Genomic DNA, 72089 nt, shown 5'->3' on the forward strand with positions numbered 1-72089 from the left:
CAATAGTTCATAGATTGTGTGTGTGTTTACAGAGACTGATTGACATTGTGGCCACACAGAGGTCGATTTACATATAAAGTAACAAAGGACCAAAAGGTCACGTAAACATGTAATCTTGCTGGAGTCTCCTGTGACACACACACACACACACACACAGACACACACTCACAGACACACACACACACACACACACATAGACACACACACACACATTCACACAATCAGAGCACACATACACACACACATACACACACAACTTAGTTTTTGATATGAAAATATAATTAGAAGTGTTTACATTGTGGTAATAATTTTGAAGTCATACTAAAACTGTATAAAATATTGATGTAAGCTAACAGAATGATTAGACTTGGTAGCAATTTATTGAAAGTCAGCCGACTTTGTGGTAAAGAAGATTAGTTTCACTTAAGGTGAAACTAGTCCTAAAAATAACAGAATGTGTACAAGTAATGTGTTTAAGTATGATATATCTGTGTTTATGTAATCAATATATCTTGAGGTTCATCAATCAAAGTATTAAAAATACAGGGAAACTATTCTCTGGGTTTAAACTAAGAAGAGGGTTGGCCTATTAAGCCAAACCCCTATTTTCAAATTCAAGCTTAGCAGGCCTGGGATTGGAGGAAAGAATTTGATGATGTCATTCTGATGACATCACAAGAGACTGCAGGTCTTGGCTATAAGATCTGGATGTGGTGAGGGGGAGAGGACTCTGGAAAACCCAACCGACACGAGAACACCTCGAACCAACCATCTCATCCACAGTCAAGGCAGCAGGTCGGCAGAAGAACAAAGGAACTTTTTGGAGGGAAAACGGACTGCTTTGTTATCAGCAGAGAACAAAGACCATCAACAATTTATCAACTATCATTCTCTTTACTGTTATATTAGTCTGGTTGTGTTCAATTACGGCATAGTGTTTTTGATCACAACTATAGCATTCTTTATTGTAATTTGTATACAACTCTTAACTTTGATTAAACAGCTGTTGTTAACTACCTTTTCCTCCTAATTCCTTCTGCCTGCACCGCTGAGAAGATAGAAGTAATTCCCAGAGCTTTAAAGCTATTGAAACAACGCAGAGTACTAAGCACCCGGTTCTGAACAGAGCAGAACCGTAACAGCTTGGGAATCCACTTCATTTGGTGTCGCGACCCGTGAACAGCGGCGGCCCAGGACGTGAATCATTTTTTTTCCTTCACTCATCGACCTCTTCAGCGGACGACGGAGACACAGCGGCGGGAGCTTCGTTCCTTGGGACAGAGGTGAGTGTTGTAGGAGAATGGGCGGTTCTGTTCGAACTACAAGGGGTTGGGATAAGCTATTGCTTCAGGTAGAATTATGTGAAGTAATTACAAGACCTCATATTGTTGTGATATGATGATGTATTAGGATTCACGCCTATCTAGTTGCGGGACAGGTTATAAGCGTCGTATTGCGACTGACTACAGGTTTTCCTGGCCAGGGAACCACGGTGGTTTTTGGCGTACGATAGGGTGGCGCTTCCTGAGTAAATACTAGAACCCTAAAAGGTATTCTCGGGAAATGGGGCGCGGTAATGAGTGATAATTTGAGTGTTCTGAATGGAAAGAGAGCTGTGTCCGATGAGCATTATGACCCTGCTTATAGTCACAGATACGCGGGACGTGGGGCCGTGAGGGACTGGACAGTATGGGCATAAATGCGTCGGGCTCAATGTACAGTATGTAGTGAGCTCTGTTACTATTGAGAACATGCAAATCAGGTGTGGTAAGCTTGAGTGGGAACCTTCGTGACTGGGGAAATGGCGTGTGAAGTTACAGGGGTATAGATACGTGGTTTTTGATAGAAGCGGGGTGTGTTCGTGCTCGAAGGGCCCAATAGGGATGGTTTACTGTCTATTCGCGTGATAGTCTGGACGTGTCCTGCAGGAACCATCCGGCCGAATTAAACGAAGGTGCGTGTTCGTGGTTAGAGCCGTGCCAAGAAGACTCGGTGGTCTTGTTTGACTTCAAGCAGAACAGGCATGTTAGTTAACTGCGTTACGCTGTAACAATGAATAAGTGCTTAATAAAACAATTCGGTCGAGATGACTGATAAGTACTTAGTGGGAATTTAACAAAAGCTATGGTAAGCTTAAACATGCAGTATGAAAGTGTGTGCGATTACGTTTGGTCTAGTGTTTATTAGTCGCGCTGCTGTGCGACGTTCGAGAGACGATAATGTGCGTGAATGCTGATTTTGTATTTTTTATTTGTAGTTAGGAAGCGTGTATGAATGAATGGTTGGCGAATGGCTATGGTTAGGAATGATTGGTGGGACGTGTGAGAGTATAGTTGTATTATTATGTAATTTAAGTCACCGGTTAGCCGTGGGGAAATGTAATGAAAATGCCGGTTTTTCGGGGCCCGTGGAAACGCAGCAGCAGTTAGCTGCTGTATTAGCCTCTGAGGCGACCGGAGGATGCGGCGGACAAATAGACATAGGTTCAAATGTATATGGTCGATCGATAGTGTCTTGAGATTACGGGGATGTGTTAGGCACTTAAAAGTTTTCATATTCGTGGCGGATAAAATAGTTGTATAATGTTTTAGGTGAATGGGATAGTATGTTGCGGGGACCCGACCCGGAAGTCGTTCTGAGCTCGCCGGTGGTGACGACAGAGGGGTCAAACTAGTGTTTTGCGGCGGCCTAGAGGCTGTTATGTTTTTATGTTTCTATTTAGATCACTACACAGGCGTTTTGAGGGGATTGGGGTTCTGTTGTGGGGGATGTGGTGTTATATTAACATTGCGAGGAGACGGCCCGCGCGGCGAAACGGGTCGATGGGTCGTTGGGGAACGTTGTTATGGGATCATGGGTGAAGCTAAGCTAATGCTACCTAGCCGCGCTAACGGCTAAAATGGTCGCCGGTTGTGACGTCATATGGGTGCGCGGTCTGGCGGCCCGAGACGTGGCTAACGAAGCTAAGCTAACTGTGCTGACGTCATGGCATGACGGGGCTCTCGGGATGTCTCGCAAGGGGGCGTCCATTTTAGTAGGGGCGCCGGCGTCCATCTTGGGAGGGGCACCAAGCGTCCATTGTTAAGGGGAAGGTGGAGTTTATTTGGGAATACGGTAGGGGGCAGAAAAGGACAGGATGAGTATTTTTTGGGTTCTGCTCACAGAATGTTTTCATTAGGGGGTTAGTGTGCTGGTAAAGTGAGGTTGGATTGTTGTGTTTTAATCTGGTGGTGGATTGTGGGGCCTTGACCCCCCCTCCCCCTCACTCTCTCTCTCTCACCCCTCCCTCTCTTTCTCTTTCGCCACCCCCCCCCCCCACCCCCCCCCTCCCTTTCTTTCCTTCTTTCACCCCTCTCCCCCGTCTCTCACTCTCTTTCCTTCTCTCACCCTCCCCCCTCTCCCTCTCTCTCTTTCCTTCTCTCACCCCCCCCCCCTTCTCTCTCTCTCTCACCCTCTCTCTTTCTCTTTCACCCCCCCCTCTCTTTCTTTCCCTCTCTCACCTCCCCTCCCTCTCTCTCTCTTTCTCTTTCACCCCCCCTCTCTTTCTTTCCTTCTCTCACCCTCCTCCCTCCCTCTCCCTTTCGCCTCCCCCCTCTCTCCCTCTCCCTCTCCCTCTCCCTCTCACCTCCCCTCCCTCTCTTTCTCTTTCACCCCCCCCTCTCTTTCTTTCCTTCTCTCACCCTCCTCCCTCCCTCTCCCTTTTGCCTCCCCCCTCTCTCCCTCTCCCTCTCCCTCTCACCTCCCCTCCCTCTCTCTCTCTTTCTCTTCCCCCCCCCCCCTCTCTTTCTTTCCTTCTCTCACCCTCCTCCCTCCCTCTCCCTTTCGCCTCCCCCCTCTCTCCCTCTCCCTCTCCCTCTCGCCTCCCCTCCCTCTCTCTCTCTTTCTCTTTCACCCCCCCCCCTCTCTTTCTTTCCTTCTCTCACCCTCCTCCCTCCCTCTCCCTTTCGCCTCCCCCCTCTCTCCCTCTCCCTCTCCCTCTCGCCTCCCCTCCCTCCCTCTCTCTCTCTTTCTCTTTCACCCCCCCCCTCTCTTTCTTTCCTTCTCTCACCCTCCTCCCTCCCTCTCCCTTTCGCCTCCCCCCTCTCTCCCTCTCCCTCTCCCTCTCGCCTCCCCTCCCTCTCTCTCTCTTTCTCTTTCACCCCCCCCTCTCTTTCTTTCCTTCTCTCACCCTCCTCCCTCCCTCTCCCTTTCGCCTCCCCCCTCTCTCCCTCTCCCTCTCGCCTCCCCTCCCTCTCTCTCTCTTTCTCTTTCACCCCCCCCTCTCTTTCTTTCCCTCTCACCTCTCCTCCCTCCCTCTCCCTTTCGCCCCCCCCCCTCTCTCCCTCTCCCTCTCACCTCCCCTCCCTCTCTCTCTCTCTCTCTCTCTCTCTTACCCCCCCCTCTCACTCCCTCCCCCTCACTCCCCTCGTGGTTATGGGCACAGATTATGTTGTGATGTGGTGTGGTATGGACGAGGGCTCTTGTTCCCACACCGCCTCACTTCCATATATTTTTTCCCCCCCTCGGCCCCCCCTCTCCTAGTTTGGGCCTGTATATAAATATGTTTTTTTTTTATGGGTTTCAAACGCGGTGTAGTGCTAGGTTTATTGTTTATTGCTGTTTACTGTAGGGTTCAAGGGCGGTTGGTTGAGTTTGGGACTTATTAAGCGTATGTTGTTGTTCCATATTCAGTTTTATTGTTATTTTTAGGGAATTTCTAGTGCTGGTAGTGGTATTGGCTGGCGTTAGGGCAATGATGTCGTACTCGACCGGCGATGGGGCCGTGCTCTCTGGCTCTCTCCAGGTCTCCGGCTACCTTCCGGTCTCTTGGCTTAACGGAGAAATGTAGCGCTGCTGACCCGGGGCAATGCGGGTTCAGGTTGACGAAGCTGCATATGGACCATATGATGTGGTCCCTGGGTGGCGGCCGGTCGTGTTGAACCAGTGGCGCTACGCTTTGGTCGACAAGGCGCTCGTACTTCTTTCCTTGCATTTGGACAAGCTCCGGCTGGTAAGGCGGGGGCTCCGTGTCAGTATTTTTGTGTGGCGTTCATGTTGGTGGGCCGTAAGTCGGAGCATATTTACTCTGCTCGGCTGCGCCTACGATGGGGGTGTGGGTAGACAGTTCGTCGTAGCTCACTGTCTGCCTCCACGCTTTGACGGGGATGCGCTATGTGTGCGACTCGTCGATGCTCGCTACCACACTGCGCACATTTTTCATTTTTACCGGGGGTACGGGGACTGCTAGACGTCGTGGCGGGGGTGGGCTCGTTGTCTGCCACCGCGCATTAACGGGGATGCGCTATGCGTGCACTCGTCAAAGGCTCGCTGCCACACTACGTGCATTGGGTTATATTGTGTATGGGTTTTTGGGTGACTGTGGTTACGGTGGTTGAATGGTGTCGGAGGTGCTGTATGTGTGTGGCGGTGGTTGTGAGTGGAATGAGTTTTGGATATCCTTGAGTAGGGAGCCCGGGGTGTCACGCTCCAGGATTGCAAGCTGGAGGGGGACGCCGTGGGCTACAAGTTAGGTTGACCAGTGGGATGTCATTGGTCGGCAGGGATTTCAATGTGGGGATGGTGTCGGCGCCTGTGGTTATGAACGGGTTGTGTGACACTGTTTTAAATGCACAGGGACTTCAGTGACGTAAGACGCTGAAAATTGATTTCTGTTCTCGTGAGAAGCGCGTTTTTAACACCTAAGGGGTTAGGTGTTACGGGGGAAATATAGTAACTGTGTGAGAGATTATGAATGGAAAATATGTATGTTACTGATATGTATAATGTAATATGAGCGGAATACATACTAGGCTTTCACGGACAGAAATAAATATAGTTACACATACACATAGTCATTTGCAAAGAACAATTAGAGTAAAAGTGAGATTATTCACCTAGATTACCATGTCCAATACAGATGTTTAGAAATGATAGGCTGTAAATAACAAATTTCTGATTGACCAACAGAAGGAGGAGGCTGATGCAAAATAAGTTCCCCGGAGTTGTATTAAGGAGGATCATGACAACAGGATTGAGAGTTCTGGTTTTCCAATGGAGACAACTGGAAAAAGATTAAGGCTGTGTCATTGATAAATCAAAAACGAAAATTGCACAAATGCTCTCAAGTGATTTTAGTATAGGAGATGCCCGACATTCCATGCTTAAAGATAAATGATGGATTGTGAATGGGAAATGTCACTGATAATTAAGTGTATTTTTTTGCTTCTCTCTTCACAGCTGCTCCAGGACGGATGGCCAGCACTGACAATTCCGAACCCCAACAGGGAAATCAAAGAGACTGTTGACAGTCAGGGGGTATAGTATCACACAGCGAGTTATCAATTCCTGTTTGCACCAATATATAAGTGTGAGTGAAATTAACTCAAGTTTGGTAAAAATAGTTTGAATACAGAGAAACTTGCTTTCCAAACGGTGACGTTACGAGTGTTTGAAGAAAGGTGAGAATGGAAAATACACAGATAGGAGCAACTGGAGGGTTAGATGCACTAACCATAGAAAGGGTAGACAATCTGTTTATTTTAACGACTGGAGATGTCACAATAAAAGTGACGAAAAAATGGCCAAAGATATTAAATAATGCCGGTAGTGGGGTAATGCCGATAACCTCTGCAGACATTACATTGACCGAATTGGACAGTGACGTTAACTTGATTGACTGGAATGTGATCGACTCCCCTCTAGTGTCCAGTGTGACGGAGGGACTGGAAATAATGTCTTTTACTCCGCCACAGGGAGTCGTTGCAGCGAGCGACCCAGAGACAACTGTATTACCCGAGTCGATCCACGCTGAAGTGTCCGTTGCAGGTGACTGCCAGTTAAAGACGTGCCTCCCTCTAGAACGACAGCTAGCCGAGGCTAGACAGGTAGTGGAATACCTCCAAGGCCTAATCCAGTCCACACAGCCCGGAGGGGAGACAGGTTCCAATGGAGAACCAGATGGCCAGAGACGGGCCCAGTTGGGGCCACAAGGGGGTCCTGCGTCAGAACAACAACAAAGGTCGACAGGGGCAATCGGGTGGCAACCACGAGGAAGAGGTGGAGGCAGAGGCAGGAATCCGAATGGATACGCGGTGCGGCGGATGGAGTGTTGGCCGTGTGGGACTCTCGGACACCTTTCTCGGGACTGTGCAGAGTGGGACCATCTATCCACAACAGGAGGCCCTCGATGGGGGAACAGAGGAGGTGGGCGTGGGCAAAACCAAGGTCGGTATCAAGTACAGTGTCCACAGCCCGCAAGCTCCCCCTGTCCAGGACCCCCGCAGCACCAAAGCCAAGATGAGAGGCGGAGCCCAGCAATGGGGAGTCAAGCCGCCAGCACTGAGATGGGGGAAAAGGCGGCGCCCTATAGACAACAGGGCGTGTTTGTACAGAAACAGGTGGCGGGCCCCTCCCAACAACGGGCTCAAGGAACTGTGACTGAACCAAATAGGTACGTGGCTTTCTCCTCCGAACAGGCTCCAGGGAACCATGGCGATGATGGCATACCGCCAGGACATGTTCTGGGCCCGATGACCCCAGGGTCATCCGGTCACAGGCGGCTGACCCACCGGGTCCCACAACCCGGGGGAGACAGCCAGTGTTGTTGGATCTGTGGAGTGAAGGGTCATTTTCAAAGGTCATGTCTGCAGAGGCCACCGGCAGAATAAAAATATATACAACTGATTAGGGTACAGATGGAATAGGTTGAATAAAAAAATATATGCTCCGGGTTAGAATAAAAATAGAATAAAAATAAATAAATAGAGGGGTTAGGTGATTAGATTATGAATGGAAGTTACTAAAAACGGATGTATGAGCGCTGACAAATGCATGAACTAATCAGACTAACAAGAAAATCTAATTATGTTAAACAGTTAATATTGACACGGCGGAAGCGAGTCGTCAGTAAATTATCCATGCTTGGTCAATATTCAGATTGGTCAAAGAGTGCATGATTAGGAGATTAAAAAGACCCATAGTGGTTTATAGTATTGATAGATTATTAACAGTTATGAGCAATAGATATAGGTGTTTATTTACTTTTATTTTTACTTCTCTATTCATTTGATTTCCCTTTTTTGTTTCTTAGTTAATACAGGGGTGCATAAGCCTCTAGATGATAGGTTAAAAATTTGTTGAAAAGAAAAAAGAAAAAGCTCACAAGTTTGGATTATTTTTTCATTTATTTGGTTTGGCAAGGTTTTTTCTTTGTATGTTTTGTTTTCTGTTTCCTTTCTTTCTATATATTTTTTCTTAGGGTACCTGGCAAGCTGGGAGTGATCTCGACACATCGGGACTGGGTAGTATATTTCTGTAAAATGGACTGGGAACAAAGTGAAGGGACATGAGCTAGTTCATGGATTTTTGTTCTCCGCCCATTGAATACCCGGTTTTAGGGGCTGGGGGTGTGTCGTGATTGGTGAAAGTGTTGGGAAGCATGATTCTCTGTACATTAATGAAGCTCAATAGGTTTGGTCGCTATTGGCCAAATTAGTCTTTGTGTAGAGTGTGAACATGTGCAATTGATGATTGGCTTGTGGGGGACTCCGTGGGCTTGATGAAGGCTGGCGGAGAGTGTGGAAGATGTGTGTTTAAGGCGGACTGTGATTTGTTGCCATACACACAGGATTACTGGGAGAGTGGATGTGTCAGTGCTGACCGTCCGGTCCGGGGTGCAGCTGTCCAAAGGACGAAGGTAACGATGTTTGAATGTGTATTCCACATCGAAGGGTGGTAGGAGTATACTGTTTTGACAGCATAATATAATGAGAGCCATGTGAATTTTTCAGAATTTTGAAAATTAATGATCTAGAAGCCATGAAATATATAGATAAATGATTTGGAAAAGAAAGTTGTCAAAGCTCAGACCAGTAAAGAGAGTCTGAGGGAGGAAAAGTATGGATTCTCAATCAATTGTTGTGGTAGAAGTGACCTGCACTGTCCCCCGAAGCGATATATATTCACTGCAGGATACGGATGGGAGATTGGGGAGTCAGCAGTCATCAGAGTGTGGTACAAGGAAGACAAGGACTCCATCGGTACTGTTGATCCAGGACACTGGCTAGTGTCTACCTAGCGGTTCCATGGGGAACCACAACACTGCGGAGAACCAGGAGACGCCTACCTCTCGGGCCGGGAGAGTTTCGGCCAACGCAGTGACCGAGTCTTGAGGCTTCAGAGGGAAACGACAGGCAACCAACGAGGAGACAGGCGGCTAGGCCTCAGCAACAACTCCGGCTGTCAACAGACGCAAGGCCTCAACCATTGACCAGGGGGTCAACAAGCGAAAGGGTGGAGCTGCTATCGCCCCTATAAACGACCAGGCGGAGGGGGAGAGAAGCGAACCTCTTCCACTAATCCAAAGGTCAACGGGGGTCGAGCAGCCAGCGACGACCTCCCCACCGCTGTGACAGCAATAGAAAAATACAGCAGGGGGTTCTACCCCCTAATAGAGGTCAACACGAGTCAAGAGGTTCTCGACAGAAGATGGGGTGGGATAGGAAAGGCAATTTGCTTTCTAAATTCCACCTCCCAGAATGGGGGGTCGCACCCAGCAGTCGTGAACTGCACCAGCTCTGAGCGATAAAGAGGAGGCCGGGTCAAATCTAGAAAACATGGACCCCCCTCCTCACTGCTCCAAGTCAGAATTTGACAACTCACAGTTGAAACCAATGGAAATTGATCTTGGTACGAGAACAGGTTGTTAAAGACTGTACACGGGATCACAAAAACTGAAACTGCTAATTTGAATTTTAGGATCTGAGTGTGGCAAACCATATGTATTTTATCCTAGTATGATTTAAAATGTCTTAAGTATTATCTAGATAGTAGTGTGTAGAAATTGATATCTATGTTTGACATATTAAGGATAGATAAACTGTCCGAGTGTGGAAATGTGGTAGATTCTGAAACATAGATCTCATGAATGTGTAGAAACACTTGGCCCTCAAACAATAGTTCATAGATTGTGTGTGTGTTTACAGAGACTGATTGACATTGTGGCCACACAGAGGTCGATTTACATATAAAGTAACAAAGGACCAAAAGGTCACGTAAACATGTTATCTCGCTGGAGTCTCCTGTGACACACACACACACACAGACACACACAGACACACACTCACAGACACACACACACACACACACACACACACACATAGACACACAACTTAGTTTTTGATATGAAAATATAATTAGAAGTGTTTACATTGTGGTAATAATTTTGAAGTCATACTAAAACTGTATAAAATATTGATGTAAGCTAACAGAATGATTAGACTTGGTAGCAATTTATTGAAAGTCAGCCGACTTTGTGGTAAAGAAGATTAGTTTCACTTAAGGTGAAACTAGTCCTAAAAATAACAGAATGTGTACAAGTAATGTGTTTAAGTATGATATATCTGTGTTTATGTAATCAATATATCTTGAGGTTCATCAATCAAAGTATTAAAAATACAGGGAAACTATTCTCTGGGTTTAAACTAAGAAGAGGGTTGGCCTATTAAGCCAAACCCCTATTTTCAAATTCAAGCTTAGCAGGCCTGGGATTGGAGGAAAGAATTTGATGATGTCATTCTGATGACATCACAAGAGACTGCAGGTCTTGGCTATAAGATCTGGATGTGGTGAGGGGGAGAGGACTCTGGAAAACCCAACCGACACGAGAACACCTCGAACCAACCATCTCATCCACAGTCAAGGCAGCAGGTCGGCAGAAGAACAAAGGAACTTTTTGGAGGGAAAACGGACTGCTTTGTTATCAGCAGAGAACAAAGACCATCAAAAATTTATCAACTATCATTCTCTTTACTGTTATATTAGTCTGGTTGTGTTCAATTACGGCATAGTGTTTTTGATCACAACTATAGCATTCTTTATTGTAATTTGTATACAACTCTTAACTTTGATTAAACAGCTGTTGTTAACTACCTTTTCCTCCTAATTCCTTCTGCCTGCACCGCTGAGAAGATAGAAGTAATTCCCAGAGCTTTAAAGCTATTGAAACAACGCAGAGTACTAAGCACCCGGTTCTGAACAGAGCAGAACCGTAACAGCTTGGGAATCCACTTCACTCGCAAGGCACTTCCGCATCCATTTCCACACAGCTGCGTCATTACTTTGCCTTATAAGGAGCTCTGGAGGCGTTGTTTTGTATGCAAATGACCTGAACGGGGACGCGCGTTCAAGTTTAAGACATAATGCCATTCCCCAAGCAGATATAAGATCATATCACAGGTGCGACCATTTGAGCCACTTAAGACATATTACCAGCACGTTGGGGACTCAGAGTGAACTTGTCATTGATTCTGTCTCAGTCGGTTCCAAGATAAGTCTTTCAAGAGAACTCTTTGGAAAAGTTTGCGGAATGAGACCCAATGGGTCCTGTTGTTCAGCCTCACAATGCTATTGGACGTAGGGCAGAGCATATAGTATCTACTAAATCCTAATGCAACAAGTCATTAATGGAATAATAAGCCTATACTGCGTTCATTCATTACGCGGCAGGTGTAAATCTGTTTATAGGTCCCACCCTCTGGCCTCCAAAGTCACACAACTTTCAAATCTTCCTGCCAGAATCACCTGGACGGATTTGTCAGATGCAAGTAAGTCAAATGCCTTAAATAATTTTTTTGGTGATTATTACAATGTCTAGAACATGTATATATTTAGTTATTGTGGAATACATTCATCACATTTGATTTTGAGCTTGTTATGTCTCTGTTGCAATTAAACAACCTTGGGGGAGAGTGGTAGTAAAAATAGCATGTGCACCTTACACATTACATTGGGACATTGCACTTATCATATGTTCACAGAAAATACTAATAGAAATAGAATGTATTTGATCATTCACTATAGCCAAGTTCTAAATGTGTTTTCTCTGTTAAGATTTTGAGTTAAGGCCAGAATTTAATAAATGAATACATTATTTCTGGTAGCATTATTTGAAACTCTATCTATAGCAAACTGAGTTTAAAAATAAATAACTTATTTAACTTGCCCTGGTTTTGGCAGAAACATGTTTTGAATGTTTAGGAATGTTGGGGAACAGTGAATGCATGTATCCCTTTAGTATCCCTTTCGCCGTCGACTACAGACGCACTTCTTCAACCATTATCTGAAATAATAAAAAAATTATAATAAAACAAATCTAACCCTAACTAACCTTACTGTCATGCACTTGTCCTAATAAACTAACCTACACTGTAACACGCAACACTTTGATGAATATTGTTACTCAGCTGATAGAGTTGTACCCTTCCTGATGACCTGTCGTACAGAACTTGTAAGTCGCTTTGGATAAAAGCGTCAGCTAAATGACTAAATGTAAATGTAGTATGATAATTTGTGTAAAGAGATGTAAATGTTTAAATTGGGGCACCTTGGTGTGGGTGAATGGGGCATGCATTCTTTTGTGGTGTAAATGTGGAATGTGTAAATAGAATTTAGATGCTTGCTGCAAAGCCAGACATTATTGTGTGGCTGGAATATACATCTGGTTCCTACTAGTACTAGTAGTATAGTTATTTCTGTAATATAATAAGCATGTGTATTATTTCTATCTATCTATCTATCTATCTATCTATCTATCTATCTATCTATCTATCTATCTATCTATCTATCTATCTATCTATCTATCTATCTATCGATCGATCGATCGATCGATCTATCTATCTATCTATTGTAATGGGAAATATTAAAGGACAAACGATGAGCCGCTTACATTAATCATTCTGAGTCATTATTAATAATAGAAAAGTTTATTTCACCGTGGCCACAATGAAAGTTCAACCCACAGTCAGAGACACATGTTCACACAGTAGCGTCTGGCCATGAACTGACCAAGAGTTCTGTTCAGACATATGTTAAATACACAGTTGTCAGACGAAACATATTATATCAGATATGATGACGAAGGTAAACAAAATGGTTTCTCAGTAACTGGAAGCAAACAACAACTTTGTTATGACTGGTAGGATGTCAGAGTGATCTTAAAGAGACATACACACATTAACCAGTCAATCTGGTCATATTGAAACTCAAGCTGTATAACATGATATCTCCACACAGATATATAAGAACATGATAATATATTTCCACGACAGTTCCCTCCTTTTGATAATTATTAATCACAATCATTATCATTTCATAAAGACAACAAACATATTATCATCATTAAACTCAGCACAAACTATTTTTATTATCTAAAAAACAAAAGGTCCTCTGCATAGACCCCGTGTCACGTGCAAAAGAGAAGTTGTCATAACAGCAACCATCATTAGCGTCTCTTTGCAAATGCCCAGACGGTGGTTGCAGGACTCAAGGGTACAGTCCAGCCTCTGGTTTTGTCAAGGCCATACTTCTCCCACCACCAAGCTGAAAAATTGAAATCACAAAAGAAAAAACAGGGCAGTACCTTGCAAGATAGACTGCGCTCACGAAATATAACACTGGGTGCATTACTAGAAGACAAAAACATTCTCACAAAACTCATAGCGAAAACAGAATACACGTGACTGCATTCTCACAGAGGCCGGGAAATAGCCAAAACAAAACAAAACTACAATTTGCAAACAAACATCTCCATTCTTTCATATCGTTACTCAATATTTCCGAGATAATGTAATGTGATGTGGGTCAGACTTGCCTCTTAATCAGTTGTTGAATCTCAGGCAGGTCCCCCCTCTCCTCGCACCAAACACCCCCGGGCCGACCCAGTCCGATGGTTCCCTCGTCGTTGCCGATGGTCTGTTCTTGATGTAGAGGATAACATTTTGCTGCTTTGTCTGGACCCTGACCTCGATGCCCTTCCGTGTGTGAGGCCTCCCCTACGTCAACCACCTGGACAGTTAGGATTTAACTGTCCCTTAGTTCTTTATCTTCGACCAATGATTCGGCCAGTGCTTGTCCCAGCTGTGGTCAGCTGTTGGGCAGTGTCTGATGTAGCTCATAGCTGCGTCGTCGTGTCCAGCTGCAGGCCAGAGCAGGCTGGCATATACCTCTCCGGGCACAGCTTCCTCTCACTGGGCAGTAGTAGGGCCGGCGGGCATTGGTTTGGCACAGAGATGGAGGACCCCCCCCTGAGAAACTACAAAGGAGAGGGGTACATACATAGGTGTATGTGGGAGAGAAGAGACAAAGGAAAGATGTGAGTGGCTGGCTGTATATCTCACTATTCCAATCTCTTTTTTTTTTTTTTTCTCAGCCACACTTAAAAAACATTTGCCCGTTATCACACATTATAGACAGTACACACTAAAACGGTAGAAAGGGTCCACTCCAGGCTTGAAGTTAGGACATTCTATAGTACCTCGATCAGCTCCAACGAGCAGGGCAGATTCCCTAAGTCATGACAACAAAAAACAACGTCTCTAAGAGTCTCGTCGGCAAACAGGTCATAATGATTTCTGCAGGTCACATGAAATTAGATGATCGCCGTTGCTAGCAGCTACTAAAACATGCAAGTACTGAACAGGTCAAAACAGACTGAATGGCAAATGACGGTAGGTCTGAAAAACATAGGTAAATTCTCCCGACTCACAGTCCCGCGTTCCCGCCTCTTGTGAGAAAAAAACCCTTATAGTACAGACAAACAAAAATGGAATTAACCCTCAGAGCACTGCCTCCCTTGTCCATGACCCCATGAGAAAGTACCCTTATACCCTAGTTCTTACCAGGTAAAATAATTAAAGATAATCAACCCCTGTGGAACATACTGTCTCTTTTTCCCTTTACGGCAGGATCACCTATTCACAGCGTTCCAAAGGACCTTTTAAAACCCCAAAAAAAAATCCTCTCCCAGGACCACCCTTCATTTTGAAGCCCAAAAAACCCCACCCCTCTTCTTCGGGATGCAGACTTGAACTCAACATCTTTTATTATACTCGTGGTAGGCCCCCGCACCCCGTACCAAGATTGAGAAACTATAGAAAAAACCATCGCCAGTCTACCAAGCACAGTAATATACCAATACAATGAAAAAATAACCACTGCAGAGCACATAGTAATATACATTTAAAAAATAGCTCTGACCGGCACCATGTTCTAGTTTAGACCTCTAATTATAAATTTAAAAACAAAAATGTTTTAAACAGAAATCAGAATGTCAACAGCTCACAGAGTGTTCCTTATCACGCGTCCCCAAGGTTCATGCCGGAGGTGACAGCCAAGCGGACGGCGCAGCTGGTTCTCTCCCCTCGGTGTCTCGCACAGAGGAGCCTCGAGACAGCGCTCCCCCGGAATTCCAGGATTCACCCTTTCTGCAGAGTCCGTTTGGCGGCCGACCTCGACACCCATCGGTTAAAAAAAAAACATCTCTCGTCGCCATCTGTAATGGGAATTATTAAAGGACAAACGATGAGCCGTTTACATTAATCATTCTGAGTCATTATTAATAATAGAAAAGTTTATTTCACCGTGGCCACAATGAAAGTTCAACCCACAGTCAGAGACACATGTTCACACAGTAGCGTCTGGCCATGAACTGACCAAGAGTTCTGTTCAGACATATGTTAAATACACAGTTGTCAGACGAAACATATTATATCAGATATGATGACGAAGGTAAACAAAATGGTTTCTCAGTAACTGGAAGCAAACAACAACTTTGTTATGACTGGTAGGATGTCAGAGTGATCTTAAAGAGACATACACACATTAACCAGTCAATCTGGTCATATTGAAACTCAAGCTGTATAACATGATATCTCCACACAGATATATAAGAACATGATAATATATTTCCACGACACTATCTATCTATCTATCTATCTATCTATCTATCTATCTATCTATCTATCTATCTATCTATCTATCTATCCATCCATCCATCCATCCATCCATCCATCCATCCATCCATCCATCCATCCATCCATCCATCCATCCATCCATCCATCCATCCATCCATCCATCCATCCATCCATCCATCCATCCATCCATCCATCCATCCATCCATCCATCCATCCATCCATCCATCCATCCATCCATCCATCCATCCATCCATCCATCCATCCATCCATCCATCCATCCATCCATCCATCCATCCATCCATCCATCCATCCATCCATCCATCCATCCATCCATCCATCCATCTATCTATCTATCTATCTATCTATCTATCTATCTATCTGCCTGCCTGCCTGCCTGCCTGCCTGCCTGCCTGCCTGCCTGCCTACGCCTGCCTACCTGTAGATGAAGATGCCTGTGGAAAAGTGGACAAAGAAAATCAACAACCCACTGACTGCCCAGCCGATGATTATGTGGACATCAAGCCCCAACCAAAAAGAAACACACTGTGCCCCGTGACCGGTATCGCTGGCTGAAAAATTATTCTATCAGTCCCAATACTGATTTCTCTGGTCTGGATATTACAGATGATGAGGTAATTTCCCTCCACACACCACTGGAGTACTTCCAGAAATGTGTGTCAGAAGACATGATTCAGGCTCTGACACAAAACACAAATGAGTACAACTCTGTGGATGAGATGATGATTCCTTTCAAGGGGAAATTCAGCAGAATCAAGCAATAATTATATGCGAGGCAAGCCACACCCATGGGGGTTCAAAGTGTGGGTGAGAGTTGGAATCTCTGGTATGATCTGTGACTTTGATGAGTTCCAAGGTAGTGTCAAAGGAATACGAGCCAAATATGAATTTGGATTGTCAGGTGATGTTGTAATGAAGCTTGCCTCTACACTTCCAGAAGGTCAGAACTACACGATCTACGCAGACAACTACTTCACCTGTGTCCCATTGGTAGTGAAGTGGACAAGAACTGTTTTTTGGACTATCATTGAAAATGAACAGAACAAGAATAAAAAGAATGAGGCTAGTAGGCTAGAACATGGCTGAACACAGAGTAAGACGGAATTCTGTTTTGTAAATACAATCTTATTCTGTTTTTTTTTATTATTATTATAACCTTTCTGTTTTTGAGGACAATAACTGTTTTTGGGACTATCATTGGAAATGAACATAACAAGATTAAAAAGAATGAGGCTAGTAGGCTATAGAACATGGCTGAACACGGAGTAAGACAAAATTCTGTTTTGTAAATACAATCGTATGCTGTTTTTTTTTTATTATTATTATTATAATTTTTTTTTTATAAATGTCTATTCATAAAAATATATGACTGATGTGTGATTATTATTCATGTTATATACTGTTATGGGGCTAAGTAAGCAATCAACCCTGCAAAATAACCTTTAGTTGTTCTGTATTTGTATATATTGTACAAATACAGATACGAAAATGAAAAAATTTGGAAAACCCTTTCATTTCTGCATCAGAGGCCTCCTACAACAACACATGTAAGGTCAAAAAAAATTAGCTAATGTTTTTCTATATTTGGGCTCTACAGGGATTATATACCAACAATACTATGAATGGCATACGATGTGTGCAGAATTGTCAAGTTATTCAACACGACACTATAGGTCTACAAAAGGATGGACCTCCAGTGCAAAGTTATCAGACTGCCCACAAATCTGACACCGGAATGAGAAACAGACAGACCCTCTTATTAGAGCCACCTATAATGTAAACTACACTTTATTTTACCTAATACTATTTTAATTTAGAAATGTATTTTCTTTTCATCAAACCATGGTTTTGCAGAACTGTTCCACATTACCAAGGTTAATATGTGATAACTTTACTCTCAAAGATGAAGGATGTGGGTAAGGAGTCAGAAGTTATCTTGTTAAACCATATAGGGAAATGTCTGACAAATTAAATTATGATAGGTTTTGTGTTATTTGAAGGCTGTGAGAATACTGGGCAGTTTAGGTACAGGCTATGGAACTTGGTAGTTTGCAGTATTGTGGTAAAGTTTACAGTAATGGATTAACTTGACCTGGTACAGGGCCGGCTGTGGTATCCATGGTTAGCATCACTTGCCAAATTATACTTTTATACTATGGCTAGGGGTTGGAAAGCAGCCATGATAGTATGCTTGCGCATGTAGCATTATGTTAATATATTGTAGAGAGCAACAGCACAGAGCTAGAGCAGGACAGCATAGCCTGTCCATAAAGACAACAAGTCCACCAGAGCTCACAGTACAAGTTATTTGGGACAGAGTAATTTCCCCCACTGCACCGCTACACCGGAATGTAGGGTTCCCCCACTTGCCAAATGCCACTTTAACCCCAGTTGTTACCCATATCCTGTGTGAACCTTTGTGTACTGTAGTTGAACCATTACAAGGCTTAAAAGAATCAGAGTATAAAATGTAGAGAAATTCTTCGTTTATTTCCAAATGATAAACTGCACACATATAGAAAATACACATGAGGAGTAATATTATTATTTTTACACTAGAGAGCAAATAGTGAGGGGAGGAGGAGGAGGAGGAGGAGGAGGGGTAGGAACCTTGACCACCTCAGACCTTGACCACAGCTTTGCCTGTATTGTCGCCACTCAGCATCCCCATGAAGGCAGCAGGCATGTTGGTGAAGCCCTCTGTGACATGCTCACTCCATGTCAGCTTACCCTGTGGGGAAACACACACGTACGCACACACATAGGATATTAAACATTTACTAGTAGCATCACAAGCAAGAGGATCTTTATCATTTTCATATGTATTATCGTAATTTCCTCACTCCTGAATCCACAGCATCTTATCTGGCCACCCTTTTCTTCCTGTCCAGTCAGACCAGCCTCCTTGACCCAGGTCATTAACCTCTACTGTACTTGCTTGACCCAGGTCATTAACCTCTACTGTACCTCCTTGAGCCAGGTCCTTAACCTCTACTGTACCTCCTTGACCCAGGTCCTTAACCTCTACTGTACCTCCTTGACCCAGGTCATTAACCTCTGCTGTACTTGCTTGACCCAGGTCATTAACCTCTACTGTACCTCCTTGAGCCAGGTCCTTAACCTCTACTGTACCTCCTTGACCCAGGTCCTTAACCTCTACTGTACCTCCTTAACCCAGGTCATTAACCTCTACTGTACCTCCTTGACCCAGGTCCTTAACCTCTACTGTATGTCCTTGACCCAGGCCATTAACCTCTACTGTACCTCCTTGACCCAGGTCCTTAACCTCTACTGTACCTCCTTGACCCAGGTCCTTAACCTCTACTGTACCTCCTTGACCCAGGTCATTAACCTCTACTGTACCATCTTGACCCAGGTCATTAACCTCTACTGTACCTCCTTGACCCAGGTCATTAACCTCTACTGTACCGCCTTGACCCATGTCATTAACCTCGACTGTACCTCCTTGACCCAGTCATTAACCTCTACTGTACCTCCTTGACCCAGGTCATTAACCTCTACTGTACCTCCTTGACCCAGGCCATTAACCTCTACTGTACCTTCTTGACCAAGGTCATTAACCTCTACTGTACCTCCTTGATCCAGGTCATTAACCTCTGGAGACCCTCTGGGTATTTGTGTTCCCAGCGGGTTACCAGGAAGCCCTCCATACGCAGCTGCTTGAAGATCATATGTTCGTGCACGTATGGACCTGATGAATTATGGGAAGTATATTTGTAAAGAAAATGTAAAAGAAAAATATGCCACAAACTTGCCAAATTATGAATTCAGTTATGAATAATACAATAGACAACTGCCTAGTGCACCTTTAACACTTTGAATGCCCAGCAGGGGGCGCACATTTAGTGCTTGAATGCCCATATCCACTTCAATGTTAGCATTAATATCGCCTAATCTATGTTTTAAATTATGTGTCTAATCTGCCCGTCACATTATCAATGACCTATTTCCAGTCAACATTGTCGAAGCAGATTGTTTTTTTATCGGTTCATTTCCGTTTCATAGCATTTAGAAAACCCCCCGTTTACACGCGAAAAAAAAAAGGATTCCATGATAATCGCCCCATACTGTAATATTCTAGAACGTTGTCATTTGTCGGCCTATTTATGAATCGTTTTCAAATAAACGCTAGATTATCGATAGTATATGTGTACGTGTGCACGCTAGTGCCGCGCGCTGAAAATCGATTCTCTCAGTTCCTGATCGCTCTTAGTCAAACAGCCATATCACAAAAAAAAGAAAAAGCTTATATCTCCGTGAAAACTGGTCTGATTATCCTAATACTGGTGAAATAGATTCCTTACCTGAGATCAGATGGTATCCAAATGGATTATTCCAATTCCTGATCGCCATTCCGAAAATCGATCCTTTTATTGATCCACCGCGTATACTGTAAACATAATCCCCGCTGCTCTGAGGGTCCAGCATGAAGCTGATCGACCCCGGTTACATGAGTGGGAAGTAAAATGTGGAGTCCTGGTCTTTTTTTCTCATGCCTTTTCATTGAGTCCAATCCAAAAGGGTGAATTACCATCTGGGAGACGATAGGGGGGCGCTTTTTTCCACATCTGAGCGCCTGGGGTGGCTGATTTTCCAACGGTAGACTCGGTTGATGAAATATGAATTCAGATCGCTAATTTAAAAAAAAAACTAGAAAAAACGAATATTCTCGTTATGGGCATTTAACCCGCGGGGGGTAAACCCGAGAAAACTCGGGTTGGGCATCCAAAGTGTTAATACGGTTCTGACACACTGAAAAATAAACTTGATTGTAAGCAAATAAATTGCAAAATACATTTAACACAAACATTGGAGGACTTTTACCTAAAGAGCTTTAGATTACCATAAGTGCATACATGTTATGTAGTGGGTGGTCCTCTGAATCTACCCCATGACCTTGCAGTGTTACTGCTATGCCCATTCAGAAATATTCAGGACTATTCTGCCCTACAAAGGCAACTTCTTATGTTACTGTTGTTTGCCTTTGTACCGCAGAGTACCCCCTCTACATGTGTATTTTTACCATAATATCTGAATACCACTACATCTGTATCCCAAAATGTGTATGTGCAGTATACACATGGCCTGTATATTGTGGACTGACCCTATCCCTGACACACATTGTAATGTATGTGGAGAAGAATGAAAACATGTGTGTCGAAACTTGAAGAAACTTGAAACTTGAAACTTGAAACTTGAGTCGAAGTATTGCACTGCACATTGGCCTGTGGCTGTATTTTTGTGTTACCTTTCTGGGGGGTGGTGTCATTGTACATGGAAATGCTCCCACACACAGCAATTCGACCAAACATTCTCATCAGAGGCATAACCACACTGGAGAAGTCCCCGCCCACCTAGAGAGAGAGAGACAGAGAAAGAGAGAGTGAGAGGGGATGGGTGGAGCTGTGATACCTTCATATACATTGTATAACAATGGAGTTAATTCTCACCCAGCCGTCCCATTTCCAGCTTGTGCAACAGACTCACATTTTCAAAGTAGCAGTCATATCCATTGGGTGCGGCCTGTCTGAGTGTTTCCTCCAATGAGGAGACAGTCTTGTAGTTGAAGGCATGGTCAAAGCCCAGTTCCTTCAGATAGGCCACTTTAGCATCTGTACCTGCACAGCCTACCACCTTACAACCCTGGGAAAAAGGTCACATGTACTGAATTCAGATGCAGAATAAAACCATCAATGGTCATTATGATCATCTTCATCATCAATATCATCATCATCATCATCATCATCATCATCATCACCATCGTGATCACTGTCATCATCATAATTTAGCCTCTTTACCTGAAGCCTTTACGCCAAATTCTCTTATTTTCACCTAGATTATCTGGGCATGATGGTGGTTTAGAAGTTATCCATGAGAATAAATGTGGGCTCCAATTTCTCTTGGCAGTTCCACTGCTTTTGAGGCAACTAGTTTGCACAATTAATGCATACATGAACTGGAAGCAGATACAGATCAGCTAGCCTATCATAAAACACAGGGAAATATGTTTTTAGCCAACAACTAGGCTAACTGATCCATATCCAGTCCCATTAATTTGTGCTAGGCTAGGCTAGCTTGCAGCCGGATAGCTTTCTACTGAATGTACAGAGAGGAAATTGGTATCCATCTTCTTGATATGAGAAGACAGTAAGTGCATTTCCCATAATGTTGGCATGTTCCTTTAAGAAATATTGCCAAAAGCAGATCTAACCAGTTTTTTTTCCAGACTTGGAGAAAGTGATTTATGCTTTTGTTTCCTCAGGCATTAACTACTGTAATGTCCTATCCATGCATTTGTCTGAGTAAGATTGGATTAATGGTGCTGTGATGTTTTTTGTGATGTTTGCGTAGGGCCTACTGTTACGGTTTGTATGCGACCCCAATAGCATAACACAAGACAGGTATGAGAGTTAGCCAAAAACTGGGCATAATTTATTCACAAACTAAGAGCGGCACAAAAATACACTGGTGAATCTTCTAGAGTCCATGAATTAAATGAACACCGCAGAGGGGCAACTCAGCAAACAGGGGTCCATGAAAAAGGAGTGAGAACAAAGGCATCCTCCCGCGGAAGCATAGAGAGCGATGAAGATGTCTCACACCAGAAACAAGGCCCACGGAGAGTCTGAGAGAGTAGGGCAGTAGATGGCACGACGTCTCACCCAGAGACGCGGCGGTAGATGGTAGTACAGAACGACCTGGCAATGAGTGAAAGGCAGTCGGCAGTACTTGTAGTCTCCCAACGAGCTGAATGCCAACCACTCTCAGGTGCGTGAGGTAGAATGTTCGGCACGCCCCCTCATTGGGAAGCATGCTGTTCTTACCCAGCCCTCACAGCATCCACCCTCCACGGGAGCCACCTGGCGACCAGCCAGGCCCGTAGGGGTGGGAACGCTGGGGGAAAAAAATCAGAGAGGCTCCAGGGAAACTGACCTTGCTAGCTGAAGGGGCAGTCCTAGCAGTGGGGAACAGGGTAGCTACACACAAAGTGGAGGCCATGCTAGCTGGGGAAGCTACACGTAAAATGGGGCTAGCAGAGGGACAGGGTTAGCTGCCAGGGCATAGCTAGCTACAGGGCCTATGCTAGCTGTAAGGCTACATCAACATAGAGGATGTGCTAGCTTCCGGGGCTAAGCTAGCAGACTTGGCCATGCTGATAGTAGAGGCCTGGCAAGCTGCAGGGGCTCTCTCATACACTGGCTGTGCCGGCTGGGGTCATCGACATGGCCAGGTCATACTGTTACGGTTTGTATGCGACCCCAATAGCACAACACAAGTATGAGAGTTAGCCAAACACTGGGCATAATTTATTCAAACAAAAAGCGGCACTGTCCCTTTAAGGGAGAACAAAAATAGACTGGTGAATCTTCTAGAGTCCATGAATGAAATGAAAGTTCTGAGTCTGGTCTTGTTCAGACTCACCAGAACACCGCTGACGGGCAACTCAGCAAACAGGGGTCCAGGAAAAAGGAGTGAGAACAAAGGCATCCTCCCGTGGAAGCATAGAGAGCGATGACGATGTCTCACACCAGGAACGCTGCCGACGGGCAACTCAGCAAACAGGGACCCACGAAAAAGGAGTGAGAACATAGGAATCCTCCCGTGGAAGCATAGAGAGCGATGACTGTAACTGAGGGGTACAATTCCCTGACTGTATTAATCAAGTACTGATATCATTAAATCACTACCGTCTATGTACTACTGGCCAATACTGTACACAAGTATATTAGATTAGAACACTCCCACAATAACACGGTTTTCCACACAAAATACTCGTTTACAATATTTATTACATAAAGGGGATATTAGATTACATCACTTTGTCACTTTGGATGCGCTTATAAGGCAAAGAATGTGCAGGCAAATCAATAATGAATAGTAAGTAATTAGATCTAGGGATATTCTGGGATGGGGGGTACTACCGGTTGTAAGCCAGCAGAGGGAGGCAAAGCTCTAGGCAAGTCAATGGTTCACGGAGGCGATATCACCCCTGGAGCAGCGGGGAAAAGCAGCCTGGTCCCAGGTTGCGCTGCGTAGGTGAGAGCCGTGGAGCCTCTGGTACGACAAAGACGGGCTTGAGTGATGTCCCCACGGGCACGTAGATCCCACAGCAGTGGGTGTAGACGGTTCTCTGCTTCCAGCAGCTTGGTGAAGAATGAAGAATAATAATCCTTTGCCGGAAAGTGGCACTGCTGGCGGGGTGTAAATCCTCCGTGGTGCTGCTGGTCCGGTGTAGATATCCTCCGGTGCGGTAGTGCACGGTTGACCTTGACGTTACTATACTATTAGCACGGGCAATAAGTGCTCTATGTAGACGCACAATTACTCACTCCACGTGGTCTTTGACTCGTAATGAAGGCTTTACTAATAAATAGAGAACGATACGTTAAACGAACGTACTAGGATAACACGAGACTATCTTGGGGCAATGCGAGCCCTGCTCTGCCCACGTTGCGTAGTGGGTGAGACGTTGCTTGGATAACTGGAACTGAACGAGACTGAACGGGACAATGGACTAAGAGGCTAAGAGGCTAAGAGAGAGTTCTACTTTACTTGCGCCATATATATATGCGCTGTGAACAAATAGTGCCATTCGTATTTGGTAGCCGTATTCATGGGCAGAAGCTGGGCATGTACAGACATATCTCGTCGGTACCTTTGAAGTCAGCTCGAGGGGGTAAGGCAGTGGCGCCGGGGGATCGCTTCCAATAGGAGAACGAATATTATGGTCTGTCCTGCTACCAGGTAAAGGGACATTCCGTATATTGTACAAGGAATATACAGGGGATATCAAACGATATACAAATATTATACATGGGATCTCAGGCAATAAATATATATATTCGGTTTAATCTGACCCTTTGTAACAGCCGCCCCCTAATTAGTCCCACCTAATTAGCTAAGCAGAGACAGATTAACCGCACTGTCCACTACTCAATGTCTGTGAGGGGTCGGGCAGTTCACAAAGTCAGGGGTCATGGTCGTCATTAAGCAAGTCGGGGAGCCTTGGCGACTCGATCAGCCTCGCCACGGGTCGGTTGTAGATCCGCCCTTGGCCGAGCACTTCTGCCACTCTGACCTTTCCGTCGGCACCAGTGGTCACTTTGCTTACGCGGCCGGCCGGCCACGCAGCTCGGGGTGGTGACTGGTCTATGGTCATGACGACTGGACGGGATGAAGGGGGGCTTAGGAGGAAGCGGGCCTGAGACTGCTTTGATCTGGGCTTGGCTGTGCTTTCTCCTCCTCCGTCTGTTTCTCTTGTTCGCTCTGTACCCCGTGTGAGGAGGGGCCGGTCCCGGCCGCCCCGTCAAGGAGTCGCTTGGGGTGCTGGGTTCGAGGTCAGCTACGTCTGAAGCGCAGCTGAGGGGGGTGGAGTTCCGAACTCCCTCTGGTACCCACCGTTCTCTCACGGGCCTCTCGCTTAATGTCAATAGCCTCTGCTGTACGGGGGAGAGGCCGGTGTCTTCTTTTGTCGCTCTGGAGTGGAGGCAGCTAGTGGCTGCTGTTCGGTTGAGAGATTTAGCGAGGGGGCCTTGTAGTGTCCACCCTAGGCGGGTCTCGACTGCTGCAGGACAGCCTCGGGTTCCGGTATGGACCCGGTCTATCGGGACGATGAGGTCTGCATGGTCGGAGCCTATCAGCAGGGTCGGGGTGGCGCCGTCTATGAGCGGGATAGGTAGTTGACGCAGGTGCACGTATTTATCCATCAGCTGTGGGATGGGGTAGGTTTTTTTGGCTGGTGAAAGCATTTGTAATCCTATACCGTCGCTCTGGCTGCCCGCTTGCTGCGATAGTGAAGGAGACATTCTCGCCCTTTATCGTCTTTAAATCTCTTCTTATTGTCCGAATCGTCATTTGGTTCTCGCTCCCCCGTAGTCCCAGCTGGGCCGCGGCGGACGCGAGCAGAAGGGTCTTCTCTGACCCGTCATCAAGGACGGCGTAAGTGTCCATGACTTTGTCCCCGTGGCTCAGGAGCACTCTGACCACTTTGAGGAGCACTCGGGGGGTCTCGCTGTGCTGGTCAATGTGGAGCACTCCTGTTGGTCGGTTGTCTTGGACCTTCTGGTGGGCTCCGCACCGTGCTGCGCGGTAAGCGGCGCCCGCCTGGGCCGCCTCACGCCACTGGTCCACTTGGACGGGGTTCAGTGTCTTATATTCGGCGCACTGTGCCAGCCAGTGTCCGCCGTCGCAGTAGGTACAGTAGGGAGCGGTCTGGGGGCTCTTCGGTGCTGGTGCCACCGCCTCGGCGTGGTACATTACCGCAACGGGCCCACTCTGTTGTCCTGGCTGACGCCTGTTGATGTCGTGCAGGACCTCCAGGTGGGTGCCACCGCACCTGCTGCACTTCCTTTTCAAGTGGCACTCAGCTGCTAGGTGGCTGCGCGCGCAGCGGAAGCAGCGGCGGTGGTCCTTGACCCACTGGCTCACATCATCCGTGGTCAGCTTCTTGAAATCTTCGCACTGATGGAGCCGATGTTCTCCCTCACAGTACTGGCACTCAATCTTCCACTGGTCCTCTTTCGTCGAGGGGGTGTTGTGGTTCTGGTGCTGCGGTACTGATTCGGCTTGGTGCATAACAGTCACCGATCTTCTTCCATCATTTATTCTCCTGGGTCCCTCTCTGGAGCTTGGCGTGCTCCGCCCGAACGTATCCAGTCGTAAGCTGCTGACTTCTCTCGCCAGGAAGTCGGCTAGATCAAGGAGGGATGGCTCGGGGCCGTTGGGATCCTGGTAGTCTCTCTGCCGCCTAAAACGCTCTTGTCTTGCGGGTGGCAGCTTCTCCAAAATCCTCTCGACGTTAGAGTTGGCGTATAGCTCATGCATGCCCTTTTCCCGTTGCGCTCCCAGCATCCCTACCAGGGACTGCACTTTGATTGACAGGTCGTCTAATGAGCGATTGTCTGTTGCTGGGGGTAAGCGGTCAATATGCCTTATCTCTTATATTACGTAATCCCATATACGTCCATATCTCTGGTCCAGCGCCGCTAGGGCCGCTGTGTATGGTGTCGAAGAGGTGGCATAGGCCAGCGCTATATTGTGCGCTCGTGGTACTTTCAGGTGCTTCAGTAATATTGCATACTTGTGGCGTTCATCAGCGACATCCACCATCATTGTCTCTAGGCACATCCGGAGCTCCGTGTACTGTGCTCGACTCTCATAGGCGAAGTCGGGAAATGACGGCGTGGCAATGTATGATGTCATGGGTGACTGGCACATCGGTGAGCGTTGGGGGAGAGGCCTCCTAGGCGAGTCTCCTCTTGCGTGTCGTCTTGGGCTGGTACTTGGTGGGTACCGAAGGTCGGGTACCCAGGTGCTGTTCCTCGGGGCTGACGGTGCGTCAAACTCACCCGTGAGTTGAGTCGGGGGTTTGTAGCGCAGGGCCTCGGGGCTGACTTCTGGGCTGTACTGGACCTCCTGGTCCTGAGTACGTTGCTGCTGGTCGGGGCTGTACTGGGCCTCCTGGGCCAGAGCACGTTGCTGCTGGTCGGCTTGACATTCCTCCTCCTCCTCCTCTTCCTCTGCTAGGACCTGGAGTCTTCTGTTCAGTCTCTCGGCGTGGTTCGGTTCTTCCCGGTTGCTGGGTCTCGTATGGACCGGCTGGGGAGGGGGTTCGGAGACGTGGACAGGATCCTCCTGTTGGCGGGGTCCCGGGTCGCTTCGTCGGGTAGGGGAATGTGTCCTAGACCCATGTCTTGACGATCTCTGGGAGCTCCGTGCGGAGTGAGGGGGTGTCGCCATGGCAACCAGTTTGTCCATCAGCTCCGCCTGCAGCCGGTCGCGCTCTGCCTCGCGCCGGGCATGGGCTGCGTCGCGCGCTGCTTCGCGCTGGGCATTGGCGATGTCGCGCTGCGCATTGGCGCTGTCGCGCTGCGCATTGGCGCTGGCCTGGGCAGCGTCGCGCTGTGCGTTGGCGACGTCGCGCTGGGCATTGGCGCTGGCATGGGCAGCGTGGAGCTGTGCATTTGCGACGTCGGCGCGGCTTCTCTCGATGTTCTCTTCTGTCTGGAGGCGTCTGGTCTCCAGCCTTATTCGGTCGTCTTCGCTCCTTTGTTGCGCCTGGAAGCGCTCTCGCTCACCTGCGAAATGTTCGCGCTCGCACGTCTGTTGCGCTTGAAGTCGATCGCGTTCGGTGGAGGCTGCCAGGGTGGCGATGAGTGCCTGCGCCAGCATCTTGTCCGCCTCGCTGGGGGAAGACGCCGTTCGGGGCGATCGGCTCCCGGCAGTACTGGTTGGAGACCCGTTCTCCTGTTGCGTACCAAGGAGATCCATCCCCTGGGTGCGCGTCTCTTTAGGGTTGTCTTCCTCCCGGAGCTGATCGGGGGCTATTTCTTCGGTATTGTCTGGGGGTAAAGTCGTGTCAGTTCCCTCCTGGTCCCCACCGTGAGCTTGGTCAGTTACATTAGCACCCACTAGGGCCTCTGTGGTCGGGGTAACCTGGTTGTTAAGGTCAGACATAATTTTACTTTCTACTTTTACCGCGTTTACCGTTCCTTTAAAGCTAGGTATTGGACTGACAGAGTATGCCTCTAGGTAGGGAGGTGGCTGCCGTCTGCGCTGCGGGCGATCTAGCTTAGGAGAACCGTTTGTGGAGTGTTCGTCATCGGCCATGTCAATATTAATATTATATTAATATTACGCTAATTATTCTCCGGCTATCGAAGGACCAATTGTAACTGAGGGGTACAATTCCCTGACTGTATTAATCAAGTACTGATATCATTAAATCACTACCGTCTATGTACTACTGGCCAATACTGTACACAAGTATATTAGATTAGAACACTCCCACAATAACACGGTTTTCCACACAAAATACTCGTTTACAATATTTATTACATAAAGGGGATATTAGATTACATCACTTTGTCACTTTGGATGCGCTTATAAGGCAAAGAATGTGCAGGCAAATCAATAATGAATAGTAAGTAATTAGATCTAGGGATATTCTGGGATGGGGGTACTACCGGTTGTAAGCCAGCAGAGGGAGGCAAAGCTCTAGGCAAGTCAATGGTTCACGGAGGCGATATCACCCCTGGAGCAGCGGGGAAAAGCAGCCTGGTCCCAGGTTGCGCTGCGTAGGTGAGAGCCGTGGAGCCTCTGGTACGACAAAGACGGGCTTGAGTGATGTCCCCACGGGCACGTAGATCCCACAGCAGTGGGTGTAGACGGTTCTCTGCTTCCAGCAGCTTGGTGAAGAATGAAGAATAATAATCCTTTGCCGGAAAGTGGCACTGCTGGCGGGGTGTAAATCCTCCGTGGTGCTGCTGGTCCGGTGTAGATATCCTCCGGTGCGGTAGTGCACGGTTGACCTTGACGTTACTATACTATTAGCACGGGCAATAAGTGCTCTATGTAGACGCACAATTACTCACTCCACGTGGTCTTTGACTCGTAATGAAGGCTTTACTAATAAATAGAGAACGATACGTTAAACGAACGTACTAGGATAACACGAGACTATCTTGGGGCAATGCGAGCCCTGCTCTGCCCACGTTGCGTAGTGGGTGAGACGTTGCTTGGATAACTGGAACTGAACGAGACTGAACGGGACAATGGACTAAGAGGCTAAGAGGCTAAGAGAGAGTTCTACTTTACTTGCACCATATATATATGCGCTGTGAACAAATAGTGCCATTCGTATTTGGTAGCCGTATTCATGGGCAGAAGCTGGGCATGTACAGACATATCTCGTCGGTACCTTTGAAGTCAGCTCGAGGGGGTAAGGCAGTGGCGCCGGGGGATCGCTTCCAATAGGAGAACGAATATTATGGTCTGTCCTGCTACCAGGTAAAGGGACATTCCGTATATTGTACAAGGAATATACAGGGGATATCAAACGATATACAAATATTATACATGGGATCTCAGGCAATAAATATATATATTCGGTTTAATCTGACCCTTTGTAACAATGACGATGTCTCACACCAGGAACGCTGCCGACGGGCAACTCAGCAAACAGGGACCCACGAAAAAAGAGTGAGAACATAGGAATCCTCCCGCGGAAGCATAAAGAGCGATGACGATGTCTCACACCAGGAACGAGGCCCACGGAGAGAGAGTAGGGCAGTAGATGGCACAACGTCACCCAGAGTCGCGGCGGTAGAAGGTAGCAACGGATGGCACAACGTCTCACGCCGGAGACGCGGCAGTAGATGGTAGTGTACAGAACGACCTGGCAATGAGTGGAAGGCAGTCGGCAGTACTTGTAGTTTCCCGACGACCTGAATGCCAACCACTCTCAGGTGCGTGAGGTAGAATGTTCGGCACACCCCCTCGTTAGTTGTTGGGAAGTATAGTGGCAATTTACAAAAATTTTGTATTTCTTATTTGCCACTTCCACTCCGGGGATAGCTTTAGTCTACGCGCACATAATAAAGATTCTGATCCATCCGTTTGGCTGTCACAATGAATCAATCATTTATTTCCAAGCTGCAAAACAAACAAAACTCGTATATCTAATACATGCGGTACATGCGTGCGTTGCGTGCGGTGCGGTACAAAAACTGTTTGCTTTCCCGGTCCACCCCTCCCACGCAGGCCACCACCCCTTATCAAGGTAAACCATACAGGTGAATAGCTCAGGTAGGTCTCTTTAAAGGGAAAGTACACATAGTTTTAAATCATAAGAATAGTTACAATAACATAATCAGTGTAAATAATATCATGACTTGTCAATCAAATTATCAGTTTTCGTTTTCATATTTCATAATCCATAAAGCATTTTCATAATTCCGGCCCCTAATTGTCCATTATTCTAAAAATGGACAATTATTCTATGCAAATATGTTAACAGGAGTCTGAACGTGTCTTTATATAGTCCATGTAGGAATCGAAATATTCCAAAAAGGGGGTATGTTCCACGAAATAGGTATAATCCACAAAAAAGTGTAGTCCATCAGCGTAACAACGGTTCGGGCATTGCCCTCGAAAAAGAAAAAACGAAAGTGTGTGAAGAAGTCAGTAGGGGCTAGTCAATGTCAGTCAATCTGCTTCTTTTAGCAAGCATAGTTTGCTGATGGGCCTTTCTAGGATATTGTACTTGGTCTTGACCTTTACCTTGCGTACATCCCTGCTGTCAGGCATTGTCTCTTCCACCTTGCCCATGAGCCAGGAATTTCTTGGTGATGACTCATCCACAATGAGGACCACCTCCCCTGGAGCTAAGTTCTTCCTTACTTGGTTCCATTTCTGACGTTCTTGAAGCAGAGGGATGTACTCCTTTTTCCATTGCCTCCAGAAGAGGTCGGCCATGTACTGGACTTGCCGCCATCTCCTTCTGCAGTACAAATCCTCCTTTGTAAACAAACCAGGTGGTAGAATGGGTTTTCCTTTCAACTGCAGTTGAGGGTTTGGGGTCAGAGCCTCAAGATCGTTGGAGTCATCTCAGACGGTGATAATAGGATGGTCGTAGAGAATGGCCTCAGTTTCACATAGGGCGGTTTGGAGACTCTCGTCATCCAGGATCTGCTGGCGGAGTACTAAGTACAGAATCAAGTCAAATCAAATCAAATGTATTTGTAAGGCCCGACAACACACATTAATGTCCCCATGGGCCGGACACGTCTTCTTTAAACAAGTCAACAAGAAACATAACAATAAGTCAAGAACAACACTTTCTTTATTGAGCGTATTAGTCGCTCCCAAATGCCTCCGTGGTGGGAGCCAGTGGGTGGATTGAATGTCCACTGGATTCCCTCGTCGAGCAGTACATGTTGGATCTTGCTGTGGTCCAGGTTGGAAAGTGCCTCCCGCAACTCCCGCTCAGCTTCGACAAAATTGGTTCCGTTGTCTGATCTCTTTAACTTGACCTCTTCTGCAGATGAACCGCCGCAGTGTTATGCATACACATGTAAATGATGTTCATTAATTTGCATTGTCCTTAATAAACAAATCTTACTAATCTTACAGTGCTGATATGCAGGAGTCAGTATCCAAGGAGTATGCCATTTCGAGATGAACGGCACGGCTCACCAGGCACATAAAGAGTACGCCGTACCTTTTGACCAGGCTCCTCCCTCTCTTCACCTCTATAGGCCCGAAATAATCTGTTCCCACATGCGTGAATGCTGGCAGGTCTGGAGAAATGCGATTCCTTGGTAGGTCAGCCATCTTCTGCTCTTTCACTGTGGTGTTAAATCGTTGACACAGAACGCAGTCATTGACGATCTTCCTGGCAGCAGAGTTGGCTCGCATTATCCAGTACTTCTGGCGAAGCCTTGAGAGCATGTGGTTTCTTCCAGAATGGCCTATAACCATGTGTATATGGCTCAGTAGAAGATGGGACAAATGGCTGGTTTTAGGAAGGATAGCCGGATGCTTGGATTCCTCTGGCATCGCCATTCTACTGACTCTTCCTCCAACTCTCAGCACGCCGTTCAGTAGCATTGAGTCCAGTCTGTAAATGGTGCTCCTTTTATTTACAGTATTCTCTTTCTTCAGCGCAGATATTTCATCCTGGAAATGCTGCTGCTGTACGTAGCATACAAGTGTATCCTCAGCATGTGCAAGATCTTCAATTGAGAGACTCTGAGCTCCTAGCTGAGCTGTTGTCTTGTTCATCTGGTCATCCAGATGGTCTTGTCGTTTCTGGTCTGGATTTATTGTGCAAGTTGCAGCCTGCAGCTCCTTTCTTTTGAGGCTTAGATTCTGAAGTGTTTCTTTGAACTTCAAGATCCATGCTGTAGCCTTCTTTAACTTATCCCATGATGAGAAGTTCTTGATAAGCTTGGCAATGGGATCACTGTCATGATCCATCACGGCTGTACTGAACGTGATAGTGCTCTTCTTAACTTCTGGATCATCCTCACAGAGGGCAGGCAGCTCCTCTGGGGACTTTGGCCAGTCTTTCTCAGGCCTCAGTAGGAAGTCTGGGCCGTTCAACCATCGACTGGATTTGAGAAAAGAATCCATGGTCAGGCCTCATGATGCGTCATCTGCAGGGTTGACTGGTGTATTTACATAGCGCCACTGTGATTGGTCAGACAGTTCTCGGATGGTCGAAATCCGCTTTGCAACGTATGTCTGGAATCGACTGGTTGTGTTGTTAAGGTACTTGAGGACAGATGTGCTATCTGTCCAAAAGACAGATTCCAGAAGTTCCACTTCCAGTTCCTCTTTCAGCATTTTATCAATGCGGACTGCGACCACTGCTGCCGCCAGCTCCATTCTGGGTATTGTCATCTGCTTCAGTGGGGCTACCCGTGCTTTGCCAATGACAAAGATAATATGGACGTCACCTTTGAGGTTGGTCAGTCGCAGGTAGCTAGCTGTACCATACCTGTGTTCGCTGGCATCACTGTAGTGATGTAGTTGTGCAGTGTGTGGTTTTCCAAAATTACTGGGTTTAAGGCAATGGCTGATGTGGAGGTTTGACAGCTTGCCTAGATCCTCCAACCATCTCTGCCATGACCGAGCATGGGCCTCTGGGATCTTGTCATCCCATCCACAATTAATTTTGCAAAGATCTTGCATGATCCTCTTCGCTGGGAGAACCAGTGAGGTGAGGAATCCCATGGGGTCGTAAACAGAATTTGTCACAGACAAAATACCCCTCCTGGTTAAGGGTTGTTGCTTTGTAGCAGTCTTGAAGGAGAAGGTGTCGGTTTCCACATGCCACTGGATTCCGAGAGCTCGTTCCACTGGTAGTTCTTCTCGGTCGAGATCGAGCTTCTTCACTTCCTTGGCTTTATCTTCGTCTGGAATGGCAGACAGAACAGCACGGCTGTTACTGATCCACTTCGTAAGTCTGAATCCACCAGTAGAACAGACGTCTCTGAGATCTTGAGTTAGGGAGATGGCTTGCTCGTCATTCGGAACCGACTTGAGGCAGTCGTCAACGTAAAAGTTCAGACAGATGGTGTGTAGGACGTCATCACTAGCCTTACCCTCATTGTCATCTGCTGTTCTCTTGAGTGCATAGTTCGCACAGCTGGGTGACGAGACCGCTCCGAATAGATGGACTGTCATCTTGTATTCAGCTAATGGCTGGCTGAAGTCATTGTCGGGCCACCACAAGAAGCGCAGGAAATCAACGTCTTGCTCCGTTACTTGGACTTGATGGAACATGCCTTCAATGTCTGCCATGACGGCTACTGGTTCCTGGCGGAATCTAAGGATGACACCCAGTAATGTGTTTGTGAGATCGGGACCTTGTAGCAACTCATTATTGAGAGATGTCCCATGGAATAATGCAGCACAGTCGAATACCACGCACATTTTCCCTTTTTTCTTATGGTACACACCGTGGTGAGGTATGTACCACACCTTTCCATCTTCTCTGTGCAACTGTCCTTCTGGCACCCGCTCGGCGTGCCCCTTATCCAGGATGTCACTCATGAACCCTTTATAATCAGCAAAGTATGCCTCGTCCCTCCTGAACATCTTAATGAGGTTCGTGGCTCGCTGCTCTGCCATCCTTCTATTATTTGGCAGATTCACATCCTCTTTGCGAAATGGCAATCATAGTTGGTAGTGACCATCCTTCAATGTGATGGACTTAGCTGCAATGTCCAGGAATTGCTTGTCCTCTGCAGACGGCTCGGCCTTCTCATCGTAGCCTCGCTCTGGGAAGTCTTGATTGTACTGTTTGATGAGAAGTTCTTCCAGGTTCGCTATGGTGACTCGGTTTGATGTTGTACGTGGTCGACCCTGCTTGTCAATGGGCAGGCTGCCACTCAGGGGACCATTAACCACCCATCCGAGACAGGTTATCACTGCATAGGGCCCGTTTCCCTTGCTGTTAATTATTTCCCATGGCTCCATGGCTTTGACAGCATTAATCCCAATCAACAGTCCAACTTCCTCCTCAATAGTAGTCAGAGGTACATCTTTCAGATATGGCCATTCTTTTAGACCCTCTTGTGTTGGTATGTTTTCTTGTGAGACTGGTATAGCGAGCCGTGTGTAAACTTCAGGGAGAGCAAAGAAGTTATTGCTTTCCAAATCACTCACTTCCAGCCCATCCAATCTGTAACTGCTCACATGCCATTCCTGGCCCATTGTCCTGAGCAGTATCTCTGTTTTCTGGCCTCTGGCATCCAGCTTCTTCATCAGGTTCTCGGTACAGAAGGTAGCAGAGCCTCCATGATCCAGGAACGCATATGTTCTGATTACTTTGCTTCCTTTAGCCATCTTAACCTGGATAGGCAGAATGGCTAGAGCACATTCCTTTCCTCCGGCCCCGGTAAGCCTGCAAGCCTGCAGTGAGACCAGGGCGCTGGAAACGTCCTCACCTTTAGCTGTAGCTGTGGTGGTGCTCTCTTCCTTCCTGGGATTGTCTGTAGACTCTTGAATATTCCCATATACTGGGTCAAGAACAACTCTCACTTGCCGTTCCACAAAGTCAACCAGGTTTGTGAATCTTGCACTTTGCAGGGTTCGTTCATAATGGCTGCATGCTACAGATCTCCATGCATCTCTGAGCCTGTAGGGTAACTTAGAAATTACCATTCTCATGTTGGATGGATTGTCCAGTTAATGCATGTACTGTAGGGCCTGCATAGTGTGGCAGCACACACAGAGGAATAATGAATAGGCCTGAAAATGCTGCCCCATCCTCAGGTTTGCTAGCAGCCCAATCCAGTGCCTTCAGGATATAGGCGCTTGTGATTTTTATTTTATCACCAAAGTGCAGTTCCAGCAGTCGCCTTGCTTCAGCATATCCTCTTGCAGGATCCATGTGCTGGCATGCGTACCAGCTCTCTTGGTTGGCCAGTGGTATATTGCTCCAGATAATATAATCTGTCCCTACTGATGTCCGTGTTGGACTCGATACCATGTTCAAAAGCATTTATGAACGATTGATATTCCATTGGGTCTCCTCGAAAAAAAGTGATTTCCCTGGCGGGTAGCAATGACAGCTTTTGTTGATGCACGAGAAGTTCTGTCATTTGACTCTGCCTGTGCATGACAGTAGCTAATGTGTTCTGGTGACTTTGGTGATCGTGCCCTGATGGTGCACCTGGTTGAATACCTCCCCCTAGTGGACCAACTGGGACATTGGTAATGTGTGATGGCCTGGACAGGTAAGTTGCTGCTCCTGGCTGAATGCCTCCCCCTAGTGGTCCAACTGAGAAATGGGCAACATGTGATGGCCTCGACAGATATGGACCTGCGTGTTTGACTGTATTTAGTTTCCATGGAGTGGTCAGGTGGCAGGGGCGTAACTAAGGGGGGGGGACACCGGGAAATGTTCCCTGCATGGTTTCAGAATGCAGTTATTGTCCCCCCCACGTTTTTACCGTCCAAAGATAATACATGGATAATAAACGGACACACGACCGTGCCGCAGCGATCAGCCGCTGATTGTTGTTACAAAAGAATGGGATTGTTATATAAACCCCCCCACAATGGTGTGTGTGGTGGTACGGTCCAGCAGGGACCAGGATGTAAGCTACGCTGTTGTGTTATGGGTTGGGATTCACAGGACGCACAGTGGATACGCTCTAGTCTCCTGTCTTGTTATTTAACACAAACAATTGTCTCTGAGCTGAGTCCAACGGAGAGACCTCGGCTCACAAGCAGCTCAAACTACCTGTTGGAATAAATTAATTGATTGATGTTTAACTTGTCCCTGTGTGTGTCCTGTCATTTAGACTAGCAAATGTTGTATTTAACGTTACCTCAGGATACCACTGTATTGTATTTAGTTGCTTAGCTATGTAGCTAATGTGGATAGCATTTTGAATAGCATCAATGCTAGCTGGCTGACTACAGCTTTATTTACTAAATTATGGAGGCTTTTTAATCGTCAAGGTAAGAGAGGCTGTCATGATCAACTGAAGGCATATGCTATGGAACAATATGCAAACGTTGTATTTAACGTTACCTCAGGATACCACTGTATTGTATTTAGTTGGTTAGCTATGTAGCTAATGTGGATAGCATTTTGAATAGCATCAATGCTAGCTGGCTGGCTACAGCTTTATTTACTAAATTAATTAATCGTCAAGGTAAGAGAGGATGTCATGATCAACTGAAGGCATCAAGGACGCGGCAAGGGGGGGTGCGGCGGGGGCTGCAGCACCCCCTGCTGGCGGGGAGTGTAACTGCAACTGCAAGGTTTTTTGGCCTTTATTCCATTGTAATACCGAGGCTACTCAATATCACTGAGCGAGCGGCACTGCAGATTTACCCTACTCTTGGAATTCATTGCCAGATCCTCATAGGGGCGCTGTCTCGATAATGCAGTGTTATTAAAGAAGCCGCAAGCGTGTAGCCGACGCATGAACCAGTTGGGATTCTAATAGACGCGGCCTGGAAGCCTGGAAGCGTCAACGCGGAACTGGAAATCCGCTGGTAAAAGAAATAGCGGCCTGGAATAGTTTTTGGGACAATTCGCAGTAAAGGAATATATCTGTCGGCGATGTTGTATGCGGGAACGAATTGCAGAGAGGGAGGACTGACTGAAGTGGAGAGTGTGTTTACTTGTGTCTCAGAAAAGAAATGTCTCAAAAACGAATATCTGATTTCTTTAATAATAATAACCTGGACTTGCTGCATATCAGGATATTCTGGACTCACAGGACATTCATGTTGTCATGAAGGAGTTTATTTCCACCACTCCTGAACGCAAGACCACCATCGGTGTTCTACCGTCTCCGGAATAGGTAATGTGTGTTTATTATCGCTCCTGCGGGGATTGTTGTTGTGACAGTCAGTGACACACACACACACACACACACACACACACACACACACACACACACACACACACACACACACACACACACACACACACACACACACACACACACACACACACACACACACACACACACACAGATCCTGTGCGGTGTGCGAAACGAAACTGCTGCATTTCGTGTGTGAACTGTCCACATGTTGGTGTTCAAGTTTGTCTGTTGTAGTGTATAATATTGATCTTTCAAATGAATGGAAAATCACGAATGATGCGCTTCGCGCATGCATTTAATATGACGTTATTATTATTTATCTCTGACTCCGACCGCCGCACCCCCAAGTCTGACTCACTTCCCGCGTGCCTGGAAGGCATATGCTATGGAACAATATGTGCTTGGGTTTTCAGAAAAAGGCCAACTATGTGACGGTTGTGACGCTAATCTCTCTAGTTAGTATTGTGTATTGCAGTGGTTCCCAAAGTCGGGGTCGCGACCCAAAGGTGGGCCGCGAGCAGCCACGGATGGGCCGCGAGATGATTTAAAAAAAAAAAATAAAAAAAAAAAAATAAAAAAAAAAAAAAAAATTGTATTATTTATTATTTTTTTATTTTAATTTTTTTTGTCAGGCCACTGAACTTAGAAGCAGGCCAGGACAGTGTTTCTAGTTGTATTCTAAAATTCTATTCTATAGTATTCTAAAATGTGACTATATGGTTTTATATTAACTTAATAAATAAACAAAAACGAAAAATCTACTTATTTCAACGAACATTTCAAACTAAATAACAGATTATGCACATAAAACGCTGAAAACAACCAAAGCAACAATAGTATTTTAATGAGGCTATTATTATTATCATTATTATTTTGCAACAAGTTAGCCCTCTCATAAATAGCACATATAAATGAATAACTAACTTGAACTAACTTAATAGGATTGAAGTGATATTTGGCTTAAAAAATCGGTCGCATGACAAAAAAAAAAAAAAAAAAAGCCAGACGATGTGCATTGGGCCGCGGCTCTCTGACGCCTTATTTTCTGGGCCCCGGCCTGAAAAGTTTGGGAACCCCTGGTGTATTGCATCAAGTGTAAGCACAGCAGAGCCCCGCTCCGCTTCAGACAGAGGGCGATAGTAGGGCTAACGCGATTGGGCGCTGAGAGGCCAATCAGGGCGCGCAAACCGAACGCGGAAGGACAACTGCCTTGGGTAAAGTATTCACGCATCCCCCCCCTGCGACGTCACTGACCACGCCCCCTAACTGTCCCCCGCACCACTAGCAACAGAGTTAGCATCCTTGACCTAGCTCCTAGCTGGGGGGCCTGTTGTCTGTCATCTCAGGCGGGGGGGGGGGGGGGGGGAGCTTCCCCGATCAAAAATGTCCATTGTCATTGGGGGTTAATCTTGCCTGGCTTGCATTTGGTCATAATACTCATTCATGGCATCTGTAGGAGTCTTTGCCTGGGACCTCAGCCTGGGATTCCTTTATTTTGTCGTATTTATCAAGGACTTTCAGTTTAGCATCAGATTCAGCTAATGCCATTTGCATTTCAAGTTGTTCCTTTTTTGCATCCAGATCCTTTGTCATCTTTTTCAGTCTTTCCTCTTCTTCCTCTAATTTCCACTTTTCCATGGCTGCTGTTTTTGCAATGAGAGCAGCTCTCTCCGTTTCTAGTGTTATACGCAGAGCAGAGGTTTTTGATTGAGTGGTTTTAGATGTGCTGCTGATGCTGTCCTTATGTCGGACTTGATCCTGTTCTTTATAATCAGGTTTTATTCTGTTTCGAACATCATCCATAAATGAATTGAATTGATGAACCTTTGGTTTATATACCAGTCATATTCATCACCTTCTTTTTCATCTTCATATAACAGTGCTTGAACAGATTGGTGCATTTTCTCAAATTCATTCATTAAAACATCAAAGGCTTGAAATTGTTCATTCACTTTTCCACGTTTACGTCATCAAGTCCGCCGAACAGCGCATCCAACTCATTCTTGCGCCTAGTCAATACACCCAGCCTCGCCCTGCGAGAGCCAATCAATTTCACCAGCTCTCTGTCAGCCTCTTGGGCCTTTTCCGCTTCAGACATTATTTTTAATTACAATTGAAATATCACAATAATGTGTGACAGCGTCAGCGATGCGATGTGATTTCAACAATTCACGGATTCAGAATCCTCGCAATTGTCATCCACAGTCCACGCGTAAAGACGCTTCAGTGTATATGCTTGTGAAACACAATGAAACACAGTCCGTGTGCTCCGGTCAAACAAATATATCCACAGCGGAGAATAAACTGAATCAGAGCCACACGTCTGGTAGGCCTTCCACAATGACGTCGGATCCAAGTTTAATTCATTCAAGCTTATAATATCCCTGCGGGATTCACATGTGTTGCGCAATGCAACGTTACTCATGACCACGTAGTCTCTTGTAGAATTATAGGCTTGTTGGAATCCTGCCGCACACTTTCTCTCTGGGTCCTGGGTGAAGCGAACGTGTCCTCTTCTTTCAGGCGAAAGACATTAATTTCAGCATGAGTTTTTGTACTTAGTATAGTGGCAATTTACAAACAATTTCGTATTTCTTATTTGCCACTTCCACTCCGGGGATAGCTTTAGTCTACGCACATATAATACAGATTCTGATCCATCCGTTTGGCTGTCGCAATGAATCAATCATTTATTTCCAAGCTGCAAAACAAACAAAACTCGTATATCTAATACATGCGGTACATGCGTGCGTTGCGTGCAGTGCGGTACAAAAACTGTTTGCTTTCCCGGGCCACCCCTCCCACGCAGGCCACCACCCCTTATCAAGGTAAACCATACAGGTGAATAGCTCAGGTAGGTCTCTTTAAAGGGAAAGTACACATAGTTTCAAATCATAAGAATAGTTACAATAACATAATCAGTGTAAATAATATCATGACTTGTCAATCAAATTATCAGTTTTCGTTTTCATAATTCGTAATCCATAAAGCATTTTCATAATTCAAATAATTGCATGATACAAACTCAAAGATTAAATAACTCAGGAATGGCTCCTACAGGAAGCATGCAGTTCTTACCCAGCCCTCACACCTACATTACTACATCACTACTATTCTGGACTACTTGTCGTGGCTATAGGCTACTAAACGTGGAATTGATTTTAATGTTATTTTGATTAATTACAAGGCATTAATCAGGTGCCACTCTTTACTGTATCACTAAGCTGCTACTCTCGCCTGGCCTCTCCTGACTAGAGCCTCTTCCTAGCTGTAGCCAAACCTTCATCTTTGCGATCTGTCCAACCACTGAACCCACAGCTCCAGCTGCAGCGTTGACCAACACAGTCTCGCCTTCCTTTATCTCACAAACCTCCTCCAGGCCATACAGAGCTGTCAGACTGGAGAGAGAGAGAGAGAGAGAGAGAGAGAGAGAGAGAGAGAGAGAGAGAGAGAGAGAGAGAGAGAGAGAGAGAGAGAGAGAGAGAGAGAGAGAGAGAGAGAGAGAGAGAGAGAAGATTGACTGGGGCTTGCTCTGTTGAACCCTCCATCCATCCACCTATCCATCCATCCACTTACTCCTCCCTGTGTCCCCTCATCTTACCCAGGCATGCCGAGGGCCCCCAGGGCCAGGGAAAGAGGGATATCTTGGGGCCAGGCAGGTAGTAGAGGGGTCAGCCCAGTGCCATCACACAGATGGTGGCTTCTCCAGCCACACAGGGCCAATACATAACTCCCCACTGGGAATCTAGAGTTACAGCTCTGGATAACCCTGAGAAGAAGAGGGATAACAGTCAGACAGTCAATCAGCTATAACACATATCCAGCACAACACCTGAGTGAGTGAGTGAGTGAGTGAGTGAGTGAGTGAGTGAGTGAGTGAGTGAGTGAGTGAGTGAGTGAGTGAGTGAGTGAGTGAGTGAGTGAGTGAGTGAGTGAATCAATGAAGGCTTTTAGAAAAAAGCCACGTAGATTTGATATGAAACATCACACTATTTCCATGTTAACATAAGTGCTTCGAGTGTGCAGTGTGTATATATACAGTACTGTGTATGTATATATATATATATATGTGTGTGTGTGTGTGTGTGTGTGTGTGTGTGTGTGTGTGTGTGTGTGTGTGTGTGTGTGTGTGTGGATATACAGTATTATTGGATGTGAGTTACTTAGCAACTTGAGATCCAATCATCACGTCCCCTTCCTTCATCATTCTGCTGCTGTAAGGCCTACAGGATGGAACAACAAAACAATACATAGCTAGTGAATGATTCAAAATATGGATTTATTATGCAAAAGAATAATCCCCCAGTGACATGGGACATATGTGTAGTGTTGTCTAATCTGTACTGAGTCAAACCACTACCATATTAAAAATGATGTCTACCTTTACATTACATACAGGATCTGGTCTCTCTCTCTCTCTCTTCTCTCTCTCTCTCTCTCTCTCTCTCTCTCTCTCTCTCTCTCTCTCTCTCTCTCTCTCTCTCTCTCTCTCTTTCTCTCTCTCTCTCTCTCTCTCTCTCTCTCTCTCTCTCTCTCTCTCTCTCTCTCTCTCTCTCTCTCTCTCTCTCTCTCTCTCTCTTTCTCTCTCTCTCTCTCTCTCTCTCTCTCTATATGGGTAACGCATGTATTCCCGGCAACCTGCCCCATTTCTTTATACGAACAACATTAAAATCTTTTCTCATGTCAAGAATGATTGTTATAGATGCCAAATAATTCACATTTAAAAAAAAAAGTTGGCCTAAGTTACCGGGAATACCAATTCACTATCTCTTCCAATTTAAGAGAGAATTAAAATGTTTTGGTTGTTTTGTAGGGATATTATCATCATGTAACATAATACCATAGTTCTCCCCGAGTTATCTCAAGAGAATTCAAATTTAGCTGAATCTGAAGGAAAAATCCGGGTATGGGATATGAGTCAACATAGTTCATGGCCTTCAAATGATAACAAACAAAAAAGGCTTAATTTTCATGGCAGATGCATATGTTTTGGGCATGATCTTGGCACCCCAATGAACAACCAAAATGAGTTTCGTCTTTTGTGGCCGATTATTTTAGGAGATAATTACGTTTCACATATTGATCCCAGGTTACCGCGAATACCTATCCTCACAATTCCAGATAAACACTTAAATCTCCTATTTTACTAAAGATTGGTGAGATTTTATTTTTGGAAATCATAACAGCAATAATAAGGGTTAGGTGTAAACCAGAATTACTAGAATGTGTTGTGTTTTGTCTGTTAAAATGAGCAAAAACAAGGAAAGGGTATTCCCAGTAACTTAACAAACAAATGCAAAAAATACAGTTCTAGAACAAGTATTTTAATTTTTTCTATATTCAAGAAAGTGGAAAGGAACCCAACATTTTCAATTGTCTGCACACAATCGTTGTTTTGTTATTCCAAGATGGCATTTGAACTGAATTTTGGAAAAAACAGGTATTCCTGGTCACCATGCCCCTAGTGTGTGTGTACTGTATGTGTGTGTGGGTGGGTGGGTGTACACTGTATGCGTTTGTACAATATTTGTGTGTACAGTATGCATGTGTGTACAGTATGTGTGTGTACAGTATGTGTGTACAGTATGTGTGTACAGTATGTGTGTGTACAGTATGTGTGTACAGTATCTGTGTACAGTATGTGTGTGTACAGTATGTGTGTACAGTATGTGTGTACAGTATGTGTGTGTACAGTGTGTGTACAGTATGTGTACAGTATGCATGTACAGTATGTGTGTACAGTATGTGTGTGTGCAGTATGTGTGTGTAGTATGTGTGTACAGTGTGTGTGTACAGTATGTGTGTACAGTATGTGTGTGTACCAGTATGTGTGTACAGTATGTGTGTGTGTACAGAATGTGTGTGTGTGAGATAACACAGTGTATCTTCATTGATCTCAATCAGCTCTGCTCTGTTTTGTCTCGTCAGCACTTTCTCTGCCCTGATGAGACAAGATACAGGAGGTGGGAGGGGGGGTTGGGTCACATATAGGGGGGGGGTCACATGTAGGGGGGGGGGCACATGTAGGGGGGGGTCACATGTAGGGGGGGGTCACATGTAGGGGGGGTCACATGTAGGGGGGGGGGGGGGTCACATGTAGGGGGGGGGGGGGGGGGGGGTTACATGTAGGGGGGGGGGGGGTCACATGTAGGGGGGGTGTGTGTGTGTGTAGCTTGTAGCTAACGGCCTGGGCCTCCATGATGTGTTGTTAGCTTGTAGCTTGTAGCTAACGGCCTGGGGCCTAATTAATTAATTACCGGAATACATATAAGTTACTGTGAATACCTATATGGTAATGGTATTCCTGGTAACCTCTCCTTTTCACAAGTCACCGGAATACATATCAATATCTAAGGTTACCGTGAATCAGGCCATGTGAGCGGATCGGAGCGTGAGCGGCACAGGGTGCGGAGTGGGCTGTTTTGACGTGAGCGAGGAGTGGGTTTTAAAATGAGTCGGCGCGACGTCCGGAGCGAGAGTTCTCCTCCGCTCCAATCCACTCCAGGCCGCTCACAGTGGTTTAACACTGTTGATGTAATATATACATGCAGTACAATGCCAAAGCAACAGATGGCGATGTACAAACATGAAGGCCATTTTCAACCAATGAGAAGGGTTCAGGCTTCGTCACTGTAGAGACGCCCACCATAGATATCTATGACGCCCACACTCACTCCTGTTAAAAAAAGTATCGACGCCATTGTTGTTGACGTTAGCTTACATGCTAACGTTAATGGCAGCGACCATAGCATTGTGGCTCGGCTAGCCTATCATCGCTTAATAGAACTAGTGAATGGATAAACAACGTTATTTAACATTGCAGAATGGCTACAATTACAATGCGGCTCAATACAAACAATTGTTAAGGGGCCCAGGGGGTGTAGACTGTTGTAGTTTGAGCTCATTTACACCATGCTCCAAAAAAGAAAAAGAAAAACTGCCGAGCGATCTGGCGCGGGGAGCGGGGAGCGCTCGATTCAAGGTGAGTGGGGAGCGAGCGGAGAGCGACTTGGGAGCGGGGTCAACATGAGCGATTAGCGGAGCGGACCAAGCTTTAAAGAGCGAAGAGCGGATTTCTCGGCCGCGCCGATCTGCTCACGTGGGCCTGCCGTGAATACCTATCAGGTTACGGGAATACCTAGGCATGGTATTCCTGGTACCTCAAGGTATTCTCGGTTACCCATAGGTTACGGGAATACCTTTCTCCAGTTACCCGGGAATGCTTTACAGATCTCTCTCTCTCTCTCTCTCTCTCTCTCTCTCTCTCTCCTCTCTCTCTCTCTCTCTCTCTCTCTCTCCTCTCTCTCTCTCTCCTCTCTCTCTCTCTCTCTCTCTCCTCTCTCTCTCCTCTCTCTCTCTCTCTCTTTCTCTCTCTCTCTATTTACCCAGGTGGTGGTTCAGTTCATGCATTTTTCTATTTCAGCAACGCCCTGTTTCACACACACATCTAGGACATTGATTAGATAAGGTATTTATCTGGTCTAGATATTGCAGAGAATGTTCCCTCCTACAATAGACAGACAGGCAAACAAACAGAAAGACAGACAGACAGACCAATAGGCAAACAAAGCGTGCATTGCTAAGATGCATTACATTTCCACATTTCAGCTAAACAGAGCACAATACGTATCCCTGTTTGTGTGGAAAGTCATTGAAGAAATAGCCAAATATCATACTGATGTATATGATACATAAGGTATGAACTCTACCACTTTTCCAGGCATTGAGACATCCTGGAACACTTCCTTTCTACCTCTATACCAGTGGTTCTCAACTGGTCTAGCCTCGGGACCCAACATTTTCCTTAATCATTAAGTCGCGACCCACATTTTTGAACCACTATGATTTATTTCAATATATATTTTTTTGCAGTAATACACAATCTTTCATGCACTGTTAAAAACATGAAATAAACAGAAAAAAGCGCAACAAAAGTGCAACTAGGGCTAAAAACCCAATGAAATAAAATAATAATAATAATAAATAATTATGCTTCTTAGCAGACTTCTTAGCTTAACATAACAGACCTACAGTAAGTTTGGGGGAACTAATGCAATAACTGGGGTTGCAACAAAAGTGCAACTAGGGATATAAAAACACACTGAAATAAAATAATAATAATAAATAATATATGCTTCTTAGCATACTTCTTAGCTTAACATCCCAGGGAACTAATGGGATAACTGGGGATGTTGTTTGCTCCTGACAAGAGTCTCAAAGTCTGGGGTGATGGTAGACAAAGCAACTCTGAGGTCATGCTCAATGTCCATTCTGTTTCTCTGCTTTGTCTTCCGCTGGACCACAGCTGAGAAGCCACTTTCACAAAGATAGGTAGTTTTATTTTACACACACATCCACGACCCACTCAAAATGGCCCTGCGACCCACTTTTGGGTCGCGACCCACCAGTTGAGAAACACTGCTCTAGACTGACTGAGAGTGCCTTATGACATTAGACTACAAACCTCATGTATGGGTCCACACTCAGGAACACAGCCTCCAACAGCACTTCTGGAAATACAACACAATAACTTAAAGGGGCACTTCGCAAAAAAACAATGCAGATTTATTTTACACATAATCTCACACATCCAAAAATACTAAACAGGTTTGCACACATTAATTTAGTTTGACTGTTATTAACCCCTTAAGCCCAAGTGGTCTGGTACCGGTACGATATTGATATCACGCCATAAATATATGAATACAGAATGTATTAATTAATGTTGCGTTTCTTTTTCAAATGTAGCCAAGAGTAAAGACCGTAACCCTGTCAAAACAGCAGTCAAAGTGTATATTTTCAGCACTACATTTGTTTACCAATGATTTTAAGTGTTATTAGTGAAATTATGAGTTTAGAAATATCTCAGCGTATCCCGACAGAAACCGGATGAATTAGACGGAAGTAAAGCAAGCTGTCATAAGTGTGTGTAGTCCTAAGAACAAGGAGACCCAGGGCTTTCGAAAACAATTCCCAGCTCACACCAGCCCCTGTCAATAATCTGACTTCTAGTGTGAACTTTCTTTTTGTTTTACGTTATTTTGGGGATCATATCTCATGGATCGAACAAACCTGAACGTTATTATCATAAAATAGAACGTACTTAGTTTGAATATAGCCACCAGTGATGTCATCTAATCAGTGTACAGCACCATGAAATGAATAGCAATACTTTGTCTTATAGGGATTGCTACCATATAATTCCATTGAGCTGTAATTAACACAACACAATAATTCAACATCCCCAATGACATCACTGGTGGCCATATTCAAACTCAATTAGTCAAACAAAATTTAGGTATTCATTTGTTTAAAGTTTTGGATAAAGTATTATGTTTTTTTTTGTGAATTGCCCCTTTAAGCATTGGTCCAATAGCACACAGTGAGCTGGTAGGAAGTGGGCTCATTGAATCCAGTGTTAAAACATTCAGAATGGCCTACATTATATACTACATTTGTCATACAATACAAACAATTGCAATGTCATATTATGACAGTCAAGGGAGAACTTCAGGTTTTCCCAAGCCAGTCTCATTTTAGTTTTCACCACCATGTTGCCCAGGTATATAAGGCCAACATGCCTTGCACAAGACAAAGAAAACATGCTTCATGCTAACATTCTCTGCCCAGTATAACCTAGTACAAGTAAACACAGACAGAACCGGCTACCAGTACAATGGCCACGCAGCTTGGTTCTTGTTTTGCCAATATTGACCTCCATGTCTGGGTTCATAATACTTACCTCCATGTTTGGGTCCAGGCAGTCTCTCCTCCTTCAGTTCAAAGTTACTGGTTTTGGGAAAACCCTCAAAGTGGTGTCGGAGAGTCCAGGTCTGAGCCATAACCATGGTGTTATAATGGAGAGATGAGGGCTAGAGAGAGAAAAAGAAAGCAGCAAGCAGTGACAGAAGTGGTAGAGGGGAAGAAAAGAGGAAGTCAAGGTCCAGTGTGTGTGTGTGTGTGTGTGTGTGTGTGTGTGTGTGTGTGTGTGTGTGTGTGTGTGTGTGTGTGTGTGTGTGTGTGTGTGTGTGTGTGTGTGTGTGTGTGTGTGTGTGTGTGTGTGTGTGTTGGGCGGGGACACGTTCAAGCTGTCCTAATCCAGTGAAAGATCCTAATTCACAGCGTGTATTTGTTTTAAGATAAAATAAGATGTTCCTTTATTAAACTTAACTGAATGTCAGGTGTCATAGCAGCATGGGGGAATGAGAGGGGAGCTACAGGTACATGGGTCTATGGCTGTGCTCATCATCTTGGCAAGCACTTCATATACATGTGACAAGGACATGTTGCAAAAACACCATTTACATCTAATACATCAAACTTTTCTGCATTCCATTGGGCTTTTTGGGCATTCATTTATTTGCATGCCCCAAACCTCTCCAAGAGAGAAAGAGAACAATTTGTATGTGTAAAAATGGGCAAAGAAACATTCCCGGAATTTAGACTTCAATATTCATTGGCCCGGCAAACAATGTATCAGACAGGCTCATCTGAAAACGTTTGCCTGTTGAAGGAACTGTTGTTACTAGCTGCCAGGTGGTGTGGTTGGATAAGAGATACTGTTGTGAAGGGCCAGATTAAACCGAATATATATATTTATTTATATATATATATTTAATTGTATTTGTATATTCTCTAATATTCCCTGATATCCCTTGTATATTCCTTGTACAATATGCATTGAATATCCATTCTAGCCTACTGAACATCCCATAATAGTCTCCATTCTACTATTGGTCGAGACCTTGGTGCCAGGCTGCCATACCCCTCAGACCCAGTTCAAACGTACCGCTCCACATGTACGAACAAGTCCTAGTTCCGCGTAGGAATCTGGCTACCGCACCACTAATGGGACTTATTTGTTCATAGTGCGTATATATACTGCGCTACTAAAGTAGGACTTTCTTTTCAGTCCAGTTTCTTACCCTCCAATAGAGTCACAGACGTAAAGCCTCCCCGCGACGCCACGTGTGGGAGTAAGGCCAAGTTCGCCTACCATCGGTATTGAGACATCGTGTATATTTATATTTGAATAGTCATATTTGGCACTATATCGTCGAGTTGGACGTAGTCTATTAAGCTAATAATAGTCTGTTAATATATAGTGCTTCGTGCGGTGAGAATACTACCGTAGTCAGTACCCCATCGTTTCGGGCAGAGAACTGGCTGCTTACCCAGGGTGGTTGACCCTACGTGAAGCTGCACCCGAGGAGCCCCAGAGCCGACGAGCGAGTGGACCTGTATACCGGATTATTCTACCGACGACAGCCCGCCTTCCCAGGCACGGATTATGCTTTGTATACTTTGATTATTCCATGGATAAAGACCCCCGACACTGCCGTGTGTTGGAACCCCCCCCCCTGGAGAGGACGCAAGGTGAGGAGACGCTCTGCAAGACGAGGTCGCTTCACGTCTCTCCCCCGTGGACCGGAGAGAGCCAGCCCACAAAGAGTCCACCTGCTTTCATCTGTGGTCCAAGGATCGCCGGCGCATTGAACGGCACTACAGTGGGTTCACCTGGGATACCCTTGGCCGGACGAGGCAGCCGGATTCTACCCCCCCCCCCCCTCCTACTCCTGTCGGCTTACAAGCGACCGGATTAACCCCCTCTAGTGTATCTAGTATATAATCATTAAAGTATCATTGCTGTTATTCCTTAACTATTCCAGGTCGTATATTTACCACCTGCGCCTTCAGAGATTGGACATTCTCTATTGATATACCGACGAATACTCTTTGCCATAAAAGTGCATACTATTTCAATTCATAAATGTAATTAAGTGATTAAGTGCTTGTTCTACACACCATCGCTGTGTAGAAATAAAGACCTGTTTCGACTTCGTACATTTGTGTTGGATCCGTTTCATCTACGTGAGAGTGTTCATGATAATATATTTATGCCGTGTACTGGGTGGCCGAATATTAAGTACAAAGGTAGTGGTAGTAAGTATCATATCTAGTAATACAGTCAGGGAATTGTACCCCTCAGTTACAATTGGTCCTTCGAGCCGGATGGTAATTAGTGTAATATTAATATAGTGTTATTAATATTGAAATGGCCTATGATGAACACTCCACGAAACGATCCTCCTAACCAACGCCCGCAGCGCGAACGACGGCTCCCTCAGTACTTAGAGGCCTACGCTGTCAGTCAACAACCTAGTCTTCTACTAACAGTAAACGCGGTAAAACTAGAAGGTAAAAGTATGTCTAACCCCAACGCCCAGACTACCCCGACCATAGAGGCCCCTACGGGCTCTAATGTAGCTGACCAAGTTCACGGTGGGGACCAGTGGGAACCAGACATGACTTCACACCCCGCCAGTACTGAAGAAGTAGTCCCCGATGAGTCCCGGGAGGAATACAACGCTACCGAGAGAGAACTCGGCACGGAAGAAGACGGGGAGAGCACCGTGGAGATAGAGCTCCAAGGCTCCGCAAGGAGTACCCCGAGGGAAGGCTCCCCTATACAACCGCCTTCTCCCAGCGAGGCAGAGAGGACCCTACAGCAGGCCTTCCTCATCAGCCTGAACGCCGCTGCTGAACGCGACCGACTGCAGATCCAGCAGCGAAGCGAACACGAGCAGATACGTCTAGAAATAAGACGCATTCAGATGGAAGAGAATGTGGCCCGAGAACGAGCCGGTGCTCAACGGGACGCAGCGCGCGACAGACAGCAGTCGCAACTAATAGAACAGCTGATCAGACGGACAACACCCTCTCCCTCCGCCAGAGGCTCCAGGAACTCGTCTAGACACACCTCCAGGGCGGCATCCCCTAGCCAAGTAAACAACCCTGAACTTGACCAACAGACGAGGTCTATACCCCCCACAGACCACCTCCCCCCACCGGTCCAAGCGAGACCTAGCAACCGGGAAGGAGCAGCATATCCTGTGGAGAGGCTAAACCAGAGACTACAAGCACTGGATGACCTAACTGAAGACGAAGAGGAAGAGGAGGAGAACCACGCCCGAAGACAGCACAGTACTCTACCTGACCAGGAGGCCCGGTACAGCCCAGGCTATACTCCCGCGGAGCTGCGCTACAGACCCCCGACTCTATACCCGGGTGAGCACGACGCACGACCCGCACCGAGGAACAGCACCTGGACAAGCGGGCCATGGTACACTGCCGGTACCAGCCCATACCAAGGAGCGGGAGGAGACTCGCCTAGGAGGCCTCTCCCCCAACGCTCGCCGATGTATCCACAGTCAGCGTCATACATTGGCACGCCTATGGTACCCGACTTCACCCAAGAGAACCGGGCCCAGTATACAGAACTCCGCATGTGTCTGGAGGCCATGTTGGTGGATGTATTGGATGAACGCCACAAATACGCCATCCTACTGAAGCACTTAAAGGTACCCCGCGCACATAATATAGCGCTCGCCTACGCGACTTCCACCACCCCATACACAGCAGCGCTGGTAGCATTGGACCAGAGGTATGGGCGCATATGGGATTACGTGATCCAGGAGATCCGACACATCGACCGCTTACCCCCAGCAATAGACAATCGAGCACTGGACGACCTGTCCATCAGAGTGCAGTCCCTGGTAGGGATGTTGGGAGCGCAAAGAGAGAAGGGGAGGCATGAACTTTACGCCAACTCAAATGTGGAAAGGATCCTGGAGAAGCTGCCGCCCGCTCGTCAGGAGCGCTTTAGGCGGCAGAGGGACCACAGAGACCCGAATGGCCCCGAACCGAACCTCCTCGATCTAGCAGACTTCCTGGCGAGAGAAGTCAGCAGCCTACGGCTAGATACATTCGGACGGAGCACCCCTGGCTCCAGAGAAGGAACCAGACGACTAAATGATGGAAGAAGATCGGTGACTGTGATGCACCAATCGGAGTCAGTACAGAGCAGCAGGAGCCACAGTACCCCCTCCAGAACGGAGAAGTGGAAGATAGTGTGCCCCTACTGTGAGAAAGAACACTGGCTAGCGCAATGTGACTCCTTCCCCAAGCTGAACGCGGAGGAAGCAGGTCAATGGATAAAGTCCAACAAGCGCTGTTTTCGCTGTGCGCGCTCACACATGGCAGCCGAATGCCGCTTAAAGAAAAGGTGCACCAAGTGCGATGGAGCCCATCTGGACATACTTCACGACAGTAACAGACGGCGCCCTTCACCTGCACCATCCAGCCGCAAAGCGAGCGTCATGTACATCGATCCCGCCAGCAGCAGTGGAGCCCGAGTACTCCTAAAAGTAGTGCGTGTGACACTAAGCTACCAGAATAAAGTCCTGGACACTTACGCCGTCCTCGATGACGGGTCAGAGAAGACCCTGCTGCTCGCCTCCGCTGCGGCCCAGCTAGGGCTGCGGGGAAGCGAAACCCAAATGACAATTCGGACAATAAGACGAGATTTGAAGACGATAAAGGGCGAGAATGTCTCATTCTCTATCGCAGCAAGCGGCCAGCCTGAGCGACGGTACCAGATTGCAGACGCTTTCACCAGCCAAGAAATAGGACTGTCGCGGTACACATACCCCGTCGCCAAGCTGATGGAGAAATATGCACATCTGCGCAAGTTACCGATCCCGCTCATAGACAATGCTATGCCGACCCTGTTGATAGGCTCCGACCATGCAGACCTCATTGTCCCGATAGACCGGGTTCATACCGGACCCCGAGGCTGTCCTGCAGCAGTCGAGACCCGTTTGGGATGGACTCTCCAAGGCCCGCTCGCCAAATCTCTCAACCGAAGTACAGCCACTAGATGTCTCCACTCCCGAGTCACAGAGGGAGAAACCGCACTCCTGCAACACGTAGAGCGGCTATGGACCTTGGAACAAATGCCCTTTAAGAACGGAAAGAAAGACATTCGCTCTAAAGATGACATTTACGCCATTCACCTCCTCGAGACAGGGACCAAGAGAGTCCCGGTCAACGGCGTGTTGAGATACGCCACGCCACTCCTGCGGCGAGAAGGAATGCCTACTTTCCACGCCAAGACAGACGCCACAGAACGGTACCTGCTGAACACGGAGCGGCGCTTAGCCAAGAACCCCGCCCAAGAGAGTGTATACCGCGCTGAGATTGAGAAGCTCATCACAGCGGGACACGTCACAAAGATGGACATTAAAGAGGCTGACCAGACCACTGAATCGTGGTACGTGCCCCACCACAAGGTCCATCACAACGGTAAAGACCGCATAGTATTTAACTGCAGCTACCAGATCGGATCCCAAAATCTAAATAAAGAGTTACGGCCCGGTCCCACACTCGGCCCCTCCCTACTCGGCGTTCTACTCCGCTTCCGCCAGGAAAAGGTGGCCATCAGCGTGGACATTAAAGGAATGTTCCTGCAGGTGAGATTAGTAGAGGCGGACAAGCCCCTGTTACGGTTCCTATGGAGAGAGAAGCCAGGAGATGAGCACCCAGCCATCTACCAATGGGAAGTCCTCCCCTTCGGAACGACGTGCAGCCCCTGCTGTGCGACATTTGCACTACAGAAACATGTAGCAGAGGACCCAGCAGCGGACGAAGAGGTCCGACACAGCGTAAAGAACAGCTTCTACGTAGACAACTGTCTACAAAGCCTTTCAACCCAAGAAGAAGCCGAGGCTCTCCTGATTAAACTCCGCGCCTCATTGATCAAAGGCGGCTTTGATCTCAGGCAGTGGGCCAGCAGCGATCCGCAAGTACTGCGCAGCCTCTCCTCCGAGGACAAGGCAGCCAGCAGCGAGACCTGGATGGCTACAATCCCGGGAGAAGCCCAGGAGATGACCCTGGGATTGGTGTGGCGATTCAAAACAGATTCGCTTCACTACAGACACAAGCCCCTGACTACGGAGCAGGGAAGGCCGGCGGCGGCGCCGACCACCAGACGGAGTGTGTACACAACACTCGCCCGACAATATGACCCGCTAGGATGTATTCTACCGTACACCACCAGGGCAAAAATTATTGTACGAGCATTGTGGGACAAGGACCAGGGCTGGGACGATCCCATTCCCGCACACCTTGCATCCACCTGGAGAGAGTGGGAGATGGAGCTCCACTCACTCCCAGGCGTTAATATGCGCCGAAGCTACTTCCCACCCACGGTGAGGCCAGAGACATGTAAAATGGACTTACACGTCTTCAGTGACGCCTCAGAGGTCGCATACGGATCAGTAGCCTACTTGCGGGCCCAAGACCAGGGGGGAGAGATCTACACAGCATTTGTCCTCGCCCGCTCGAGAATAGCCCCACGCAAGCAACAATCTATCCCACGTCTAGAGCTCTGCGCAGCCCTAGCCGGAGCGCACCTAGCCACGCTCATCCAACGTGAGCTCACCATACCGGTGTCTAGAACAATCCTGTGGTCAGATTCCACGACGGTACTCGCCTGGATCAAATCGGACTCATGCAAGTACAAAGTCTTCGTGGGAGTCAGAGTCACCGAGATTCAAGACTTAACCGAAGAGTTAACCGGAGAAACAGAGTGGCGCTACGTTGATACAAAACAGAACCCAGCTGACGTCATCACCCGGGGGATGCCCCTGGATGACCTCACCCGTCGCAATGTCTACAGTGACGGCCCCGCATTCCTAAGACTCCCGGAAGGACAGTGGCCCACGCCTATCCCGAGGGAAGCAAGTCCAGAGGAGGTGGAAAATAAGAAGTCTGTGTTCTGTGGATTGAGCACCGTAGCCTCCACCGACCCTAACATAGACGATTGCACGTCCATAGAGAGTGCACAACAAAGAACATTCCTGCGGTACCACCCGGAGTGCAAGTCCCCCGCTGATATGTCAGCAGCTAACTACGAGGAAGCAGAATTGCTTCTACTGCAGCGAGCCCAGAGAGACTCGTTCCCCGATGAATTGGCCTGTCTACAGGGAGGAAAGCCCGTCCCATCCGACAGCAGATTAATTCATCTGGCCCCCGAGAGCGACGCTCATACCCTCATCAGAGTGGGTGGTCGCCTACGCAGAACCCCCAACACACTCCTGATGGGGCGGCTAGATCCTGCATTACCACAGACAATGTACCGGCCTGAAGAAGCGAACGGCCGACGAATGTGGAGGTACAGCCAAGTATTAGCCGACAAGTTTTGGAACAGTTTCCTACTGCACTACCTACCGTCTCTACAGACCCGCCAGAAGTGGGTAAAGGAGAGAGACAATTTGACAGAAGGAACAGTCGTCATGATTATTGATCAATCACTGCCCAGAGCTATGTGGCCGGCCGGCCGCGTAAGCAAAGTGATCACCGGTGCCGACGGCAAGGTCCGAGCAGCTGAAGTGCTCGTCCAGGGTCGCACTTATACCCGTCCCGTGGCAAGGCTCATAGAACTGCCTCGACTCCCAGACACAATCGATGATGACCATGACCCTACAACCCTATGACTTTGTGAAGTTGACTGACCCCTACAGCAAACCCTTATGTGTAAATAGACAACGCGATTAATCTGTCTCTGTTTAACTGATTAGGTCTGGGACCTATTCAGGGGGTGGCTGTTGTGAAGGGCCAGATTAAACCGAATATATATATTTATTTATATATATATATTTAATTGTATTTGTATATTCTCTAATATTCCCTGATATCCCTTGTATATTCCTTGTACAATATGCATTGAATATCCATTCTAGCCTACTGAACATCCCATAATAGTCTCCATTCTACTATTGGTCGAGACCTTGGTGCCAGGCTGCCATACCCCTCAGACCCAGTTCAAACGTACCGCTCCACATGTACGAACAAGTCCTAGTTCCGCGTAGGAATCTGGCTACCGCACCACTAATGGGACTATTTGTTCATAGTGCGTATATATACTGCGCTACTAAAGTAGGACTTTCTTTTCAGTCCAGTTTCTTACCCTCCAATAGAGTCACAGACGTAAAGCCTCCCCGCGACGCCACGTGTGGGAGTAAGGCCAAGTTCGCCTACCATCGGTATTGAGACATCGTGTATATTAATATTTGAATAGTCATATTTGGCACTATATCGTCGAGTTGGACGTAGTCTATTAAGCTAATAATAGTCTGTTAATATATAGTGCTTCGTGCGGTGAGAATACTACCGTAGTCAGTACCCCATCGTTTCGGGCAGAGAACTGGCTGCTTACCCAGGGTGGTTGACCCTACGTGAAGCTGCACCCGAGGAGCCCCAGAGCCGACGAGCGAGTGGACCTGTATACCGGATTATTCTACCGACGACAGCCCGCCTTCCCAGGCACGGATTATGCTTTGTATACTTTGATTATTCCATGGATAAAGACCCCCGACACTGCCGTGTGTTGGAACCCCCCCCCCCTGGAGAGGACGCAAGGTGAGGAGACGCTCTGCAAGACAAGGTCGCTTCACGTCTCTCCCCCGTGGACCGGAGAGAGCCGGCCCACAAAGAGTCCACCTGCTTTCATCTGTGGTCCAAGGATCGCCGGCGCATTGAACGGCACTACAGTGGGTTCACCTGGGATACCCTTGGCCGGACGAGGCAGCCGGATTCTACCCCCCCCCCCCTCCTACTCCTGTCGGCTTACAAGCGACCGGATTAACCCCCTCTAGTGTATCTAGTATATAATCATTAAAGTATCATTGCTGTTATTCCTTAACTATTCCAGGTCGTATATTTACCACCTGCGCCTTCAGAGATTGGACATTCTCTATTGATATACCGACGAATACTCTTTGCCATAAAAGTGCATACTATTTCAATTCATAAATGTAATTAAGTGATTAAGTGCTTGTTCTACACACCATCGCTGTGTAGAAATAAAGACCTGTTTCGACTTCGTACATTTGTGTTGGATCCGTTTCATCTACGTGAGAGTGTTCATGATAATATATTTATGCCGTGTACTGGGTGGCCGAATATTAAGTACAAAGGTAGTGGTAGTAAGTATCATATCTAGTAATACAGTCAGGGAATTGTACCCCTCAGTTACAGATACAATACTGAAAGTCTGAAACTGACATGTTTCCAGTCCTCATCCATCTTGTCCACACACGTTACGCTATTTTTGTAAAGATTATCAGAGGAAATCACAATAAATGAAAAAATTATGGCTCTGCTTGCAATGCTTAGAATCTTAGAATCTCTCCCTCTCCCTCTCCCTCTCTCTCTTTCTCTCACACACACACAAACACATACTTATCTACTGCCTGTCTTACACTGTACTCATAACTACCATCATACAATGATGAGAAGACCTATCGGGAGGAGGTTGATGAATGAAGGTTATCCTATAACCCAGGGGTGGGCAATTATTGTTCCCAGGGGGCCAAATGAGCAACTGAAAATATTTTGGAGGGCTGGGCCAAAATTCCGAACTCAATTATGCATAATATACATTTTATTTCTATATAAAAAGCAGTAAATGGCATTGTTTTGACCGCTGGTAAGAGTGTATGTTATTATTTGGCAATTAAAAGGTGAGGTTAGCTTTCAAAAATACCATTTATTCAAATAGAATTTCCAAAATGATAAACAAAATGTGAAACATTTAAAGGTCAACCTCCACGTTGTATTTTTGTTCAATAAACAATGTGGACTAGGCCAACAGTGACTTTCATGAAGAATTGGAAAAAAAAGTATTGAAATTGACCCAGTTTTAGCGTTTTTATCAAGACATTTTGTCTGCCCAACACAATCACCACGCACGTGCATATTTTAATCAATGGTTCATAACGTGCGCGTGTAATGTCGTCACAACAGGTGTTGGTCACCAGGGGGCTCTGTGAGTCACAGGCAGTAGCAAGGAGGCGGAGCATTGTTTCCGGCGTTGGGTGCATGATGCGCATGCGCTGTGATCACACCAGGCAGCCAACACCGGAAATAATGCCGTTTTGAGCAGTTTATAAAAAATATTTAAAATGTTTATTAGCAACGCAGAGCTTTCAAACCATCCCGTATCTCTGTCCGAAACCCTCGTGCAACTGTGAGTACATTTGAAATGTCTCTGTGATACTTGTATAACGAACGGTTCGGCCAGAACCAGTCCTTCATGGTAAATCTAGGTTGGTTTCCTATTAAGGAGCAAGTGACTGTGGATTCACTCGGTGCATCAGTCACGAAAGGGGCTATGATGAGCTTGGCAAGCCAGAGTAAAACACACTTTTCATTCAATCAATAACAACATTAACCAGACTCTCGTTGTGTCTATTATGCTAACGCTAACGTTACCTCATTGTGTCTATTCTACAAGCTTTAACGTTACCTAGCCTCTCGTGTCTATCTGCTAACATTAGCATTAGGCTAACTAACGTTACCACTCGTCCCTAACCCCAACAACAAGCGTAACTAATCAGCTATCTTTTTGTCAGACTAAACTCTCCGCTCGGTGGCAAATTGTGTTGATGTCGGTTTTGTTTCATCAATAAATGAGGCAGAATACACAGTGACTGTATCCTGTTTTATTGCACTTGTTTCGTGCTGCAAACATACATAAGACATCCTACGCGAGACATTAAAGATGGCAGCGTTCTGTTTTCGTTCAGACTCTCCAGACAGTGACGCGTCTCTCTTCTGACCAATCAGTGGTCTGCAGTTTTTCACGTGACATTTCTGGAGCTCTCATGCTGATCACCAGCAGCCCCGCCTCCCCACACGGAGACAAACTGAGTACTTTATTTTAGTGGAAAAGCAACATTAGATTCGGCTCATTAATATGCACCTGTGTCCTGTTGTGACGTCGGCGTTTGATAAGCTTTTTTGATTCGCGCGTGCATGTTATTCGTGTGTGGACCTTTTTAACTCTTTCAGAGTGGCATTTCCGGTGTCAAATGGAAAAAAATAAATAATGAAATTATATACCAATGATGTAAACTACCCATAATTGATCAGTAGGGTTTAAGCTGGAGGTTGGCCTTTAACTCATTTTCAGTCACATTAATAACAAAGGGCATTTTGAGTTTCATATACTATTGAAACAAGGATCTTCTTAGCTTTCTAAAGACATCACATCATCTTTGTAGCCAAAATAAACAAGACATGTCACTGAACCGTGTAACTGTGTAAAGAAAAGTGTCAAAGTTTTGTAGCCTTTTTTACTTTACATGCCTATATTAAACATTTAATGTTTTCAGAACTGCAAAAAAAAAGAATGTGTCCCATTTCACTTGTTATATTTCCACATTTTAGTGTTCTTCAGTTCTTTTTCTTTTACATGACATACAGATAGACAGTACTGCTACATCTATACATTTATGACATACCAGATTTGCAAATACAGTACTGTTTGTGATACAAAAATAGTCCAGAAAAGGGAGTATATACATTTGACGTAAAAACTGTACATTGGAGGAGGTTGGGTGGGGTTGGGTAGGGAGGGGTTGGGGGGGGGAAACACTGTACAAGCAAAACTGTACATTGGGATATTGACAACCATACTAGGTAATTTACATTGGAGGGGGTTGGGGGGGGGGGGACACTGTACAAACAAGCAAAACTGTACATTGGAATATTGACAACACCATACTAGGTAAATTACTGTACATTGGAGGGGGTTGGGTTAGGACATTTACAGGGGCCAGTTTCGAATTGCAGTCTCCCGTAGGTGTTCCTTGAGAGTGGTTTTGAAAGTGGGTAGTGATTCACATTCCTTTACAGCTTTGGGTAGGGCGTTCCACATTGATGTGGCATAATTGCGAAATGTGTTTAGTCCCTTGTTTGAGCCGAATCTGGGTTTAACATGATTTGTGGAGCTCCCTCTGGTGTTGTGATCATGGTATTCACTGACCTTTGGGAAGTATTTTGACATGTACATGGGTACCTTGGTCGTGTAGTGTATCTTGTAGACCAGGCCCATTGCAAGTTGCTGTACTCTGTCGTCTACTCTAAGCCATCCTAGGTTGTCAAAGTGGGCATGTCTGTTCACATATGTATGTGGATCCAAAGAGAACCAACATCTTCTGAGCATGTCTCCTCATGTTTGGAAAGTTATCCTCCTTGAGAGCAGAGTAGAACTCTAGCAGTGATGCTGACTTAAAGTGCTCTTTCAGTAGTGAATCAGACTGCAGGTCAATGAGTTCAAGCTGAACATCAGTGGGTGCACTATCAACACTGCAGGTAAAGGGAAAGGAAACCAGCTGCATTTCATCCTCAACCTTTTTGAAATCTTGAAAACGCCTTGAAAATTCATCATGCAGTGCTCCTAACATGGATGAGTACCTGTGCCGGTGATCAGCTGATCTACCTACCTCAGTTGTAAAAAGAAATAACCACTTTCGACAGTTTTCGGCTTGCCATTGCCCCGACTGCTTTTTTGTTGAATCAAGTCAAATCCTAGGTAAGCGTATATTGTGCGTGTGAACGTTGACATGAAACATTTTTTTTTAAATTATAAAAAAATTTGAAAAAAAAAAAAAAAAAATTTAATTTTTTTATTATCATATAATGTTTTGCGGGGCGGTCAGAATCATCCCGCGGGCCGTATTTGGCCTGCGGGCCGTACAATGCCCAGGTCGCGTGAATATTAAAGGCAACCTACTTGTGTTCAGCTTTTCTCTGATTGGCCACGACCCCCCGCCCCCTTTTGCCGCGAATGCGGCAACGCGGCAGCAGAGGTCCCTGCAAGGTCCCAAATTAAATTAAATGAAGCGTGCAGCGAACGCGGCAGCAGAGTGTATAATGTTATTTTGCGGAGCATAATGTATAATGTTATTTCGCCCGTTTGTACAAATATCATACTTCTGAAGTATAAACAAACTATACTGCTGTGACGTTATTTCGCCCGTTGGAGGCTGCTGACTGATTAATAATAAGCTCTCTTTATTTCGCTTCCATTCATTTTGGGGACGATGTTCAAATATCATACTTCTGAAGTATAAACAAACTATACTGCTGTGACGTTTGATTGATTGATTGAATAGTTTATTGGTTTAGAATGGAAAATCACACATATACATTGGATCACAATATGAAAACAGGTATACATTTTCTCCATTTACCAATAGGATTTCATAAAAACACAATAAAGCCATAGGCTTGTTTCCATTGTGGTCCTTCATCATTGGTGTCAGTGGATTTATGTACTGGTGTGTGGACGTGGGTGTTTGTAGTGTCTGTATGTCAGGATGTGTGGTATAAAAACAAAAAAATACATACAATAATATTCCATTTTATAGACAATAAAAGAATAAAAAAGGAACAACACATATTAAAACCCTTTGTTCACTACTCCCAGCTTCTGCTACTTATGATCCACCTCTTTATAGCTAATTTAAAAGTGGAGAAGGGGCTTATGGTCTTCAACTCCATTGGTAGGCTATTCCATTGTACTGCTGCTGAATATAGGAATGCGTTTTGGCCAATTTTCCTATTGCATCTCACTGGGACGATGTCTGTAGGGCTCCCCCTGGTGGCGTGTCCGTGTACATCCCTTACCATGTTAAAATATCCACTGAGGTACTGAGGGACAGTATTCCAGAGTATCCTATGTGTTATGTTGAGTTTTATTTGAGAGACCCTCTCCTCAACCCTGAGCCATTTGAGGCTGTTAAAATGTGTCTGTGTAAGGTGAGTCCTGGGATGGAGTTTTAAAATCATTCTAACTAATTTGTTCTGAGCTGTCTGTAGCCTACCTTTCAGTGCTACTGTGATGCCAGTGTACCAGGAGGAGCATGCATAGTCATAATGACATTGGATCAGTGCCCCTGCCAGGACTTCCATTGCTGACCTGTTAATATAGGTGGACACTCTACCGAGAAATTTTATTCTCTGATTGATCTTTGTGACCACCTTTTGTGCCATGCTCACCCCTGATAAGGTGTTGTCCAAAATACATCCTAAGTATGTGACTTCCTCCTTTGCTGTTAACTCGATATCTCCTACCACTACCTTGAACCCAGTTGTTATTTCACCCGTTGGAGGCTGCTGACTGATTAATAATAAGCTCTCTTTATTTCGCTTCCATTCATTTTGGGGACGATGTTCAAATATCATACTTCTGAAGTATAAACAAACTATACTGCTGTGACGTTATTTCGCCCGTTGGAGGCTGCTGACTGATTAATAATAAGCTCTCTTTATTTCGCTTCCATTCATTTTGGGGACGATGTTCAAATATCTGGCTTGCACGTTGGCACAAAAGCTTGCACGTTGGCGGCAGGGTCCATCGCGAATTAGTTAGTTATATTAGTATATTAATATTAGTATATTAGTTAGTTATATGGCGGCGTTAAGTGATGCGGCGATGCAGCATTAACCAACAACATTAACCAACAACGAGAGTGGCGCGGCGCGTGCTAGGGCGGTCACGTGGCCGTGTGGCCAATCAGGGAAACGCTGAACGAAAAGCTGAACACAAGTAGGTTGCCTTTAATATTCACGCGCCCAGGTCTGCTATAACCCTAGTTATATGATTGGCGTAGCTGTCTGCTTCCTATGGGAATACACTCAGCGCCTGTGCGCGTTCAATGAAAACTTTTCATATTCACACTTTTATTTGCCCAACCACGCCCACCTCCAGCCACTCAAAGGCCAGGTGTGCGGCCTACTTCTTCCTTCCGAGTCTGAATTTTCAGCGAAACCCAGCCAAGGGTCCTCAGGGCTGTGATTAAAGCAGACAGTTACGCCAATCATATAACTAGGGTTATAGGATAACCTTTGTTATATTTCATTGGCTACGCTGTCTGCTTCGCCTATGGGACAACGGGCGAAGCAGGGCCGTAGCCCCGACAAATGCACCCTGTGAGGTCCCTCACAACCATCAGAAAAACATGGGGTGGGGTCCGCCTCCTAACGAGGAGCGGAGAGAAGGACACCAATCATACGCAGTGGGGCGCAGTTACCCCAAAACGCACAAGGTGAGTAGATCATGCGAAAAACCGGCGTCTACTCCACCATGCACCCCGCCAGCCGCCTGGCAGCGGGATGCAAAAGGGGTTCCAGCTCTAAGGGCCGCACTCCTCCTTTACAGAGGCGGGCCCCCCGGCCATGGCCGTGAGACAGAACCCCCCCGAAGGTTCCGATGAGGACCAAAAAGTCCTCACCCGGATTCATGACAGCGTCCTACCATCGTGCTCCCTATCGAGCCGAGCGCCGAGAGAGGGAGTGCGCACGCGCTTGACCGACGAGCCACAGAGGGCTGACGGCAAGCCCACCCCACCCATTCCCACACCGGAAGCTCCGCTGAGGCAGCCGCCAGTGAGCCTCCCGTAATTCTGGGGCCTACAGGTGACCAGTACAGCAGAGCATGGCTGACACCCGGCGGACACTAGGATAAGACCGACCCCGCCCGGCGCGGCCAATGCGAGTCCTGTGTCCCCTAATGCAGCCGCAATCCGTAAAACAGACAGGAGGTCTGCGTCCTGGCCGTAAGTCACAGAGGCGCTAGAGCAGGGGTAGGCAATTAATTTTTACAAGGGGCCACATAAGAAAACTGAACTGTGTTGGAGGGCCGAACCAATGATAACTTGAACTTAATTCTGCTCAATATGTATTATCTCCCATTGTAAAAAGTTGTCAATTATATATTTTGATTAGCTGCTACTGGTAATCAGAAGACTCAATAAACATCGAAATAAGATAAGATAAGATAAGATAAGATATTCCTTTATTGATCCCCTTGGGGAAATTCAGGCCTCATAGCAGCATGGGGGAAGGGGGGAGGGGGGGGTGGTACAGGTAGTAAAAACAACACAGGCAGTGTAAACAATTAGGTCAATTTGGTCAGTATAATTTACTATCTAACTAGCTGAAAAAAAAATATTCACATTATTCACAGTGTCACATAAGGTGCAGTATGCATAAGGTAGTGTTATAATTTACTATCTACTGAGTATACATTATTCACAGTATCACAGTATCCACTGAAATATACATTATTCACAGTATCACAGTATCACAGTATCCACATAAGGTGCAGTATGCCTAAGGTAGTGTAGGTTGTCCTCCTTGGGTTCCTATAAGTCCCAGGTCAATGTCTTATAGCAGTCGCTGTTGTGAGGCCTGGAGGCTGCTAGTCGCTGCCCACTGTTGTGGAGCCTGATGGCCGCTGGTATGAAGGACTGTCCGAGGCGGTTAGTTGAGTCGGGGGGGAATGAGTCTGTGGCTGAACGAGCTTCTCATCTTGACTAGCTCGTTGTAGAGGGGGTGGTAGGGGTTCTCCATGATGGCAGCCAGCTTCCTTATCATCCCCCTCTCTGCCATCACCTCTAGTCTAGGTAGCTCCACTCCCACCACGGAGCTAGCCTTCCTCACCAGCTTGTTGAGCTTGTTGGTGTCCCTTGAGTTGATGTAGCCTCCCCAACATGCCACAGCATAGAAGAGGATGCTGGCCACTACAGACTGGTAAAATGACTGCAGCAGTCTGTTGCACACATTGAAGAACCTGAGTCTCCTCAGGAAGAACAGCCTGCTCTGTCCCTTCCTGTAGAGGGCCTCTGTGTTATCCGACCAGTCCAGTTTATTGTTCAGGTGTACCCCAAGGAACTTATATGAGTCCACCACCTCCACATCCACCCCTCGGATGGTGATGGGAATCGGGGGGGGCCTCTTCTTGCCCCTCCAGAAGTCCACCACCAGCTCCTTGGTCTTACTGGTGTTGAGTTGGAGGTGGTTGCTGTCGCTCCACCCCATGAAGCTCTCCACAGGGCTCTGTACTCCTCCTCATCATCGTCGGTGATGTAGCTTACGATGGAGGAGTCGTCTGAGAACTTCTGCAGGTGGCACCCGCTTGAGTTGCGGCAGAAGTCTGAGGTGTAGAGGGTGAAGAGGAAGGTTGACAGCACAGTTCCTTGGGGGGTGCCGGTGTTGCTCACCAGTACGTCAGACTGACTGTCCTTTAGTCTGACGTACTGCGGCCTCTCAGTGAGGTAGTCCTTGATCCAGGCCACCAAGCCGTGCACCAGAAATATAGAAGTAATAAACAGTTAAAAACTAAAACAATCATTACATCAGTGTTCCATTTTATTTTCAACTTGTTAATCTTCACAAACACTGGAGATGTTTTGCAGTATGTTAAAACTAAGACATGCAATTTATAAACTTTATACAAAAAGCAATACATGCTTTAGATTTTCTTCAGTTATTTTTACTTGTATGGGTAAATAGGAGAGATATGAGGACTGTGTATGTGTAACTATAGGAAGGATTATATATTTTGATTAGCTACTACTGGTAATCAGAAGATTCAATAAACATAGAAATATAGAAGTAATAAACAGTAAAAACTAAAACAATCATTACATCAGTGTTCCATTTTATTTTCAACGTGTTAATCTTCACAAACACTGAAGAGATGTTTTGCAGCATGTTAAAAGCCTGTGTACAGTAGGCCTATGTGTAACCTTTTATCTGTTCAGTGAGAGAAATCCAGTCTGGCTTGGGCTTGAACAAGTGCATTGAAATCTGGCTGCATATCTGAGGTGGATATGCGAAGGACATCTGAGAGGTGATCATCAGTGATAGATACAGCTTCTATGCTGTTCCGACAGATCCGGGGGTGTGCCCGGTTCCTAACGGCAGTGTTGAAAAACACCCGGAACCCGGGAGCACTGACCTCTAATTACCAATACGTTAGGCCGTAGGGAGGCAGAATAGGCCAACTACCTCCCCACTGTATTGGGCCGTCACCCCACTTAGAGGGAGTCGGCGAAGTCCGCCATGTGAGATGTGACACAGCCCAGTGGCCGAGGTCCCACATCAATGATCGACCAACCAATTGAAAACGACCTTTACAATCCAACTTAACAGCTTGGAGAATGGGTACTCCACCACACGCTCAACACACACAGCTGTAAAAGACGATCAGAGATGTGGAACTCTAAAAGTCTAAACCCTCTACTCGTCATCCACTCACATACGAGTCAGGGAGAAAAACACAGCACAGTACCACTGTGCGTCTTTCAACCCCATATTCGAATGACAAGCAGGGCCACCCTGTGTGGGCAGACGTCATCCCCCTTTGCAGCAGTAGGGGGGGCTGTCTAACAGCCCATACCGAGGATGGAAACCTTCACCATGCCTCCTCCCAAAATCGACCGATCGGGAGACATGCGTGGCATGGGTCTGAATCACTCCCCCCGTTCTCACAGAAAACGGGGGCAGACCCTTCAACCAGTCCCCATTACTGGGACCGGAAAATCGACCTATTTCGCCAACAAAATTCAGAATGAAACCGATTTTGTCTGGCCGTCATGGCTGTGACACCTGCTGTATTACAGCAGAGCCAGAAACAGAGCAAGATGAAAAGGAACCTCGAATAAACAACCCGAACCAGGGAGGTGCGCACGCAACTCTCCTGGTTGCTAACGCCAAAGCCAGCAAGGGTCCCCATATATCCGCCGACGGATAGCGGGGAACCCCGTCTATGCAAAGGGCAGATATGTAAATACAGATATGTAAATACCATACGTCACCGCTTACCTTCTCCTTTTTTTTATCAACTTTTTCTCCCATTTTCAATTTTTCTCCCATCCCAATTTCGTATCGTCCAATTCTACCCTCCCCTGTCTCGAACGTTGTTAGGCCATGCCTCCCACAAGCCGGCTGCAATGTGGACTAAGCCTTACATCACGTGTCCCCTCCGGTACTCGAGGAAGCAGCAGTCGCATCTTTTCACCTGCACAGCGTGATCTCTCAGCGTCGGGGGTCTGCGTTTGGAGGGCACGCCGCCCCTGTCGCTTCCTGATTCTGCTGCGCAGGCACACCAACCGACCTGTAGGAGTCGTTGTCCACAACGTCCGATCCCCACCCATCAGCTTCCCACCCCCTAATACTGCCAATTGTATTGTATTGCCAAGCTGATAGCAATGCGGAGAGCTGGGCTCGAACCCAGCGTCTCCTGCATTGGTGGTGAGCGCCTTGCCCACTGCACCACCTAGCCGCCCACCGCTTACCTTCTCCTAGTGGGAGCGGCAATGCGGCGTGTTGTCCGCGCTCATGGTTGACCAGAGGAGCTGGATGTAAGATATTTAATGAATAAATATAGTACAGCCCCCCACATCAGGCCTTCTCCCGATACGTCATATACCCACATGAACAGACTGTAAAGGACCCCCTACAGGTATAATGCCGGTTCCAATTTGAAAACATGGGACCAGACACCGCCCGCTGCCTCCGGGCTGAGTGCCACCGGATCCAGTGGCCTTACCGTTATTATAAATAACACAAACTGTAGGGTCACTGACAATCTATTATCAGACACAGTCAGAAATCATACCAGGTATATTCTTATGGGGGATAAGACTAAAAACGTCATATCCAACACACACGATCAAGTACAATGCCCCCACCGAGTGTAACGCCAGTTCCCGTTCTTTAAATAAAAATAATGGAACTCCAAGCACCGCTCGCCATTCTCCGGGCCAAACGCCAGGAGTCAGCGGGGTCAAATCATATTACAATAATACAATAATAGAAACGGTGGGGCACTTGACCAACCCTGTATATCAGACAGTCATTTTACATTACTGAAAAAGGACCTGCTGACGGAAATGCATGAGAAAACGCCACCATTTCACCTCCCCGAGGAGAGGTAAAATGGCATAATCCATGTGGGATATGACTAAACGTCATATCACAACACACCTACGATCAGGTTCAAAGGCCCCCGCCAAGCGTAATGCCAGTTCAAGATTTCAATAGAAAGATGGAACCTCAAGCACCGCTCGCAGCTCCCCGGGCTAAACGCCAGGCGGCAGCGGGTACAAATCATATTACAACAATAATACAATTGGTGGGGCACTTAACCAAAACCAGTATACCAGACAGTCATTTTACATTACTGAAAAAGGACCTGCTGACGGAAAAAGCATGTTTTCGCTTTAGACCTGCCACCATTTAACCTCCCCGAGAATAAAGTTTTCAATCAATTCAATCAATCAAACACAACTACTGTACATAACGTTAACCAAATAGACCGTGGGCGACGTACACCCCGCCCCCCTCCCACATACACAACCTACAGCATAACTTTTATATCAGTATAATACAACTCTCAAAGCCAACGTAGAGTTTGTGCACTGTGGTAGAAAAGATCGCTCCTGTGAATTAGAAAAGCCAGCCCCGCCCCCAGCCTAGTGAATGAGAAAAGCCTGCCCCTAGTGGAGCAGGACAGTCCCTACACAGTACAGTACACAAAATGATCTAACTCCTACTGGTAAAATGGCACACTCCATGGGGGATATGACTAAAACGTCATATCACAACACACAAATGATTAGGTTCAAAGGCCCCCGCCAAGTGTAATGCCAGTTCAAGATTTCAATAGAAAAGATGGAACCTCAAGTACCGCTCGCAGCTCCCCGGGCTAAACGCCAGGGGGCAGCGGGTACAAATCATATTACAATTATAATAGAATCGGTGGGGCACTTGACCAAACCCAGTATACCAGACAGTCATTTTACATGACTGAAAAAGGACCTTCTGACGGAAAGGCATGAGAAACGCCACCATTCCACCTCCCCGAGGGGAGGTAAAATGGCATATTCCATGCGGGATATGACTAAAACGTCATATTACAACACACATACGATTAGGTTCAAAGGCCCCCGCCAAGTGTAATGCCAGTTCAAGATTTCAATAAAAAAGATGGAACCTCAAGTACCGCTCGCAGCTCCCCGGGCTAAACGCCACACTCAAAAAACTGGGATTGGGGTTAATTAATATTTATTAAATAATTATTAGTAACTTATACATAATAAAAAAGACTATGTGCTGTATGCAATAAAATTGGGCTGAATTCAACGAATTTGAACAATTTATTAATTGCATTTTACACAATTTTAGTTGAATAAAATTTGCTGTGATACATTGAGTCGAATTTAATTATATTTTATCAGCAATGTCAGAGATGCAGAAAATTTATAGATTTTACTCATTAGGAGGTCTTTGGTTTTAATCACCTGGCACTTTCGCAACTTTATTTTGACACCACGTGGATGATGCGGCCAATCACATGCAAGGATCATGCCATTATATATCCAAAGAGAGCGATGTGGTGCAGGGGCCAGGTGGTATGCACACGGACCTCTGGTGAGTACATTTAATCTGTTGCCTGTTCTCAAGTTAATGCAGTACCACTATGTTTTTATTCATGTAACATGCTGCTAAAAGTAGCCTATTACATTTTACATTTCAGGAGAAAAATGTTTTTCCAACTGTTGTAGGAGAGTGCATGTAATTCCGACTCTATCTTGGTTGGCTAATGCAAGCTAGAATGGGACATTCAGACTCCCCTTACACTAGCTTTGGTTGGCTAATGCTAGCAAGCAAGCTACCACACGTCAACAGTCATGCACCTGCTGTCTGTATACATGGCTCGCATGCTTGCTAGCTTTGGTTGGCTAATGCTAGCAAGCAAGCTACCACGCGTCAACAGTCATGCACCTGCTGTCTGTATACATGGCTCGCATGCTTGCTAGCGTTGGTTGGCTAATGCTAGCAAGCAAGCTACCACGCGTCAACAGTCTACATGGCTCGCATGCTTGCTAGCTTTGGTTGGCTAATGCTAGCAAGCAAGCTACCACGCGTCAACAGTCATGCACCTGCTGTCTGTATATGCATGCTTGCTAGCGTTGGTTGGCTAATGCTAGCAAGCAAGCTACCACGCGTCAACAGTCTACATGGCTCGCATGCTTGCTAGCGTTGGTTGGCTAATGCTAGCAAGCAAGCTACCACATGTCAACAGTCTACATGGCTCCCATGCTTGCTAGCTTTGGTTGGCTAATGCTAGCAAGCAAGCTACCACGTGTCAACAGTCATGCACCTGCTCTGCCCTGTCGAGGCTAACCGCAGTAACTTCCAAACAGTGAAACTGAGAAAAATGGCTTTAAAGTTGTGTTATAGGTAGATGGATGATAGTACCCAGATTTAACATGTATTAATGAAGTAATCTTTAGGCATACAAAAATATGACGTAATTATTTTAATTAACCCCAAAAAATCAGATACTGCACTCTGCTGCACGATTTCCTTAAATAATTATACAGGTAATGTACAGGCAAAGTGCCGTAACTTCAAATACAATGTTGTTTTCCCTCCAGCTTTCATAACTTAACCTAGCCATTTTGAAAATGAAATTTAACACCTGAATATATTGGAATGATGATGATCCAAATAAAATGGCTAGGTTAAGTTATGAAAGCTGGAGGGAAAACAACATTGTATTTGAAGTTACTGCACTTTGCCTGTACATTACCTGTATAATTATTTAAGGAAATCGTGCAGGAGAGTGCAGTATCTGATTTTTTGGGGTTAATTAAAATAATTACGTCATATTTTTGTATGCCTAAAGATTACTTCATTAATACATGTTAAATCTGGGTACTATCATCTATCTACCTATAACACATTTTGGATGGCAAGTCAAAAAACTTTAAAGCCATTTTTCTCAGTTTCACTGTTTGGAAGTTACTGCGGTCTGCCTGGGTTTTGAGTGTGATTTTGTAGTTACTGCAGTTTTTAAAACCCCATATCTCCAAAACTGAGCGACATTAACATCTGAAACTTGGTCACAAGATAAAACATTTATTGACAAGTCAATTTCACTCATAACTCAATTTTGACTTTTTTCAAGTTGCGGTTAGCCTTGACAGGGCAGTGCTGTCTACATGGCTTGCATGCTTGCTATAGCTTTGGTTGGCTAATGCTAGCAAACAAGCTACCACACGCCAACAGTAAAATAAAAGATGCTCGCCTGACAGAGCGTCATGTAACTCGAGAACCGAGGCACGGGAATTGGTCGAGTGAGGTTGCATTAGAACGGCTAACCAGTTATTGCTAACTAGCTATCGTGCTAGCTAAGCAGTAACGTTATCAGCCACAACACTGTGTAATTTCCCTTTTTTTTGTTTTTGTGAACATGCAAATATTTCTTGTAGAAGTGGCACAATCTTCCATTTACTTGGGTATGTAAATTAATTCCTTTTTTCCTTATCTTAGGCTTGGACTATGAGATGGAACTGTAAGATCTGGCTTGGACGAGATGGAACTGTAAGATCTGGCTTGGACTATGAGATGGAACTGCAAGATCTGGCTTGGACTATGAGATGGAACTGTAAGATCTGGCTTGGACTATGAGATGGAACTGTAAGATCTGCAAATCATTGTCTACTACAAGGAGGAATCTAGTGAAGCATTACAGACTACAACACGCATTCGGTAGAGCACAACCCCAGCCATGTCTACATGACGGTTGTCCTTGCACATTCAAAACACAGGGTGCCCTTCACACACATTTATCCAGATACCATGCAGCAGGAGAAAGTTCAAGGCCAGGAATTATCACTACTTTTAAGTGTTTAGTTTGCAGTCGCCATTGTCCTACAGTGAAGGACTACTTTCAGCATATTGGAAGGCATCTGAAGAGCCACGAAACTGTCTTTTGTGTATTTAAAGGTTGTGACTTTTGCACAAATATATACAATACATTTCTCAAACACAAAAACAGAAGCCATATAGGCTATTCTTTTAGTGATTTTAAGCAAGACGTGTTTGCGAGTCACCATAATCAGACTGTTGACCATTCTGATTTAGGCCTAGAGGCCAGTGATGGTGAGGAGTTGGACATAAGTTTAGATTGTGATCCGGAAAGTGCATCATGCATCGTTTTTCAAAGAATTGGCTTACTTCTGCTTAAGCTAGAAAGAATCTATAATGCCTCAGTGAAGTGCATTGATGCTTTGGTTGAAGACCTTCAGTTCATTGCATCTTCCGCATCTCTTGCAGTCGTTAGAAACATACTTGATTCAACATTGAAGTCTAACAAATGCATTGTTGACCAGGCCATCATAACTGACTTGGCAGAACAATTGTGCAACTTCCACCCCATTAGCACAGCACTAGGAGCAAGTGGTCCACTTGGTTCGGCTTTTAAGAGAAGAAAGTATTTTAAGGAGAATTTCCAGTCTGTTGATCCTGTTGAATATATCCTTGATTCTCAAAAGAACAAGTGCTTTCAATATGTGCCTATTCTCAAGACGTTGCAGGTAGTCTTGAAGAACAAAGATATTGCAGAGAGAACCTTGTCGAGACATTCAAACAGTACTGGACATATTAAGTCAATTCGTGATGGTAAATTTTTTAAGCAAAGTGACTTCTATGCTGGAGAAGAAACAAGACTCTCTCTAATCCTTTATGTTGATGACTTTGAGGTGTGTAACCCACTAGGAACTTAGAGAAAAAAACACAAAATAACAGCTGTTTATTGGCTTTTGGCTAATGTGCCATCCAAGTTGCAATCTGCATTGACATCAATACACCTAGCTTTACTTTGCAAAGCTGTTGATGTAAAACAGTTTGGATACAAAGTCGTTTTGAAACCACTCTTGAAGGATCTGGCCACTCTAGAACAGGAAGGCATTTTCATTGCCAGTGTGGGAAAAAATATTAAAGGGACAGTACACTGTGTTGTGGCTGATAATCTTGGTGCACATTCCATTTCTGGACTTGTTGAAAGTTTGACTGGACCATACATTTGTAGATTTTGTCTTGGACATTCTTCAGAGTACCAGACACACGAAGTGCGGACTGGAGTGTTTCCACCTCGGACAAAGGAGGACTATAATTTGCATGTGCAAACAGTGAGAGAAAATCCAACTTTAAAACATTGTTTTGGCGTTAAGCGCTCATGTCCATTGACTGATAGATTGAATCACTTTCACTTTGTCTCTGGTTACCCACCAGATATATTACATGATCTTTTTGAAGGCATAGTCCCAAGGGAGCTAGCATTGTGTGTTCAGATTTTCACCAAGAAGTAGTACTTTAATTTGACGGTACTCAATGACTTAATCAGAGATTTTGCCTATAA

The 72089-nt window shown here is 45.9% G+C and overlaps 1 protein-coding gene across 1 annotated transcript; it reads right to left on the reverse strand.

Moving 5' to 3' along the window:
• Positions 1-18351: 18351 nt before the first annotated feature.
• On the reverse strand, positions 18352-47265 carry LOC311232258 (prostaglandin reductase 1-like). The gene is made up of 9 exons (XM_084319001.1): positions 47145-47265; positions 45867-45912; positions 41566-41625; positions 41004-41171; positions 40683-40800; positions 21255-21410; positions 21016-21121; positions 19340-19458; positions 18352-18477 (listed from the first exon to the last, which is right to left on the reverse strand). The coding sequence occupies exons 1-9, from the start codon at positions 47248-47250 to the stop codon at positions 18367-18369; spliced, it is 990 nt and encodes a 329-aa protein (XP_084175127.1). The 5' UTR covers positions 47251-47265; the 3' UTR covers positions 18352-18366.
• Positions 47266-72089: the final 24824 nt, after the last annotated feature.

This window comes from Notolepis coatsorum, assembly GCF_963971535.1.
Source record: "Notolepis coatsorum genome assembly, chromosome: 7".
Classification (NCBI taxonomy): domain Eukaryota; kingdom Metazoa; phylum Chordata; class Actinopteri; order Aulopiformes; family Paralepididae; genus Notolepis; species Notolepis coatsorum.

What these genes read in the sequence shown, in the direction of transcription:
- LOC311232258 (XM_084319001.1), bottom strand. Translation starts at nt 47,250, where the DNA reads ATGGTTATGGCTCAGACCTGGACTCTCCGACACCACTTTGAGGGTTTT. An exon ending in ATTGGATCTCAAGTTGCTAA is followed by an intron (nt 41,172 to 41,565) that starts GTAACTCACATC and finishes TCTTCTTCTCAG; the next exon opens with GGTTATCCAGAGCTGTAACT. An exon ending in TGACACCACCCCCCAGAAAG is followed by an intron (nt 19,459 to 21,015) that starts GTAACACAAAAA and finishes ATAATTCATCAG; the next exon opens with GTCCATACGTGCACGAACAT.